Raw genomic sequence first — 72,089 nt, 5'->3', positions numbered from 1 at the left:
TCGTGGATGGTGGTTGGGGGTGGCTGGGAAGGGTCAGGAATGCCTGGGAGGGGTCGGGTTCGCAATTGGGAAGAGGGGTGGTTGAAGAAAATGGGAAAAATAAGTATGAAAGGATTGGGCTAAATAAGGAAGAAGAACGTACAATTTTATATACACAACTTTTCGAACCGATACACGTCGCCACTAATAGATACTAAAAGTAAAATGACATCGTTTAAAGCAACTGATTCATAATCCTAATATTATTTATGGTGCCTCTGTTGCCGCTAATAGACGCAATCATCACAGAATTTTTCCACCAAAAAAATGACTGCAAAAATTTCGCACGATTGTTTTTTTACCAAATTTTCAGATAACTAGCAACAACATTTCCTTATTTTCCCCCACAAACTTTTCCCATATCTCAGTTTCGGCATGAATTTTTCCTGCCAAATTTTAGTGATGAAAAATGGCTGCTAAGGACTGAAAAGGATGTTCCAATAATTGTTTTTAATTAAAATAATAATAATAATGGGTGGTATTAGCGACGAAATCATCTTGTTGCCCCTAATAATCCCCACTATTAGCGGCGACTACACATAGCCGCTAATACTATCACTTGTAAAGGCCATTTTCTTGTAGTGAATGTAAAACCAAGGAAATTTCCTCCTTCCAATGAAGGTGTCCCAAATAATGACCATTCAAGTACTAATTCTTAGATTGTAAGTAGTTATATGACTCTGAAAAGAATAATTTAGGTAGTATTAGTTTTTGTGGATGTCAATGGTATGGTTAGCTTTTTTACCTTACCGGTACGACATGCTTCAGTTTCACATACGTGGATAATTTATGACCCAATTTTTTTTATATGACTGTATTAATTGTTTTTAAGGCAACTGTCCTCTTCATTTTCAGGAAATTCTGTATAATTTAGTGTGCCAAAAATAAAGTTCATGATATTTCGAACTACCGCGTGCGAAAAAAAATTCATCCTTGTTTTTAGCACACTAAATTAATTAAAATTTCTTGAAAACGTACAAAAGAGTTATTGTAACTACAAAGAATACTATCATGTAAAAAAAATTGGGTCATGACTAACCCACATGTGTGAAACTAAAGCAAGTTGTACTGGTAAGGTAAAAAAGCTTTGTCTACTGTAGACATGCCCTAGTTTATTTTAGTTTAAAATATTACTGTAATAATTTTGAGATATTTTAATTATTTTTATTTTCAAATATTTTTTATTTTTATCTAAACTAAAATTTGATTTAAAAAAAAATTATTCTATTTAATTATTTTATACAATGTATATAATGGTGCTTTTAGATAATGTGCTAGCAAAAGTGAACCTTCATTGGCACAACACCTAACAGACAGAGGTGATATCTAGGGCTTGTAATTCATGTTCATAGGTCATGTTCGTGTCATGTCGATGCTCCTATATCATAAGAAAATGTTGAACCCAAACCAGTCCTATTTATTAATCGTGTCGAAAACTAAAACCCAAACCTGACCTGTTTATAAACAGGTTGACCCAACATGACTCGTGTAACCTGTTTATTTAATGATCGTATTAAATTTGAGTTAGCCTATCAACTAATTAACTTGTTTATGATATGTTTAACACAGTTATAACATATTTATGACACATTTAACACGTTTAGTGTAAACTAATTAACATATTTCTAAATTATGCGCATTGACCGACTAGTTCTAATTTTTTTGTTCCGAAGCAAAGATATCCACTAAGTGGTTCACTCTATTTAGATATTCACGACCAAAAATTACTAGATTCTCTTTCGGATAGGCCCTGAAAGGAGAAGGGAAGCTGGAATGCCATTTTGTGCCTATTTTAAATACAAACATATGATAGATCTGTTTATTAAAAGGGTCAGTTCCATGTTAAGCATGTCAACCTGAAATAGATCTGTTTATTAAACGGGTTAGATGGGTCAACTAAAAAATGACTCAAATCTATTTACAGTAAACCCAAACCCGTTAATTTCATGTGGATTTTGAGTCATATTATCATGTCTAACCCATTTTGTTGCCCCTAGTGATATCTATGTAGATGCAAAAAAATACTCGTAGAATAATGGGAAAATATTACATTTTAGCATAAGACAATATTGAAGGAAAAATGAATAAAATACTTAAATTGATTAAAATCAAAACATCCTAAGAACTTCAACAAAATAGTTTTAACTTTTAAATTATAAACTTTAAATAAAATAAAATATATCCAATACATTTAAAATATATATATAAATCTCTTTAAATAAATACCAAAAGTAAAGAGCAATAGAGAAGTGAAAATTGATACATAGATATAGAGTATGAATGATATAATAGTAATAATTGATCAAATAATTAATTAATTTTTTATCAAGTATAATTAATTGTTGATACGGTTTTTCACCAACAATGGATTAAGAAATCTTAAATAGAGGTATTAAACTTTTGCTAAACCGTAATTGGATAAATAAAAAGTATTAAGATCACCCACACTTTTACGTGATTTAGTGGTTAAAATCCACTTAGTTCACGAGTCACTCTGAATAATTTATTTGTTTGTCACTGTTAAATTGTCTATCACAATTTCACCAGAGTTTCAGTAAACAAAATGTTCTTCCTCTTTCTGTCCATTCTCCCATGTATTTATAGGGAATTCTGCCAGGACAGTTTTGGGTAACCGTGCATAAATATGATAACATACATTTTTGAGTAACATCTCATTTACATAAATACATTAATGCCTATTAATTCGTTGCCTCCAAAATGGGGTGATAAATACATAATAGTATCTAAGCATTAATGAGTGTATAAGGGATCTCCGAGTCTTTCGGGATCCTTCACTGTGCATCATGACCAGGCTTTTGCAAGCTGAACACTTCCTTCGAGCTGGATGTCGAAGCATTAACCTAATCTGACACGGGTCAAGTTCAAAGTTTCTCGAAGGAGATCTGGCCATCGCGCATTTCGAACTAAGTTGCTGGGGCAAGAGGCGATCTGGAGAATATTTGGTTGCCGTAAGTTGTCAAGTCTTACTCGAGCTGCTAACTCTAAAGTTAGATAGATGTTCTATATGTACACTTTCTTCATATGCTTGTCTGCCACCAGTACCCCATGCTGAGTAATTTAGTTCGTATTTATTTTGAGGTACAACATTTGCTCCCAAGCTCCTGCTCATGCAGGACATCACTTCTGACACGCACAGTAGGGGCTTTAAGGCTTCAATCATGTGAAAACATGCCTACCCACTCACTCGAGTGCGAGGCACATGTTGTTCTATAATAGACCTCTGTTTGGATTTCAAGTACAATGAAAATTGTCTTGTCAAATTTTTGTCGCCACTTGATTTATTTAACCCAGGCCCTTGGAACTCGAACTGATCTAATTGTGTGGCCTAGATCGGCTCCCGAAGTTTAAGTATAAATAGGAGAACTAGACCTGAACCTTACCACGTTTGCATTCAAAATGTTCCATTTTCTTCTCAAAATAGTTTTAGAGCCTTTTGCGTTCCCTCATTTTCCAAAAGCTTTCAGGCTATTACCTTTGGTCCTGCGATCATTTCCTCGACCGAAAAACCAAACTCTAAGTATCTTTATATTCGGTTTAAATTTTATCTTCTTATTTTTCAATAAGTTTTATGAAATTTCCCAGTATATTTTCTTACTACGGTTCTGTTTGAGTTTAGTATGGGTTTTTGTTAAGCTAAAAACAATAGCACTAAGTCTGATTAGAAATAATGTACAAAAAGAAATGGGTGATTTTTCGTGTCTGAAAGAGGAGCATCTAAGTATGTAAATGTAAAGATTTGAGGGTTTTTAGGTTCAGTTCTGGGTAGCTTAAAGGTTACGGTTTCTTTAGTGGATTTGCATTAAACAGCTTTCCAAAAATGGTATTGGGTCTGACACGCAGATCGCGAAGTATTAGGGGTTTCTCGAGGTTACAGCGCGTGGTCACTGAATGTGCGTGCGCACACGCGTTGGTGCTAGGGGAAATCTTAGCTCATATATCTTAGGTCGAATAGATCGAATCTGAACCCTCAGGTTCCCATACCTTTATAATTGTAGCAAGGTTTTATTTTAGGTCACCTCTGACAGGCCACTTTGTCTCCAGGCGAGCTAAATTATGGCCAACTAGAATAAGTCAGTGGCGAGCTCTTCTTCCCAAAGTAAGAATAAAGGTAAGAAGATTTCATCTGAGACCCTATTCCCCACTTCGACCCAGTAGAGGATAGGGAGATCGTGGTTGACCCCAATGCCTTCATTGAGGCCAAGCATATCGAATCCAAAATAAAGACTTAGGTCAAAGTGAATAAAATTTTATTGAGTCACGCAATCGAGTTGGAGTCTGAGGGTCTTGTTGCTTGCTTTCCGCTGGAGGGAGAGCGAAGCTGCACTCCACTTCAACGAATTTGGGGCTTGGAGTGAAGAGCACCCAAAGGCATGTTACTTTCTCCCTTTGGACTAGTATTTTGTAGATATTTTAAACTATGTCAAACTGGCATCGTTCCAACTCCCCCCAAATTGGTACCAACTTTTGGTGGGGCTAAAATATCTATTTTTGAAGCATGAGTGGGAGGTTCCCACCCCCGCTTGTATTATGTACTTGTTTTGCCTCAAAGCTAATCCAGAATCAAAGGGACGAGGTGATGGCTTCTACTACCTCACCAGATTCCCTAGTACAGCCTCCATCATTGACCTCCCCAGCCACGCGAATGCTACAAGAATCAATTCTTTATGTCAAACGGGTTCAAAAACTACATCCATCGATGTTTCAACTGTCCTTGTATGTTTCTCAACTCCTTGAACTTTGTACTTGAATTCATTTTGAACCAAGTTTAAACATATTATTATCTAGTTGTTACCTTGCGCAGCTATATATAAGAGAACGGGGCGGTCAGAGACCCTCGAAGGTGAATATGAGACTCTGGCTCGTATTCCTGCCAAGGAGAAAGAGTTTCGAATGGTGGTAAATGATGCCACCACGGTGTCCTACAAGTTGATTTGGAAAGCTTAGACACTGGCCATCAGAGCTCGAGGCCCCCTCCCCAGGAACTCATCCCAGTCATTGAAGAGGATGAAGAAGAGGAGGAGGTCATGCAGTTGGTGCGCAAAAGAAAGGTTCCTTAACATGGAAAAAATCCTGACCAAGGCCGAGCTGAATCAAGGGCAGTAGCCGACACCTCTAGCCAAGGTAACCAATATAGAGAAATGAACCAAGTCGCTGCCAGTTTTAGGCTAGTTTGATTCAACCCAATGCATCTCGTGAGTCGACACTCGGTTAATTTGGACCTGAACGTGACCCTCCTTTAGTGGGTAGATCACTTGGTCATACGCAATGACCATAGCTACACCAAATGTACCATAGTGGTCAATAACCCTTCACTTTACGTCCACTATTTTTTAGGAATACGGTACAAGCCTTTTTTCGTGGCCTTCCCTTTGTGATGGTTTTTTTACCCCTGGTATTAGGCAAGCCGAGCATGAGTCTAGCCCAGATGAGAAGCTTGAACCCCTTAGGTCCCACAATGTAATAATACTAAAGTCTCCCCCTCTTCTGATAGTCTAAGGATTAGAGGTTTCACCCAGCCCGGTTCGTAATTAAGAGTTGATCATAGTAGTTTCCTCCTCTAGGTCGAAGGGTAGGGTTCTTGTTCTATTCTTTGCCTTGTGTTATCCTAAGTAATCATTTCTCGGATCTGAATTTTCTGCTCGCCCTTTTGTAGAAAAAGATATGGACCTGAAGAGCGCCTTTAAATTTGGTGGGTCCGAAACTGGACCTGTCGTCAAAAAGGCAAGAACATCAAAGAAAATCACCTCTAGAGTCGGAGCTGCCACTGGATACCCTACAAAGGATAAAGGTGCCAGTTCTGGCTAAAAACAACAACCTCATAAACACCTGCTTGCTCACGTAATAGCAGTTACCATTCATGAGGCTCCTCCTCCTCCTCCTCCTCCTCCTCTTGAACATGCTCCAATTCCTCAAGTTATTAAGGGCAAGGCCCCATCTGTTCCATTCCTAGACACGTAGCTCCCAAACTTGCAACTCCCAATCATGCTGCTTGAGGTCACAATGATCCCGAAAGCACTTCGTGGATCGCTTCACGACATGGAAAATCACATGGTGGGTCATGCCAACCAAGTGAACCTCAAGGACCTGAGGGCCATAGAGGAACATTCTCTAGGGAGCATCGTGGAATCAGCCTTGGGAATGAATTTGACTAGAGTTATCCCCCTCCCTGCTACATTATTTATTATTTTTTTTTTCTATCGCAAGGTAATCCTGCAATGTATTTTTCTTTTGTAGTCTTGTTTAGCTCAAATCTGCGGCAACGCCCAAATCCGAGCTCAAAGAGATGAGGTCAGGGCCGCCCTAGTGGTATCCCAAGTCAATGAGTGAATCACCAAGGAACAAATCATTGGAGTGAACCAGCATCGAGACCAACTGTAGTTGGAACTTGATAGCCTCAACCAGAAAATTCATGAAGTTGACGTGCTCAAAAAAAAAATTCCGAGGTCAAAGAGAAAGCTAAGGAGGATGTGGAGAAGGCGAAGCAGGATGTAGAGAAGGTGAAGCATGATGTTGCCAAGGCAAAGAACGCCCTGGAGGAGATGTTATACCGGTACTGGGTATACAACTACGAAGGAGATTTTTCATTTCAGGATGCTGAGCTTTGGGGGTGTTATCTTACCAAGTTCCAGAGCCGACTCTCGCAAGAACCTTTTGAGACCGTGGAGGCTTCTGTAGCCGCTGAAGGAAGCGAAGATGAGGTGACATCACAAGGGCAAGTTACGAAACCTCACTGATGTTTAGGGTGCCCTCATCTTATTTTTTTTTATTTGTGTATTATTTCAGGATTTTTTTAAATCCCTTGTAATTAAGCTTTCAAAAGCTGAAACAATCACCTTTGGGCTCAGTTCGAGGTTATTTCTCCTTGAGTTATTTATATACTTGTTAGTACATGTTCATTAATTTATGATCTATTTTTGTTCCCCTTAACCTATTATCTTGACATGCGTATAAACTTTAAGCCCTTGATAGGGGTTATCTTTAAATAGAGATAAATGCCTAATGGCTCAACCAATTATTTCATGTCGATGACCTGGTTATATCCAAGAATTTGCACGCCTAATAGCGTTATACATGTTAGGAATCAGGCCTCTGACCTGGTTATATGCAGGATTTTGCTCGCCTAATGGCGTGATACTTATTAGGAATCAGGCCTTTGACGTGGTTATATCTAGGAGTTTGCTCGCTTAATAGCGTCATACCTGTTAGGAACCATGCCTTGGACCTGGTTATATCTAGGAGTTTACTCGCCGAATAGTGTTATACTTGTTAGAAATCAGGCCTCGAACCTGGTTATATCCATGATTTTCTAGCTGAATACTAGGTTTTGTTTCTTTGAATTTTCTTAACTTAGTTTGTATTCAATTTTTTTTTATTTGAAAATTCGAGCTTTAAAATGTCATTGAATAATAACTTTTCCAAATTCTAAGTTCTGAATTTTATCCAAATGTGCTAAATACTTTTGAAGACTCTTTGAGGGTTATATGTCCCCTAGGAAATCATAATTTATGAATATTCTAGGTTGCATTTACAAAATGGGCACGTGATACATCGCAAGAATAAGATAAGAATATTGGTTCTACGTTTAAATTACATATCAATCCAATGCTATTAAAATAGAATGGCTTTTATAAATAAGCCTTACACGAAATAATACTAAAAATATTAAAAATTAAGAAAGTCGTCCTATTACTGATAATATTTTTGAGATGTAGAGCATTCCAGATCCGTGGGACCAACTCTACCCTTAACCGAGCTAGTTTGAAGGTTCCTTCATGTAAGATTTCCATGATCGGGTATGGTCTTTCCCAGTTCAGCCCCAATACACCATCTTTAGGATCTTTACTTGCCAAAAATACCCTGCAAAGCACTAACTCACCCAGTCAGAGTCTGCGTCCTTTGACCATAGAGTTAAAGTAACGATTAACTCTTTGCTAATAACAAGCGAGCTTTAATTGTGAATCCTCCTGTTTTTCCTCGATCAAATCTAGAGATGCATTGAGCAAGTCATGGTTTCAAAATTGAATGAAGGTTTTCTGTCTATGTAACGCAACTAGTGCTTCAATTTGGAGATTAACCTCACTTCCAAAGGTTAAAGAGAAGGGAGTATGCTCCGTGGATGTGCGATGTGAGGTCCTATAGGCCCAAAGGAATTGTGGGAAATGCTCGGGCCACAATCCCTTGGCTTCATCTAGTTGTTTCTTTAAACTCTCCTTTAGGGTTTTATTTATATCTTGAACCTACCCATTAGCTTGCAGACACGCCACTGAAGAAAATCTCTTGGTTATGTCGTACTTCGCACAAAAGTTCGTGAAAATATCACTATCGAACTGAGCTTCTTTATCAGACACAATCTTCTTTGGGAGCCCAAAATGACATATGATGTTCTTCACGACGAAATCTAGGACCCTCTTTGAGATTAGAGTCACAACAGGCTCACCCTCGACCCACTTTGTAAAGTATTCGATGGCAAAAACTGCCTAATGAACTCCTCCTTTTCTTGCTGGTAGTGAACCAATCAGGTCGATCCCCCATACTGTGAATGGCAAGGGCGATGAAATCATGGTTAGCTCCATGGGTGCTGTCTGAGAAATTGTGGCAAAGCGTTGACACTTATCACATTTTTGTACGTATGAGGTTGAGTCCTTTTTGAGCGTAGGCAAAAAATAGCCATGCCTCAATATCTTTAGAACCAGATTTCGCTCCCCAACGTGGTCTTCGCAGAATCCTTGGGCATAACACACCGTAGGAGGGGTAGCGAATGCCCTCGTCAGTATAGAATTCCCTCAACCATAACATACCATGGGACTTGATATAATAATTTTCTTGCATTTTTTTGGTCATTTGGTAGTTTACCTATTGTGAGATATTCCACTATGGGGGTTGTCCAGATCAGTTTTATGTCAATCTCTTCGACCTCAATCGGTTCTTCCGTTATATCTTGATTGATCTAAGAAATCACTGGGACCACATTTAATGTATCCGCCTCTTTGGTGGTGGTAAGTCAGGCTAAAGAAACAACATTCAAATTCTGCTCGCAGGGTACCTCTGTGTCGATATTGATTTCCTCGAGGACCTTCAATGCTTGAAGCTCAGAATTGTCTTTGCCTAATCTCGGATCAATATCATCCTGTTTGATGACCTCATTCCCCCTTCCTATTGTTTTCCACCCCATGGGAAATTTCCATTACCCGAGGCTCCACATCCCCCTCAATGATGACCATTGCTTGCTGCCCAGGTTGTGCTTTTCCCTTCATAGCAATGCTATAGCATTCTCTGGCAGTGAGCTGATCTCCTCTTACAGTACATATACTTGTGATCGAGGGGAACTTCATTGCTAGATGTCGGATTGAGGTGACAGCCTTAAAAGTCATCAGAGTGGGTCGTCCCAAAATTGCATTGTATGTAACCGGACAATTGATTATGATGAACTTGAGCATTTTATCAATAGCTCACACATCATCTCCTAGTGTCATTACAAGCCCGATCGTCGCTATGGCTGTTGTTCCTTCTCTTGAGAATTTGTATAGGTTCATCGAGGTCACCTTAAGATTGACTACAAACAACCCCATATTTTCTAGGGTGGACCTGAATAGAACGTTTACAGAGCTCCCATTGTCATTCAATATCCTCTGTACTCTTCGATTTGTGATCTGAACAGTTATCACCAGCAGATCATTATGCGGGAATTGGATGTGGCTATTGTACTCTTCCGTGAAAATTACTGGTTGTTTCTCCAACCGTTGTTGTTTTGATAACCTTTGCTCTAAAATGAACTCAGTGCCCTTGTAGGTTTTTTGCTCCTGTATGTACCTTTTTGGCCCCATTACTCATGCCAGCCAAATGAGGTCCTTCGACAATAGTGGTTATATCCATCCCTTCTATTGGAGGGGGATGATTTGGTTCCCTTATCTGGTTCTGCCTGGGGTTTACTAACCATATTTTCCAGAGCTGGATGGATCTTTCGCCATGCTGGCTAATTGGGAACTACTCTGTTTCGGGCATATTAAGCTAATGTTCTACCCCGGATGAGAGTCTCGATCTTATCTTTTAACTGATGGCAATCATCAATATTATGGCCAATGTTGTTGTGATATCGGAAAGATTTGGCGAGGTCTCTCTTCGCCCTCTGGTGCCTCAAGGGTTTTGATTTCTTCCATGGAAAACAATTAGAGTTTGCTAGAAAGATACACTCTCGTTTATCTATCAGGTCGGTATACACGGTGTAGATGGACTTGTACTATTCATTGAACTTGTTCTTTTTGGTTCCATTTTGGTCGCCCTCAACAATCCCTTTCCGCTTATTGCTCCCCGCCTGGTTAGTTTGGGTAGAGGGTTGAGTCATAGCTGCAACATCCACCACCGCTCCAGCTGGCTAGTTCTTGTGATAGCAGATTGTGCCACCTCCAGATTTATCCATTCCTAAGCCCGAGCCAAGAATTCATCTACACTCTCAACTCCTTTTCGCTGGAGTTATTTCCATAAATTACCTCCTACTATGATCCCTATCCTCATAGCCATGAGCTTGGAGTTGTCATCAACAATCCTAGCTTGTGATGCTGCATTGGTGAACCGGTTCAGATATGCCTTCAAGGACTTACCAGGTTGTTGTTTAATGTTAGCCAGCAAATCAGCTTCAACGCGAGCTTCCTTCGCAGCTCGGAATTGTCTCTTAAACATGGAAGATAGCTTCTTCAATGAGGTGATTGAATGTTTCTTGTAATTTTTGAACCACAATCTGGCCAGTCTAGTCAGTGTTGCGGGGAACAAGATACATATTAAGTCAAACCCGACGTTGTGGGCCATAATTAATGTGTTGAACGTCTCGAGGTGATTGAACGAGTCAGTGTTTCCATCATATGCGGGCATGGTCGGCATCTTAAAGCCAATAGGATACGGAGCTGCCGCAATGTTAGAATTAAAAGGCTGGAGCTCCTCATCGGAATCACAATCATCGACTCATTTTCCAAATAGGCGACTCTTCATCTGGTCTTCCATTATGCCTGGTTGCTCGAGGGTATGATCCTTGACTTCTAGGTTATTTGGGAGCTGATTCTCACCACCCATCCTATTGTACGCGTTAGATGGGTTGTTTTCCCGCCAAGCTTGAGCTCGGTTAGGTGGGACTTTCCCATAATCGAGTACGATAGACGAATCTCCCCTGGCTTTAGTATAACTCAAATCATCATGGCCAACTGGATATCCTCTTTGTGAGTTCAAATGATCACGTTGTGGGCCGGAATGAAGACTTTTTGTGGAGCTCAAGTGATTCCTCAGGTTGCTCTCATGTCTGCCTCTACGTTGGCTCTCTGTCCATTAGCTTCCATTAGTGAAGCTTACAACTCGTGGCTGGGATCGAGGACCTGGATTATTAGCGTGAGGTTGTAGGATATAAATGTCCTCTTAGGGAGGAGGATTTGTTCTGCCATCCTCTAGAGCTGGAGCATTCCTCTTTGGGCGAGGTGGCATTGGATGTCAAACCGGTGATAGCGGATGTCTTATTGGTGAGACTATCCTTGTTTCATTGGGGCACACTAGATTAGCTCACCCCTGGTCTACTCCAACTTCTCGGGTTGGAGGAAGGACTAGTTCATTTCTCTATGTCCAAGGCTCTGGCCGTGGCATAGATGGATTTACTAGGATGTTTCGCCTCCTCGAATCAGTCTCAGGTCCCCCTCTTTGGCAAGACTAGATCCAACAAGTGTGAGTTGAATGATCATTCTGTTAGGAGTATGTCCTAAAAGCATGTAAAGACATTTGTTTTTTCTGTGAATAAATAAATACAATGGTTTATTATTATTGTCATATTTAGATTGTTAAATTATTGTTTGAATAATTTTGTAAATATCAGAAAAATTTCATATTCATTATTGAGGATGTGATCTTGTATTAGTACGAGAGAATTAAGATCACATGAATCAATAAAAATAGTCAAAAACAACAAATTAAAGTTATGGAATTCTTTAATTGGAGTTGTAAGTACGGTTTACTGAGTATCATAATGATACAAATAATCTAGATTCAGATTATTGATGATAAAAATATGATTATATATGACATGGACAGATATGAATTAAAGTCTTTATCCAAAAACCATTTAATAATAAAGACTTGTAATTCATATTATAATTGATGATCATTTATAGATCAACCTAAATCCTGAGTGTTCATGAACTCCTGTTCATGTTTATTAAATCTTTTGATTCATTCGTTAAGGTTTCTTCAATGAATGAGGCTAATGACTTTTTTTTTGGAGATTTAATATCATGGATGGCTGGGAACATGTATAACCAATATGGAATCTAATCTTTCCTAACGGATCGTATATTAGTTCCCTTGAGGGTTAATTCTGGAACTGGATGATTTTGAGCTCAAATCTATAATTAGATTATAGATTAATTATTCACTAGTGAATTAATGGTATTTAAGGAATAAGAAGTAAATTAGAAAGGTAAAATGGTAATTCTTCCATTCTAATTTATGAACTAATTAATTAGAGGGTTGAACTATTGCAAGATGGTTATATCAATGGACGACTTAAGATAAGATTTCTGTAAAAGTATATCTATAACATAAATAGTGCAATTATGAATTTATAGTGGAGTAATATCATAATTAATAAATTAACTATTATAATTAAAGAGTTTAATTATTTAGTTTCAATTTATTGGAGTTTAATGTTATAGGTCCATGGTCCACGAAATGGCTCAAATAAACACTGTCAAAGGCAAATACAAAAATGGGCAAAAATGACTTATGTGATAAGTAAAATATTTTTCTATGTATCAAACTTAATTATTGTTTAATTATGTGTAATTAATTAATTATTTGATTTTACAAAAATATAATTAATTTTGAATTAATTTATTTTTGGGAATTTTGATATTTAAATAATAATAAAAATTGGGAAAAATCACATGCCATCATAGACATGTGGCACACGTGTGGCACAATGCACAGGCACCATGCTACACACATAAGAGAGTGTACTCAGTCTCTTAATTCCACAATTTTAGTTATTTAAATATTAAATAAATAATGAGATATTTTAATATGATTAAAATATTATTATTTAAACAAAAATCTGATAACTGATCAGTTATTTTGAATTTGTTTAAAATAACAAATATTTTAATATATGAGATATATTAACTATAGGATATCAGTTTTTCAGAGAATGTAACTTTTCAGGGATAGAAAAATATCTAGGAATCTCTCTCAGAGAAAGAGAACACTGACATAAACAAAAGTCATTGTTCTTCACGAAACCTAGGTCCAAAACTTTATCAGATCTCATATGTTGAGAACATCTGATAAATAGTTTATTGCTTATATTTTTGATAATATTTGGGCAATTGTTATTTCTCTCTTTATCTTCTTCATAGAAGAAGATATGTATATATACACGATACATCATAAAACGGAAACTAAAAACGGAAACTAGAAATTAACTATGCCTTAAATAGAATATATTGACAGCCATGCAAATCAATCCCATATCCCATACAAAGCAATCACGATAATTAAGCACTCTGTAATACCCCCCCTCAAGTTGGAGCATGAAGATCCGAGATGCCCAACTTGTGAAGTAGATAATCAAACTATTTCTGCCCCAAGGCTTTGGTAAAGATATCTGCCAATTGTTCGGTAGTAGAGACATAGGAAGGAGAAATAAGACCCTCCTGAATTGCGTCACGGATGAAATGACAATCCACTTCAATATGCTTCGTACGTTCATGATGAATTGGATTATGAGCAATATGAAGAGCAGACTGGCTATCACAAAACACAGGAATGGCTTTTGGATGATGCACCCCTAGACTCAACAACAAACCTTTTAACCACTTCAACTCACAAGTAATAGAGGCCATAGAACGATACTCAGCTTCCATGGAGGAGCGAGAAACGGTGGGTTGCTTCTTAGTTTTCCAGGAAATAGGAGATTGACCAAGAAAGACTATCCAACCAGTGAGAGACCGGCGAGTGAGAGGACATGCCGCCCAATCAGAATCACACCAACCTTGTAAAGACAAGCCACTATCTGAACGAAGTAAAATTCCCTGGCCTGGGGCACTTTTCAAATAACGAACAACTCGAATGGCTGCGTCCCAATGCTCCTACTTTGGATGTTGCATAAATTGAGACAAAACATGAATAGAGTAAGATAAGTCTGGACGCGTGACAGCCAAATAAATGAGACGACCAATCAATCGCCTATAGGATTCAGGCTCCACAAGCAAGTCTCCCTTAGCATGCGCAAGTCTTTGATTTTGTTCGATTGAAAAACCAGCTGGCTTGGCTCCCAGTAAGCCGACCTCAGATATAATATCAAGGGCATACTTGCGTTGACATAAGAACAAACCGTGAGGACTGCGAGCAACCTCAATACCCAAAAAATATTTCAATACACCGAGATCCTTCATATGAAAACAATTACTGAGATAGGTCTTGAAGACATGCAATGCAGCAGAATTGTTACCGGAGATGCTCAAATCATCAACATAAACAAGCACATTAATCTGCACAGCACCCCTAGTATAAGTGAAGAGAGAATAATCAGAATAAGATTGGAGAAAACCATAGCTTTTCAAAGCTGAAACCAGCTTTGCAAACCAACAATGAGGAGCTTGCCTCAAACCATACAGAGATTTCTGAAGCCTACACACTATGCCAGGATTAGAAGTTTTAAAACCAGGAGGAAGTTTCATATACACCTCCTCGTGAAGGTCACCGTGCAGAAAAGCATTGTGAACATCCATTTGAGGTAGTTCCCAATTTTTTGATGCAGCAATGGACAAGAAAGCTCAGATAGTTACCATTTTTGCTACTGGAGCAAAAGTTTCATTGTAATCAATTCCTTCAATCTGATGATTGCCAAAGACAACTAACCGCGCCTTCAATCTCTCAATGGTACATCAGAGTGGTACTTGATTTTGTAAACCCATTTACTGCCAAGAGCCTTCTTTCCAGGAGGAAGAGAAGCCATAGTCCATGTACCATTATCTTCCAAAGCCCAAATCTCCATTTGCATAGCACGATGCCAACCTGCATCTTTCACAGCCTCCTGGAAAGACTGTGGTTCCACCCCGGCAGTAACAGCTGCAAGAAAATTTTGGTGTTTCGCAGAAAATTTGTCACAATTTACATAATGTGCTATAGGAAAAGGCGTACCTGAGGGAGGAGAGGAAGCAGGTGAGGAGGGAGATGGACCTTTCTTAATCACTGTATGTGTCACAAAATCCTTCAATTTGGAGGAAGGAATTTTAGTTCTCATACCTCTACCCATAGTTGAAACATGAGAGTCAGCAGAAGTAGAAGGAGAGTCGTGCAAATCATTATTAGACGGGATAGCCTCATCCACTGAGATAAAAGGCAACTGTGTTGGTGGTGGCGTAGATGAACTGGGCTCACTAGAAGCCTCAGTTATTTTTCATGGTACCCCACCCTCATCGACAAAATGAAAATCTGGCAGAAAGGGTTCGGCATCCAAAGTTTCAAGAGAGACAGACATAGGAGGTCATCATTCAAATAGGGAAAAGTGTCTTCATAGAAACGAACATCCCTAGAGGCGAAAAAAATCTTGTTGTCCAAATCATATAACAACCAACCCTTTTTCCCAAAAGGATAACCAACAAAAACACACTTTCTACTGCGACTCGCAAACTTATCACCTTTTGCTTTTTGATTATGAGCAAAGCACAAACAACCAAATACACACGAGTCACCATACGAGGGTGGGGAACCAAACAAAATATCATAGGGAGTTTTATTATGAAGCACACTAGAGGGGGTTCTATTAATAAGATGTGCCCCAGCTAAGACACACTCCCCCCAGAATAAAATTGGTAAATTCCCTTGAAAACACAAAGCACGAGCAACATTTAAAATATGTTGATGTTTTCTCTCTACTCGCCCATTTTGTTGAGGTGTGCCAACACAAGATGTGTGGAATAAAATGCCATTAGCCAAAAAATAGTCCTTCATACAATTAAATTCAGTACCATTATCACTTCGCACTATCTTGATGTTTTGTGAAAATTGGCGCTCAATCATAGAAATAAAGGACATAAAACATCTAAAAACTTCTGTTTTATCAACCAATAAATAGACCCATACAGCACGAGAAAAATCATCAACTAAAGTCAAAAAATAGTGTGCTCCACACGATGATGGAGTGTTATAAGGACCCCATAAATCACATTGTATTAATTCAAAAATTCTTGATGCTTTGTTGGTACTCAAAGAAAAAGACTCTCTAGACTGCTTAGCACGATGACAAACTTCACATGCTTTATTCAAATGTTCCTTACAACTACTAATAAAGGGAAGTGATTTTATGACTTTCTCAGAAGGATGTCCCAAACGCTTATGCCATAGATTTATTGAAGATGATCCCGAAACCAATGCTGCTTGAACGCTTGGCACCCATTGAAGATAATAAAGTCCATCCCTTCTTTCATCCGTTCCAATTAGCTCCCTCGAATGTAGGTCCTGTATAGCACACATATGAGACGAAAATTGGACAAAGCATTTCATATCATCATTGAGTTGTGAAACTGAAATTAAATTGCAATGTAATTTGGGAACATAAAGAACATTATTAAGATACATTTTGTTCGTTAGTTTCACATTGCCTTGCTTAGTGGCTAAAACACTTTGTCCATCTGGAAGGCCGACAGGACAAGCACTCACATCTTGTATATTAGTCAAAAAATAAATATTTCCCGTGACATGATTAGAAGCACCAGTATCAATTATCCAAGATGTATTATCAAACTCACCATTCAACCGATTTATTGAAGTTTGAGAATTACCAAATGCCGCAACCAACGCTTGCCATTGCGCAGCACTAAAACCAGGAGGAGTCTCATTTGTAGTGGAGGAAGGTGATGCATTGATTGGACCATCAGTGGTTGGTGCAACCGTAGCATGTGCGCAAGCCCCCCCTCGACCCCTACTAGTAGCAAGTGAAGAACGGGAAGCTAGAAACTTTCCAGTTGCACTCTTAGTTTCTGATTTTGGCGGCGGACCATACCGCTCCTCCCACCAATCTGGGTAACCAATAACCAAAAAGAAACTATCAACATCATGTCTGGAGCGTTGGCAGTGAGAACAAACCAAGCCCGACTTGTCTACCTTCTCAATACCACGACCACGTCCCCGACCATTTGTACGAACTGCAAACCCCACAATATCTTGTTTTTCATTCTTAGTACGAGTCATTCCACGCACCATTTCATCTTGAACAACTTGTTGAAATGCACGATTAAGACTAGACAAAGGATCTTGAGAAAGCAAAGTCGACCGAATCTGGATGTAATATTCAGAGTTCAATCCCATCAAGAATTGATGAAGTTGTTCTTCCTCTCGCCGTTTCTCGTAAGCCTTGCCGAGATTACATGTGCACTGACCGCAATGACAACGTAAAATAGGCTCATAATTACTCAGTTCATCCCAAAGTACCTTCAACTTACTATAATACGTCGCAACCGACATCAATTGGGACTGTTCACAGCGAGCAATACCAGTTTTTAATTGTTGTATTCTTGGACCATTGACAACCGCAAACCGTTCAGTTAAATCATCCCATAACAGTTTGGCGTTGTCGTAATTCGAAAGCATAGATCTTACCTCTGGATCAATGGTATTCATAAGCCATGAAACAAGCATACACTGTATACAAACCCAATCCTCCTTCGTGCATGGTGGCTTCATTTCCGTGATCATACCGTCGAGAAAGCCGTACTTGCGCCGAGAGGACAAAGCCACACGAATAGCATGTACCCAATAATCAAAGTTATCAAGTCGGAGCCGCACTGGAGTGATGAAGTCTCTCGGACGATCCTGTGGTCCTAAATAAAACGGCGAACTAGCATCAATCTTCGTCTCTGTTTGTGTAATCGACAATGATGGTGTTCCATCTTTGGTGGTCATTATTGTGATATTTTAAGTGGTGGCTCTTGATACCATGAGAATATTTGGGCAATTGTTATTTCTCTCTTTATCTTCTTCATAGAAGAAGATATGTATATATACATGATACATCAAAAAACGGAAACTAGAAATTAACTATGCCTTAAATAGAATATATTGACAGCCATGCAAATCAATCCCATATCCCATACAAAGAAATCACGATAATTAAGCACTCTGTAATATTTTTGTATAGCGAGCCCACACTCGTTCTTTGTGTGCCTGAGAACATTTTTGAAGAACTTGGAGTGAGATCTCAATGATTCAGCCATACGAAAAGATAGCAGCTAGGAAGGACCTGAGGTAATTTTTCTATTCATGTCCTTGATTCAATATATATATGCATGTGAAGAAGTAGATCTAGAAATCTTATGGGATTAATCTAACAATTTGATTGTTGTTCCGCTGCGTATAATCTCTGATTTGATCAATAAGAACCAACAAATGGTACCAGAGCCATCTTCACATATATATGTATTGAATCTGTGTTGGTTTAATTTTATGCATTTATTTATTTTGATGAATGAATGGATGGCTTAATGTGATTGAATGCGTGGGAATGTTGAATCGTTAATTGTATGATGTTTTTGGGTTAGGATTTGTTTCTGATTAGATCATTGTGTAAGTCATTAAAGGGCATAGGATTTATGTAATTTTATTTGGTTTTTGACACCATAAAATTGTAATTCTGATCACACAAAAGTCAGAACGGAGCCCGAGATTCAGATTTCAGCCACCGCTCCTCCGAGGCCGACCTCCGAGCCGCTGCCGGACGTCGTACGGATGCCGTACAGATGGGTCCGTACGGATCCTTACGGTTCCGTACAGTCTAGCCCGGCAGCCCCGTTTGACGCCACGTGTCCCCGTCTGACTAGTCCAGAAATTTTTTTTTTCCTGAAATTAATCTGTTATTTTTTTAAAATTTTAAAAAGTTTAAATATCCTATTTTTGAATTTTGATATTTAAATAATGAGATATTTTTGTTATCTTAACAAACTTTTTTGAATATCTTATTTAAAATTTATTTTTTCAAAATAACAGATTTTAATTTAAATTCATTTCAGTTTTAATTAAAAGTTTTTTTAATTAAAAAGAAAAAGAAAAATAATGATTATTTAAAAGTTTGTTTTAATTAATCAAAATAATTTGAAAATTGTTTTCTTATTATTATTCTGGACCAACAATGCCACATATCCTACAGACAGTAAAGTAAAGAAGCCCGATGGAGATCAAGGCAATTTTATTTTATTTATTATAATTTTATAAAGTGGTTGTAAAATTAGAAATACCCAAAAGCACCCGGTTCAACATTTATTGTTTATTTTTTTATTTAAATAATTTTTTTCATGTGGTTAATGTGATTGATAACATGTTCATGCATTGTATGTCATACATGAAAACCCACACAGTTATAATCATGCATCTCATTAGTAGAAACATGATTATTAGGATTGTCCTATATGTTTAAATGAATTGTTTTGTGAAATCAATTGCATGTAAATTACTTAGTTTTATTTTGAAAACTTGGTAAAATATCACAACAATTTTTTTAAGTCTTTATGACTTAATTTCTTTAAACCAACTTTATTTTAAAAAGTGTTTTTTAGTAAAGTTTAGATGAACATGATTGGTAATTTAAAATTGAACATGGACCTAGAAACTCGCTTTCTTTCCAATTTTAATTGTGTTCATAAAATTAATAGAAACTATAATTAATTTGGAATTAATTAGGTTAAAAATACTTATTTCAAAATAGTGAATGGGAGAGGGTTGATATCTCAAACATAACCCATGGTCTCCATTATTAATATAACACTGTGAGATATGAATAGTGCCTCGCGAAGACTTTGTTTTCGTCCCCCTAAGGAAGGTGTCTAGACATATCAATAGCAAGGTTATATTTCTTACATAGATAGGAACTAATGATGTATTTTAGGCTTGATCGACCCTAAGGCGGCATGTCCTAAGTTAAGTCATGAACTCCGAAATAATGGGTTACACTCACAAAGTTATGATTAAGCTTGAGAGTGGATAATCATAACTTGACCAAACTAAGCGGTACTTTAATGTTTAAAAGAGAAAATAAAGAGTTATTTTAAGCATTAAACAATAAAGATAAGAATGTCTTATAAATTCTCTAAAATTAATTTGACCGACCCTAAGGCGGCACTATAATTGTTAGAAAATTTTATCGTGGAAATTAATCTTTATTTTATGTGTTTTAATTGTGCTCATGCATCACGTTTAATTTCCGAAAATATGATATTTATTTTTCTAAATACAATAATAATTTATTTGTACTTATTTATTACTTGCAAAATGTCTATTGGTGAATCACACACCGATGCCTTTCTCAAATCCTTGGTTTTTGAACCTGAAAATATGCAACAATGGTTTCGAGGCATGTTGACTATTTTTTCTTATATGAAGATGATGTCAACTGTCTGTGAAAAACCACCAACAGAACCACATCTGGCTACCAGCTATGAAGCAGAAACAAAATATGTGAATTGGATGAAATCCGATCGGTTGGCACGTTATTGCATGCTTTCAACCATGCCTGATGAAACAAAGGAAAAATATATACACTATGACTCAGCACATGAGATGTGGTGAGCAATGACAGAGGAAGTCTATGCTGAGTGTCATCGTTTATATCAAATGAAAAAGGTAAATAAGATTTACATATATTTTTTCAACTTTGAATAATAGATTCAAAGACTATGAATATCAGATTCAAATTTTTGGATAGTAGATTAAAAAATATATGCCACTAAACTATTTTTCTTTTGTCTTTCCTTTTGCAGAATCAGAACCCTGAAAAGGAGGAAGAGACTGATAAGGATTTTGGTAGCAAGTAAGGAGCTGGAGAAATTGGAGAGCAGTAGTTTTATTTAGTGATTTTTATTGTTAGTTGAACAATTTAAATTTCTTTATTTTATTTTAGAAATTTTAGATTTCTTTAAACAAAGAAAACTACAGTCTAGAAATTTAGTTTATTGTTAGTAATCTTGATTATTAATGTTTGGAAACTTATTTCTATTTTTGCATAACATTTATTTCTTTCATTAATAAAGTAGTTATTATTTAAAGAAATTATCTATTTACTTGTTATGCAAATGCTTTGGGATAAACAAAGTTTACATACCTATGAAAAATATATATTTTTTTTTATAATTCTGAATTATTTAAAACAACTAATCCTAGATCTATTAAATTGATTTTGATAGTGAAACATATCTGTGACACTTGAGATTGGACTATGTTGGTCTACACAGAATAAATAGGCTTGTAAAGGATAGTCCTTTAAGAGAACCATTTATTGGATCTCTCCCTGTTTGAAAATTTTGTCTAGAAAACAAAATGACCAAGAGACCTTTCTTTGCTAAAGGTTCAAGAGCCACAGAACCACTTCAGCTAGTACATACAGATGTTTGCAATCCACTTAATGTACAAGCAAGAGGAGGTTATGAATATTTCGTCACTTTCATTGATGATTATTCAAGATATGGTTACCTATACTTAATGCAAAGAAAATCTGAGTCTTTTGGAAAGTTCAAAGAATTTCAAGCAGAGGCTAAAAAGCAATTAGGTAAATCACTAAAAAGCACTTCGATCTGATCGAGGAAGAGAGTACTTGGACTGTGAATTCAAGAACCATCAACGTGAGCATGACATTCAATTCCAACTCACTACACCTGAAACAACACAGTAAAATGATGTTTCAGAAAGTCAGAATAGAACGTTATTAGATATGGTTAGATGAATGATGAGTTTCTCATCATTACCACTGTCATTCAGGGGCTATACGATTCAATGTGTTCTATACACATTGAATGATGTTCCACCTAAGTCTATCCAAAAGACATCCATAGAATTATGGAATGGTTGTAAACTTAGTTTACACCATTTTAGAATTTGGGGGTGTCGTGCATACGTGCTCAAAAGGAAGACCGGGAAGTTGGAAACGCGCTCTAAAGTGTGTATGTTTGTGGGATATTCCAAAGAGACTAGAGGTGGAATTTTCTATAGTCCAAAAGAAAATAAAACATTTTTATTGACAAATGTAACTTTTCTTGAATAATACTATGGTAATAACCACAAACCTCGCAGTAAGGTTGTACTGGAGGACATGATCTTGAATGAAGTTGCAAAGTCACTAGCAATAACCAATGAAAAACGACAACAGGAAACTACTAGTTCTAGTCGGAATAGTAGAGAACTTCGTCGTAGTGGGAGGGTTAGTAAGTAACCCACACGCTATGAACATGAAGTTCAAATGCTTGTGTCTGACACAATCAAAGATGATTCATTGACATTTGAAGATACAATGAATCATTCTGACGAGGAAAAATGGCAAGAAGCTATGAACCAAGAAATGGAATCGATGTATTCCAATTCTGTCTGGGTTCTTGAAGATCCACCCGAGAATATCAAACCCATTGGTTGCAAGTGGATATTCAAGAAGAAAAGAGGAGTGGATGGGAAAGTAGAGACTTTCAAAGCAAGGCTTGTAGCCAAAGGTTACACATAGAAAGAAAAGGTTGACTATGAAGAAACTTTTTCTCCTGTAAGAAGGTGTTGACTATGAAGAAACCTTTTCTCCATTAGCCATGCTAAAATCCATTTGTATACTCTTGTCCATAGCTGCATGCATGGATTACGAGATCTGGCAAATGGATGTCAAAATAGTTTTTCTGAATGGCTACCTTGACAAAACCATTTACATGTCTCAACCAGAAGGGTTCGAATTAAAAGATCAAGAGCAAAAGGTTTGCAAGCTTCTTAGGTCCATTCATGGACTCAAACAAGCTTCTAGATCTTGGAATCTTAGATTTGATGACACAACAAAAACATTTGGTTGTTGAACAAAATGTTGACGATCTTTGTGTCTATAAAAAAATCAAAGATGGTATAGAAGTATTCTTCGTTCTTTATGTTGATGATATCCTACTCATTGGGAATGATGTAGAGACATTATCAAATGTAAAGAACTGGTTAGCTGAACAATTCCAAATGTAAGATTTGGGAGAAGCCAAGTATGTTCTGGGCATTAAGATTCTTTGAGATAGACAAAACAAAACTTAGGCACTGTCTCAAGCAACTTATATTGATAAGGTGCTAAAACGCTTTAATAAGCAAAACTCCAAAAAAAAGGGTGATATGCCAACCCATTATGGAGTATTCCTTTCCAAGAAGTAGTGTCTTAAAACACCTCAGGAAAAGGAAGACATGAGACAATATCCTTATGCCTCAGCAGTAGGCAGTTTGATGTACGACATGTGTGTACAAGACCTAACATTTGTTATGCAGTAGGGATAGTCAGCCGTTATCAATCCAATCCTGGATTGAATCATTGGATTGTAGTGAAGAATATTCTCAAGTATATTAGAAATACTAGAGAAACTATATGCTAGTATATACAGGTGGAGACCTGAACCCCACTGGTTAAACTGATTCTGATTTTCAATCAGAAAGAGATAGTCAGGAATTGACATCTGGATCAGTGTTTATTCTTGGAGGAGGAGCATTAGTCTGGAAAAGCATTAAGCAAACCAACATTGCAGATTCAACCATGGAAGCTGAATACATAGCAGCTTGTGAAGCAGCTAAGGAAGCAGTTTGGCTGAAAAAGTTCTACACAGATTTGGAAGTAGTTCCAGAAGTGGAGAAACCACTTGTTCTTTATTGTGACAACAGTGGAGCAGTGGTCAATTCTAAAGAACCAAGAAGCCAAAAGAGGGGATAGCATATAGAGCGCAAATACCACTTAGTTAGAGAAATCGTACATAGAGGAGATGTGACCATTCTGAAAATCGCATCAGAACACAACCTGACAGACCCGTTCACGAAGACACTTCCAACAAAGCAATTCGAGGGTCATGTATGTAATATGGGATTGAGAGAAATTCCTCACTTGCTTTAAGTACAAGTGGGAGATTGTTAGGAGTGTGTCCTAAAAGCATGTAAAGACATTTGTTTTTTCTGTGAATAAATAAATACAATGGTTTATTATTATTGTCATATTTAGATTGTTAAATTATTGTTTGAATAATTTTGTAAATATCAGAAAAATTCCATATTCATTATTGAGGATGTGATCTTGTATTAGTATGAGAGAATTAAGATCACATGAATGAATAAAAATAGTCAACAACAACAAATTAAAGTTATGGAATTCTTTAATTGGAGTTGTAAGTACGGTTTACTGAGTATCATAATGATACAAATAATATAGATTCGGATTATTGATGTTGAAAGACATCTCGGTAAAGGTGCTTTATATAATATGATTATATATGACATGGACCGATATGAATTAAAATCTTTATCAAAAAACCATTTAATAATAAAGACTTATAATTCATATCATAGCTGATGATCATTTATAGATCAACCTAAATCCTGAGTATTCATGAACTCCTGTTCATGTTTATTAAATCTTTTGATTCATTCGTTAAGGTCTCTTCAATGAATGAGGCTAATGACTTTTGTTTTGGAGATTTAATATCATGGATGGCTGGGAACATGTATCAACAATACAGAATCTAATATTCCTAACGGATCGTATATTAGTTCCCTTAAGGGTTAATTCTGGAACTGAATGATTTTAGGCTCAAATCTATAATTAGATTATAGATTAATTATTCACTAGTGAATTAATGGTACTTAAGGAATAAGAAGTAAATTAGAAAGGTAAAATGGTAATTCTTCCATTCTAATTTATGAACTAATTATTTAGAGGGTTGAACTATTGTAAGATGGTTATATCAATGGATGACTTAAGATAAGATTTCTGTAAAAGTATATCTATAACATAAAGAGTGCAATTCTGAATATATAGTGGATTAATATAAGAATTAATAAATTAACTATTATAATTAAAGAGTTTAATTATTTAGTTTCAATTTATTGGAGCTTAATGTTATAGGTCCATGGTCTCCGAAATGGCTCAAACAAACACTGTCAAAGGCAAATACAAAAATAGGCAAAAAGGACTTATGTGATAAGTAAAATATTTTTCTATGTATCAAACATAATTATTGTTTAATTATGTGTAATTAATTAATTATTTGATTTTACAAAAATATAATGAATTTTGAATTAATTTATTTTTGGGATTTTTGGTATTTAAATAATAATAAAAATTGGGAAAAATCACATGCCATCATAGGCATGTGGCACACGTGTGGCATAGTGCACAGGCACTGTGCTACACGCATAAGAGAGTGTACTCAGTCTCTTGATTCCACAATTTTTGTTATTTAAATATTAAATAAATAATGAGATATTTTAATATGATTAAAATATTATTATTTAAACAAAAATCTGATAACTCATCAATTATTTTGAATTTGTTTAAAATAACAAATATTTTAATATATGGGATATATTAAATATAGGATATCCGTTTTTCAGAGAACGTAACTTTTTAGGGATAGAAAAATATCTAGGAATCTCTCTCAGAGAAAGAGAACACTGACATAAACAATAGTCATTGTTCTTCACAAAACCTAGGTTCAAAACTTTATCAGATCTCATGTGTTGAGAACATCTGATAAATAGTTTATTGCCTATTTTTTGTATAGCGAGCCCACACTCGTACTTTGTGTGCCTAAGAACATTTTGTAAGATCTTGGTGTGAGATCTCAAGGATTCAGCCATACGAAAAGATAGCAGCTAGGAAGGACCTGAGGTAATTTTTCTATTCATGTCCTTGATTCAATATATATATATGCATGTGAAGAAGTAGATCTAGAAATCTTATGGGATTAATCTAACAATTTGATTATTGTTCCGCTGCGTATAATCTCTGATTTGATCAATAAGAACCAACATGTTCCTACGAGGGTTGGTAGTTTGAGCGTTCCATGGGGTCTGTTCAGAAGGTACGGAACTCGAGATCGCAGTACGAACATACCAATTAACATGAGGTCGACGATGCTTATGAGTATTTCGCTGGATTTGCTCTGACGGTATGGAGCTTGGAGTCGCAGTTCTGACAGAGCGACTAAGATTGGGTCGATTTTTCTAGTGGGACCTATGGGACCCACTTTCCCTCCTCCCGATGTTAACATTCGTTGCAGGAGGGGGTAATCAAGCCATGGTCTCCTCTGAGCAAGATGGTTGCCAGGTATCCCGGATGGGGATTTGGTGGGCGTGATGCTGAGCACCCTGCATCATCTTGGTCCACATGTTGTTTTCCAAGGTGACGTTGAGCAATTGAGCCTTCTCTAATGGGAACAGTCGCACGGTGTACCTCCTGATCTTCAGGTTGTTCCGTCTCGTTGTCACGCATAGATTAGGTGGCCACCATGTTGAATGTGTTGACGCCATTTTTCGTCAACTTAAAATGTAGAGCACGTAAACAGTGAAGAATTATGGCTAGAAAAACACAATAAATCAAGGAGAGTTTTTTACGTGGTTCAGTAGTTAACTCTACCTAGTCCACGAGTCTTTGTTATTAGAACTTAGGAAATTTCTAGAAATCCTTCAAGGATGAATTCTCCAGAGTTTCTCTCAAGATCACAATATTTCGGCCCTTTACAAAGATACATGACTTCTCTATTTATAGAGGAAGTCTCAGAATACTATCCCACACGTTCATGGAAGTTATTCTGTATATTAATAAATTTAATGGCTTTAAAGCCTGTAACTCCTATATACAATGAAACGTCCCCTGAAGACCAGGGGGCGTGTAACCGACTAATAAATATCCCTTTATTATAGGGAAGTTACAACAATAATATCTCTTGAATGCATGGACTGTGTCTCTTCAAGTGACCTATTAAGCCGTTCGAGGTCAGCAATCAGCACCATGTCCGTCTAGGTCTCTGAGCGAAGTACAAGTTGTCTTGTTTTCCTGAAATCAGTTCAGAGAGGGTAAGTACGACCGAGACTACCTTACCCCGAGGTCACACTTATGCCAAGCTCGGGCCACTTGATCCGAGGTCATCTGACAATGGATGTACTCCGATGTTCTGTCTTTCTAGCTTGCAAGAACTTCGAGGCCGCCCATCTTTGAGGTTGCCACCTGCATTGAAGGTTTGGTATCTAGGTTACGAGCATGTATTTTGACCATCTCGAACTCACCCCTGACGAATCCAGCTTTTGAGGTTACAACCTCAAGTCTCGAAATCTGGGTGTAACATTTTGCCCCCTCAAAAGTATTTGTTCGAATCCTATGAGAAGGAAACTTTTGAACTACTTTCTTTGGGAACTGCACCGTCACACATACTCGAGTGTGGACACGCATCAATTGAGTATTGCTTATTCAAGGTACTCGAGTGCCTCAGTAATCAGCCCACGATCGTTTGCCTGCCACCTTTATGGCACCATCCTATCTCCTATCCCTGACCGTTGGATTTGATACGGAATCTAGCCAATGGCCCAGATTACTCCTTCTATTATCATTTCTGATAGGCTATATATAAGACTTCAGTCGTCCTCTTCCTTGCATTTTAACGTTTACCAGAAGAGAAGAAAAAAGAGAAGAGAAACCCAGAGGCAAGCCTAGAAAGTGTTTGGTATTACATGTTCTCTCGGCCAAAGAAACAAAGGACCACTAGCTTGTTCGAGACTGTGAGATCATACCTGCAGTCTCTTCTTCAGTCATCTGTTTCTCTGCAACCACCATATTCAGTGTGTAAGTATCTGATCTTAACTTTTATGTATATCTTCGTTTTTTTTTCTTTGCGCCAGTTTCTGCCTTTGTTGCTTTTACATTTATGGGAATGTGCTAGTTTATTCTTTAGTTTGATATACTAGGATACTTTGATCGATAGATATTAGTTTAGGTTCCCCATTACTGGTTTTAAATCCAGTTCAAATGTAGGAAGGCCCAAATATGGTTTTTTTTTCTGGGTTTTCAAATTTTGGAGGACATATCTTGTACACCAAGATATCAGGTACAAAATCTTGATTTTAAAGAATGAATGATAGTCAAAAATACCATTTTTGAATAACCGCCACCTTTTTCCCTGATATTTCGGGATTCTAAAAAATTAAATCCACTTCCCTCCCTTTTTCGTGGAGTACACGTCTTGACACTTAATCGGGTCTCCAGGATCGAACTCATCTTGTATCCAAGCATTTTCGAGCTTGACCCACCAAGATCGTTATTCTTGATTCCTTGCATGCATGGTCCGCACCACTTTTTTCTTTCTTGCTAGATGTCACAGAATCTGGAAAGATGGTGGGGGTTGTTGCTTGCCATCCCATATTCCCCAAAAACTCCTAGCCCGGAGTTGTTGTTTACCCGGAACTAGCGTCTGATTCATGAACACGAGTTAGCTCGCGAACAAGAAGAAACCCGAGCTCATTATCGTTGTCAAATCTTCGAGGTTATAGAGAAGAAGAGAAAAATTCTTCGAGAGGCTCTTTATCCGGAATCTGACTCAGGACCCAGACCGATCCCCCTTGATCACAGGCTGAAAGTGACAGTCGCGTACAACCCGGGAGATCTTCGATTCTCACTGATGAGGGAGCCCTCTACCTCACAGCCGAGGAGGGAATTTTTCGAGGCCGAGCACTATTGGAGCTCGGTTACCTCGCTAGGTTAGATAAACGATATCCTAGCCTTTCATGGTATAAGATTATTAGGCTCGCTAAGGTGTCGAGCCCCTACCTCCCACGAGCGAAGCTGCCGCACTCCAGGAGATGGAAATCCTGACAATAAGCTGAGATACGTGGCTTGGAGCTAGGAGCATATGAAGGCAGAAGCGATACTGCCTTTGAAGTCTTTCTTCAAGGACTTCACAGACTTCATTGGGTTGGCTCCATTCCATCTCAACACTAATTCTTACAGGGTTCTTTCTGCCCTGAGGTCCCTATACCACGAGTTGAAGTGGGAAGGACCATCGCCAGAGGAGATCCTGTATCTTGTCTGCTTGAAAAGCAATCCCTCCCGAGCTCGGGGAGGAGACGACTTCTATTATCTCTCGAGCTACCCCAAGGTGAAAAAGATGTTTGAGGATCTTCCCAACCATCCTCCTGACTTTAAGAAGGCCTTCTTCTGGACAGATGGCCTAGTTTTGTCTCGATACTACTCGTTCAGACGGATTCGTAAGTATTCCAACCTCCTTATTTTCTGTGCTCGGACTTTTGTCTATAGGCCCATACTTAGTTGAAATTTATTTTATTTTCCAGCCAACTATCGTCGTCCTACTCCTACTGACGAGATGAAGGAACATAGAGAGACTCTGCTCTAACTCTCTTATGGTAGGAGATCCCTCTCATACCTTTTGCATGAAGGTAAGCTCCGAGCTTGCAGGCTCTTGGGAAATGGCCAATCCACCTCGGATTGGTCCAATAAAAAATATGACCGCTGGGAGCTCGTGCCTTTGCCAACAGGCATCCTCCCCCCAACGAGAGAGGTGAGGCCCTCGCCTTTAGTTCGCCGAAGGAGCCCGCAATCAGGAAACGAGGCCAACGATGAAGTCTCGAGCTCGGGCTTGGATGATCAAGGTACAGTCATCCTAAGCTCAAAAATGTGGTCCCCCACCCTATTAAAACACAAACCCGATAGGTTAGTATTGTGTGAGGACGATAGAGACCATTTTTATGTATGGACTTGGGTAGATGAACAGGTTCATAGGTTCGATAGCTGGCTCAGGAAATACGACACTATGTATAGCCTGAACGAGGTATGGAAAGGAATAACCGTCCAATATGGGACCAATGACTATAGGGAACTTTCGAGGTTGACGTCCACCTATAGGGAAGGTACTCCCCCCGCCTCTTCTGAAGATGGGGGAATTTCATGGTCTCCGAGCTCAAGGTCGGAGGAGAGTTCCAGTTAGGTTTTTCTCCACTTGTTTTTTTCTCATATCTTCTACGTTTGTTAGCACCATGCTAAATTTTGATTGCAACTGTGCAGGTGCTATGGACTCTGACCTTGACGCTGTGCTCTACAATGGCGAGGGGGCTCAAAAGAGTAAGCGGCCAAGAGGCTCGTGGAGGTCAGACCGACCCTCCAAAGTCCTCAAGCGCACTGAGAAGACTCCGCCAGCTCCAACTACTGCGAGCACAGCCGAGGACCTGACTGCCCAGGTCGACGCATCCGTCTCGGTCGCATCTACCGCGCTTCCTCGGGCTATAATTCCTCCAGCACTCATCCAACCCCCAAAAAAACCATCAACCTCCAAGTCACTCTTGCCGTCGGCCCGACCTCACGTTGATGAGTTCGTGCTTGAAAGTGCCGCCGGGGCCCACGAAGCTATAATTGACTCGGATATGCTCTCTCGGGTGGGTCAGAGTCTTACGGGATTCGACGCTGAGCATTGGAAGTTTGTGAATAAGGCTCGAGACCGCAATACTCTTTATGATAAGAGTGTTGAACTTACTGCCGTGGTAATTTTCACAACTTACCTTTAATTGCTTATGTGCCTTGGCTTATGTTCTAATTCAATCTCTTTGTGTTTCATGCTCTTTTCATCTTGACTCAGCTTAATTATAAGCTGACCAATGAGGTGCACTCGAGCATGTCTTTGGGCCAGGAGTCGAGGAATCTCCAGATTAAAATGGCTGATGAGCTCTCAAGGACTCGAACACAGAGCTTGAAAAGGCGAATGCTCAGCTTGCGGAGCTGGAGAAATCTAATGCCAAGCTCGAGGAGGAGAAGGCTGCCACTTTCGAGATAATCGAGAGTGAAAAGGCTCGCCTCCTTACCGAGTACGAAGAGAAGAAGGAAAAGGCAGTCGATCAAGCCATGTACAGAATCTGGGCTAGGAACGTCGACCTTGATACCAGCTTCCTGGGCTCTATCGAGGAAGGATTTGTGGCCAAATGGCAAGCTCGGCTTGACGCGGAGGAGGCTGCTCGGGAGACTGCTCAGAAGGATAATCATGCTATTTGTCCTGGAGAGTCTAGTGCTACTGGTGCTGAGAAGGCCAAGGAGACTGCTCCTTCATAAATTTCACTTCGGGGCTACGTCCCTTTATTTTTGTAATTGTTTTAATTTATGCCCGTAGGGCTGATACAAATTCTTTTTCTTTTTGGCATTCTTTTAATATATATGCTTTACATTTCTTGATTTGAAATATTTTGCACATTTTATATTAAAGAATCACGTATTCTTGTTTATTCGCACAAACATAGTTTGGATTTAGGCTCGAGGTTCAATGCATTCACGCACAGTTTGTTCGAATTATCCGCTTTCGATCTCGTTATTTGTCAAGGTCGGATATTACTTTAACCATGAACACGAAAGTACTTGTATGGTGTGTAATGCAAACGATTTAGTTATATCTTATTTTTTAGTAACTTTTTCTCGTCCTCGATTATCTCTCCGAGGTTATGAGTTCGAAACTATTGTATTATAAGATACTCCATCCTCGATCTCGACTTAACTTGAAGTGGGTTTACGTTCCAACTTATCGTCGATTATTTTTAGCTGGTTCGCTCCAAACCTATTAAGGTCGTGTTTGGTTTGTAATCCATACACTTATATTTTTAATCTAGTTCATATATTTGGTTACATCCAAACATTTTTATCTTTTGATAATTTGGTTACATCCAAACTATCTAAGCTCACGCATCTGGTTACATCCAAACACTTGTATGTTTTTGATAATTCGGTTCTATCCAAATTATCTTAGCTCGCGCATTTGGTTATCTCCAAACACTTGTATGTATTTCGTATATGTTACTTTATTTTTCAAGCTGGTGGTATTTATATATACCAATGATGCCCCCTTAATATCCTATGAATGTGACCATAGGTTATTAAATTAAGAGAGATTGCAAAAATAAACTATATTAGACGAAATAAATCTTTATTTGATAAAATCGAAAAGTAGGCAAAACAGTACAGATAAACAAGCATGGTTACAGGCAACATCCTTCCTACACTATTGATAGTAAGGTCTTAGGTGTTCGCCATTCCATGCTCGCGATACTAGGCTCCCATCCAACCTCGCTAACTTGTAGACACCGGGTCGGATGACTGACTCTATCTGGTAGGGTCCTTCCCAATTTGGCCCGAGCACGCCAGCTGCTGGATCTCGTGTTGCCAAAAATACATGCCTTAGCACCAAATCTGCCACACCGAATTTTCAATCTCGAACCCTCCTGTTGAAGTACCTGGTAGCTCGCTGTTGGTATGCAGCGTTTCTTAGTTGAGCTTCGTTTCTTCTTTCTTAGATCAGGTCTAAGGTTTCTTCAAGTTGAGTGTGGTTCGAGTCTTGGTCATAAGCATGGGTTCAAATTGTAGGAATTTTGACCTCAACTGGCAACATAGCCTCGCAACTGTACGCCAGAGAGAACGGGGTATGTCCTGTTGATGTTCAGGCCGTAGTCCTATATCCCCATAGGACTTGGGGCAATTCTTCGGGCCATCGCCCTTTTGCTTCCTCCAACTTTTTCTTCAGCGAACTCTTGAGAGTTTTGTTTACAGCTTCGACCTAGCCATTCGCCTGGGGATGAGCTATTGACGAAAAACTCTTTATTATTCCATTTTTTTCGCAAAAGTTGGTGAACAAGTCACTATCGAACTGGGTTCCATTGTTGGATACAATTTTCCTCAGCGTCCCATATCGACATATATTGTTCTTCACTACAAAGTCAAGGACTTTTTTAGAGGTTATTGTTGCTAACGGTTCAGGTTCTGTCCACTTCGTGAAGTAGTCTACGACAACTATAGCATACTCCACTCCACCCTTGCCAGTTGGGAGAGAGCCTATGAGGTCGATTCCCCATACAACAAATGGCCATGGGGAGGTCATCATGGTCAGCTTGGACGGTGGAGCTTGAGGAATTGTGGTGAATCACTGGCACTTATCACACTTCTTTACATACTCGAAAGAGTCCGACTTGATAATAGGCCAGAAATAACCTTGGCGTATGATTTTCTTAGACGGGCTATGCCCCCTAGTATGGTCTCCATAGAACCCTTCGTGAATTTCTTTAATGATTTTCTTGGCTTCGGGTGGAGTCACACACCGAAGTAATGGCATGGAATATCCCCTTCTATACAGCCTGCCATCCATGATGGTGTAACGGGGGATTTGGTACATAAACTTTTGAGCCTGGTTCCGATCTTTTGGAAGGATGCCGATCTCGAGATATTCGACTATTGGAGTCATCCAGGTAGGCTCGGATTCAATCATACACACTTCTTCTAGCTCTGGCTCATTAATACTAGGTGCCGAGAGATGTTCAATTGGCACAACATTTAGCTCATCATTCTCGGTGGAAGTAGTGAGCCGAGCTAAGGCATCTACATTCGAGTTTTGTTCTCGGGGGACCTGTTTGATCGCGTAAAACTCGAAATGTTCCAATGCTAACTTTGCCCTTTCTAAGTAAGCTGCCATTTTCATGCCACGAGCCTGGTATTCTCCCAAAATTTGGTTAACTACTAGCAGGGAGTCGCTGTAACAATGTATTGCCATAGCATTGAGCTCCTTGGCTATACGAAGTTCCGCCAGTAAAGCCTCGTATTCGGCCTCATTATTTGATGCGCTAAAGTCGAATCTTAAGGCAGAATGGAATCTGCTTCCTACGAGAGTGATCAAAATGACTCCTGCCCCCGATCCATTTTCATTAAATGACCCATCAACGTAAAGTTTCCACAGCTCGTGGGCCGGGGTTATAACTTCATCGTTGGTCATGCCAGTACATTCCACTATAAAGTCTGCCAAGGCTTGTGTCGTGATGGTCGTCCTTGGGTGGTAGGTGATCTCGAAATGCCCGAGTTCAACCGCCCATTTAAAAAGTCGACCTGAAGCTTATGGCTTAGACAAGACTTCTCTTAGTGGTTGATCAGTTAATACATGGATGGGGTGTGCCTAAAAGTAGGGTCAAAGTTTTCGAGATGAATGAATTAAGCTGAGAGCTAGCTTTTCCATCAAGGGGTATCTCGACTCTGCCCCCAGTAATCTTTTACTGACGTAATACACGGGCCTCTGTACCTTTTCTTCTTCTCGCACGAGCACTGCACTTATGGCGTGCTCGGCAGTGGCGAGAATATAAATATAGCACTTCTCCCGTAATAGGTTTTGATAAGATGAGGGGTTCTACGAGGTGCTTTTTAAGCTCCTGGAAGGCTAACTCGCATTCTTCCGTCCATTCGAATTTCTTGCCTCCCCTCAATAGGTTATAAAACGGAAGACAACGGTCTGTAGATTTTGAGATAAACCTACTTAGCGCCGCCATCCTGCCGGTCAAACTTTGGGCATCTTTGTGTCTCCTAGGTGAGGGCTTGTTGATCAGGGCCTAGATCTTGTCTGGGTTAGCTTCTATTCGACGAGCGTTTACAATGAAACCCAAGAATTTTCCTGAAGATACCCCAAAGGAACATTTCTGAGGGTTAAGCTTCATGTTATAGTTCCGGAGCACGGCAAAGCATTCCTCGAGGTCATCAACATGGTTATCGTTAAGTTGGGACTTCACTAACATGTCGTCAACATAAACTTCCATGTTGTCTCCTATTTGCTCCGAAAACATCATGTTTACAAGCCGCTGGTATGTGACCCCAGCATTTTTGAGCCCGAATGGCATGACGTTATAACAATATAACCCCTTGTCTGTTATGAAGCTCGTATGTTCCTGGTCAGGGGCATGCATGGCAATCTGATTATATCCAGAATAGGCATCCATGAATGACATTAGTCCATGCCCTGCCGTGGCATCCACGAGCTGGTCAATCCATGGTAAAGGAAAACAGTCTTTTGGACAGACCTTATTGAGATCCGAATAGTCGATGCAGGTTTGCCACATCCCATTGGGCTTCGGAACCAGTACCGGATTGGCTACCCAATCGGGGTAAAAAGCATCCCTAATGAATCGGTTTCCTTTTAACCTGTCGACTTCCTCTTTCAGTGCCTTCTTTCTATCATCGTCCAATTGTCTTCACTTTTGTTGCTTCGGGGGGAAGCTTTTATCGATATTTAATGCGTAGCTCACAACATTTGGACTTATTCCTACCATGTCCGAATGTGACCACGCGAAGACATCCTGGTTTCTCTTTAGAAAGCAAATTAATTGTTGTTTAGTTTCTTCACGTAGGTGTTTCTCGACCTTTACTGTTCTCGATGGATCTGACTCTTCGAGCCTGACACTCTCGAGCTCTTCTAACGACTCGAGGTCAGCTCTTTCCTCAACTCTTGGGTCGATCTCTTCGTCTTTCTCCAAGATCGTCCCGTCCTTATTCTGGATAACGACGAGTGTTTGTTCGCTCACCTGCTTCTTTCCCTTTACGGAAATGTTATAACATTCCCTTCCGGCTAACTGATCTCTCTTTAGCATCCTGATGCCACTAGAAGTCAGGAACTTAATGGCCAGATGCCTTACAAACGAGACTGCCCCCAGCCCTACTAGGGCGGGTCTCCCGAGCAGCACGTTGTAGGCTGAGGGCAGGTCCACTACCACGAACTCCATCATCTTGGTCACCAAGATTGGGTAGTCTCCCAAGGTTACTGGGAGTTCGATGGACCCCATACAGGCAATCCCCTCTCCTGAAAAGCTGTACAAAGTTGTTGCACACGCTTTTAGGTCTTGAAGCTAGAGTCCCATCTATTCTAGGGTTGCTTTATAGAGGATGTTCACGGAGCTCCCATTATCAATGAGAACTCGGTGAACTCTCTTGTTCGTGAGCTGGAGAGTGATGACCAGTGGATCATTGTGGGGGAACTGAACATGGGACGCATCATCCTCAGTAAAGGTAATCGGTTGAGACTCAACTTTTTGGCATTTTGGAGCTCTAGGTTCGGGTTCATAAGGAGACCCGTCCCTATTCTTTAGCTCGTTCACATATCGTTTTTGGGCATTCCTGCCCATACCTGCGAGATGAGGTCCCCCCGAGATGGTTATCACGTCTTCTCCATCAATTGGAGGGGGCCTATCTTCTTCCCTGGCTCGGGAGTTGTTGTTTTGTGCAGGTTGTGGCGCAGCTGCTCTCTGGCTTGTGGACGCCTGATTAGTATTCTGATTTTTGACATACTGTCTGAAATAACCTCTCGAGATCAATCCTTCGATCTCGTCTTTCAACTGTCGGCACTCATCAGTGGTGTGCCCGGTGTCTCTGTGAAATCGACAATATTTGCTGGAGTCCCTCTTGGACTTCTGATTTCTCATGGGGTCTGGATGCCTAAAAGGGGCCTGGTTTTCATTAGCCAGGTATATATTCTCTCGAGACTCGTTGAGCTCGGTGTACACTTTGTATACGGAGAAATATCTTTCCCCCTTATTCTTCTTTCCCCCTTCGGTCTCGGGGTTACTCCCTTCGTTCTTCTTTCTCTTGGAAGGGTTTTCCGCAGTAGGTTTTGAGGCTGGTGGGTCCGCCGAGGTTGAGGCAGAGTTTACGTTTATCATTGTAGTCACGGGCTGAGAGGTCATATTCAGTGTCGACCTCGCCTCTTCTACATTGACAAACCTCTGCGCTTGCTTATTAAACTCGGTTAGGGACCTCACTGGTTTTCTCTGCATATCGTCCCAGAGAGCACTTCCTGGCATTACTCCAGTCTGGACAGCCATTAGATGACCGCTGTCATCCATATTTCAAGCTCGGGCAACTTCCAAGTTAAACCTCGTAAGGTAACTTTTCAATGTTTTGCCTGGCTGCTATCGAACGTTAGTCGAAGTTGATGCCTTAGGTATTACCCCCATCATGGCTCTGAACTGCTTCTTGAAGTCCTTTGATAGCTGATCCCAAGAAGTGATTGAATGCCTTTTATATTTCTCGAACCAACTTTTGGCTGGTCCCGTAAGCGATGCTGGAAATAACATGCATCTGAGCTCGTAACCCACGTTACTTGCTCTCATTATGGTATTGAATGTACTCAGATGGCTGTACGGGTCGGACTTTCCCTCAAAAGTTGGGACATGAGGGATTCAAAATTCTTGAGGAAACATAGTGTTGGAAATATGGGGAGCGAACGGTTCGAGCTCCTCGTCAGAATCCTCATGCCGACTCCGACCTTGCTCATTTTGCAAAAGTCTGAAGGCCTTTTCCAACTGATCAATTCTTTCTTGGACCGTGTCCGCGAGGGGTCTTGCCTGAAATTGGTTATCATTGATCACAATTCTAGGCTCGCGCCTTCGCAAGGGATATTTACGCCCATTTAGGCGATCTCTTAGGTCCTGGTTTGACGGGTTAAATTTACCTCGATTCTGATTCAAGTGTTCTGATAGGTCGGAGCGGTTCCTATGGTTCCCAGTATTCTTTTGGCCTCGATCATACATACTGACTGGTCTAGTATCTCCTGAGTCATCACTGGTAAGACTCGTCGCATGATTATTTCGAGATGGGTCTCTGTCATGCTGCCTCGTCTCTGTAGTGTGAGACCGGGACATTTGACTTCTTGTAGACTGGGCACCTCTCCACTCCCTGAAGGCTTCTCTATTTCCTTGTTTCCTCCCTGCGCGCCTTTCCTCATCATCTCGAACTGGCTGAGCATTCCTGCGAGGCGGTGAAGGGTATCTTATAGGCGATGGAGGGAATCGTATGGGTGATGGCGGCTGCCACCCATTTCGAGGCCTAGATGGTCCTGAGTTTGCTCGTGTGGGGCTGGTAACATTCTGCGTGCTACCAGGGATTTGAGTCCGAGCCTTTGTAGGGGTTCAATTATTCCCAGTTCCCGCTGGTAGCTCCGCAGTTGAATTAACCGGAGCCCTAGCTCGAGTACTTATTCGGGGTCCCGAGGGAGCGGATGGTTCTGTTGGTGTCGGAGGTTGCTCTGGCCTCCTTGTGGAAACATTTTTTCGAGGACGTCCATGAGGCCTGCAGGGAGGAACATGCACGTCCCTCGGAGGAGGGGCTTGGTTCTCACGTGGAGGTGGGGGCTGAACCGCCTGAGCCTCTACGACTAACCTAGCCAACTCATCATTCCACTTATTGGCTTCAGCCAATTGTTTTTTCAACTGTCGATTTTCAAGTTCCACAATGGGGATGTACCATTCAGGATTGTAGTACATATCCTCATCCCTTGGGGCTGGAGGTACTGGAGGTCCCCGAGAATCAGAGGACTCGCTTCTCTCTTCAGTATCTGGGTTTACCATTGGCTGCTTCCCAGGGCGTCTTGGATAGTTTTCTTCAGGAATGTTTCGATCGTTTGCGGCCATAACTATTCGGGGATCATACCGCTTAAGGCTCTCAATGAAAGCACCAAACTATTGACGCCGTTTTTCGTAAACTTAAAATGTAGAGCACGTAAATAGTAAAGAATTATGGCTAGAAAAACACGATAAAGCAAGGAGAGTTTTTTACGTGGTTCAGCAGTTAACTCTGCCTAGTCCACGAGTCTTTGTTATTAGAACTTAGGAAATTTCTGGAAATCCTTCAGGGATGAATTCTCCAGAGTTTCTCTCAAGATCACAAAATTTCGGTCCTTTACAAAGGTACACGACTTTTCTATTTATAGAGGAAGTCTCAGAATACTATCCCACACGTTTAGGGAAGTTATTTTGTATATTAATAAATTTAATGGCTTTAAAGCCTATAACTCCTATATACAAGGAAACGTCCCCTGAAGACCAGGGGGCGTGTAACCGACTAATAAATATCCCTTTATTATAGGGAAGTTACAACAATAATATCTCTTGAATGCATGAACTGTGTCTCTTCAAGTGACCTATTAAGTTGTTCGAGGTCAGCAATCAGCACCATGTCCGTCTAGGTCTCAGAGCAAAGTACAAGTTCTCTTGTTTTCCCGAAATCAGTTCAGAGAGGGTAAGTACCACTAAGACCGCCTTACCCCGAGCTCACACTTATTCCAAGCTCAGGATACTTGATCCGAGGTCATCTGACAATGGACGTACTCCGATATTCTGTCTTTCGAGCTTGCAAGAACTTGGAGGCTGCCCATCTTCAAGGTTGCCACCTGCTTTGAAGGTTCGGTATCTAGGTTACGAGCATGTATTTTGATCATCTCGAACTTACCCCTGACGGATCCAGCTTTCGAGGTTACAACCTCAAGTCTCGAAATCTGGGTGTAACATAATGTTAGGTGAATCTTACGTGAAAAATTAAGCCTAAAATTCTCTCAATGAAAACACCAATCTGTTGACGCTGTTTTTCGCCAACAGTGGATAAAGAAATCCGAAAATAGAGATATTGGGCTTTTGCTAAACCGTAATTGGAAAAATAAAAAAGCATTATGATCACCCACACTTTTACGTGGTTCAGTGGGTATAGTCCACCTAATCCACGAGTCACTCTTATTAATTTGTTTGTTTCTCACCGTGAAATTATTTTCAAAATTTCACCAATGTTTCAGTATACAAAATGTTCTCCCTCTTTCTGTCCATTCTCCCATGTATTTATAGAGAATTCTGCCTGGACAACTTTGGGTAACCGTGCATAAATATGGTAACATACATTTTTTTGTAACATCTCATTTACATAAATACATTAATGCCTATTGATTCTATGCCCCAAAAATGGGGTAATAAATACAAAATAATTTTAAGAGCATTGATGAGTGTATAAGGAATCTTCGAGTCTTTTGGGATCCTTCACTATGCGTCATGACCAGGCTTCTGCGAGCTGAACACTTCCTTCGAGCTGAATATCGAAGAACCTAACCTGACACAAGTCAAGTTTAGAGTTTCTAGAAGGCGATCTGGTCATCGCACATTTCGAACTAAGTTGTTGGCACAAGAGGCGATCTGGAGACTATCGGGTTGTCGTAAGCTGTCAAGTATGACTCAAGCTGCTTACTCTAGAGTTACCTAGATGTTCTATCTGTATGCGTTCTTCATATGTTTGTCTGCCAGCTATAACTCGTGCTGAGTAATTTAGTCATATTTATTTTGGGGTACAACATTAATAATATTAAAAAATAAATAAAAAAGAGATGTATATAACTAAATTATATTTTCCACTATAGTATATTATAATTTGATCAAATTTATTAAACTAACTCACCATTTAAATTTATTAAGAAAAACCACTATTTAAATCTTAACAAAAAAACTAAAATATATTCTCACTACAAAGTAATATAATTTGGTGAAATTTATTAAACTAACTCACTTTTAAATTTATTTAAAAAAATTCACTTTTGAAATCTTAGCCAAAATAAAAAGAAACATAGATTTTTTAAAATAAAAAATAAAGAATATATTCACTCTTTAATAATAGTTATAGATATAGAAATAATTTAAATAATTATTTAATTTTTTATCAAGTGTAATTAATAATATTAAAAAAATTAAAAAAAGATATATAACTAAAATATATTCTCCACTATAGTATGATATAATTTGATCAAATTTACTAAATTTACTCACCATTTAACTTTATTATAAAAAGCCACTATATAAATCTTAGCCAAAAATAAAAATAAAAACTAAAATATATTATCACCACAACATAATAATTTGATGAAATTTATTAAACTAACTCACTTAATTTTTTTTTCAAAAACTCAATTTTAAAATCTTAACCAAAATAAAAAGAAACACAATATTTTAAAAAAATACAAATAACTATATAAATACAATATATTCTCTAGTACAACAAAATTATATAATTTGATAAATTTTACTAAGCTAACTTACTATTTAAATATATTAAAAAACAACTTTTTAAATCTTAACAAAAAAAATCTTTTGAGATAAGAAATTATGACCTCGAAGGCTGGACTCGTCGAGTGTGAGCTCGAGATATATAAAAACGCATGTTCATGGTCCAGCTGTAAAACCCCCGAAGCAAGACGGCAATCTCGAAGATGTAACCTCGAGATTCTTTCTAATTTCGAAAGAGCATAGCATTGAGATACATCCGTTAGCGAATGCCTTTAGACCGAGTAGTCCGAGCTTAAAGAGCACAATCTCAAAATGTGACAGCCTTGATGGTATCTATCTGCTTCGAGCAGGTCTTGGAATAAGACGACCAGTTCGTAATTTGTTCGTAAGCCTTGACTGACGCGATGCTGGTTGCTGACCTCGGAGATTTGATGAGTCATCTGATGTAAACGCGTTCTGTACGTTTAAAGATATTTATTGTTGTAACATCCCAACATTAAAGGGATATTAACAAGTCTGTTATCCATTTCCTGGTCTTCAGGGGACGTTTCCTTGTATATAGGAGTTACAACATTTAATACCATTATTTCAATTAATATGCAGAAGTATCTTCCTGAAATATGTGGGAATGAACTCTGAAAACTCTCTATAAATAGAGAGGTCATGAACACTTGTAAATGATGGATCTTTTAATATCTTGAGAGAGAACTCTGGGGAATTCATCTCTGAAAGATTTCCAAAAAACTCCAAGTTCTAATAAAATAGATTCGTGGACTAGGCAGATTTAACTGCTGAACCATGTAAAACCCTTGTTGTGCCACCATACTATTCATCTGCACCATAGCTCATATTGTTTAATTGCTCTACATTTTAAGTTGACGAAAAACGGCGTCAACATTAAATAAAAAAGAAAAATGTATTTTTTATATAAAAAATTATTTACTACAATACAAAGTAAAATATATTATGAAAACATTAAGTTTTTAAATCTTAATTAGAATAAAAAGAAAAAAAATGCAAATAACTATATTATAAAGATATATATAAATAAAATATATTCTCTACTACATAAATTTATTTTAAAAAATAATTTTTAAATATTATTAAAATAAAAAGAAATACACATTTAAAAAAAAAATTAAATATATGTATGAAAGACTTCTCAATAGTTACTACCCATAAATGGATACTAACAATTATGATAACGTGGTAACATATTGACTTGGTATAGCAAGTCATCAACAGGTAAATATTTTTTTTTACAATAATTTCGAATTTAGTTATTTTTTTGGCATAATTAATGTTGTTTCTAACTAATGAGAGACATTGACTATATTTAGAAATTGACATGCATTTAAAAAATGAAAATTTTACAATATTAAATTTTCATAACAAATGCACATTTTTCATCAGGTAACTTTTCCAAAAATCTGAAGAAATTATAATTTATTTTTAAAAATATTAATTAACAACTATAAATATGGACCATTGATCTTAATCTAATGGTTAATATTAAAGTAAGTATCTATATGAATAGTAATCATTAAAAATACATTCACGTATATATATACATTAAAAGACAAAATAATTTGATCACACCACAAGGCAAAATAGCTTCACCAAAAAAATTTAAAACGCTCACAAAAGTCTTCATTATTGTAGTGTGTGTAGGGCGATCACTTATACCTAGTCATTTGGACGTTACTACTAAAGAGGGCATTCGTTTGTCATTAATTTTTGTTATATGTCTCAAGTCAAATTCTTTACTTGTTGTCAATGCTATACCGTCTATTATTAAAGGTATTGATTTTTATTATTTCGGTAGAATATATATGGCTCTTTCCTTTATGTTTCTAGGATTTAAAATATGGGGCTAATTATCTAGCCTATCTTGTTATTAGCTTCTTTATAGATAAGTACGGAATGATTCATGTAGGGAAATTTGATTTTTAATGCAATAAGTGACACTCTGTTTGAAAAATACCCTATCGCTATAAGTCTCTCATTTTGGTCCTACTAATGTCGTTACTACCCAAAATACCCCTGGCATAATTTTCTCAAACTCTCCGTATTCTCTCCCAAAATACCCGAATCAAGCAAACTTTGAAATCGATAGGCCTCGATTGAATCCTTAGAACCCAACCTTCATTGTCTTCCACGAACACGAACAAGGGCTCCCAAAGGTCGGACTTGACGATCGAAGAAGGGGAAGGAGAAAATGTCAAGCAAGGCAACCAAATTTTTAGGAAACAACCTCAAAGAAAGCGAAGGTGAGGGATTTCGTTTTTAATCTACAATATGTGTATGTGCCTGGTTTTTTTTGTTGATTTTTGTTCATAGGAAAGATCGGGGCTGGCAATGAAGAAATCTGGGTTTTTTTTTTCGATATTTTCATGAAACTCGATAGTATAGGATGAGGAATGGATTAGACTGTGCTCGATAGGCCTTGATAGGAATCGATAGGACTCGATGATACAAGGCTTTGGGAATTTTTAGATCCTACATCGATAGGACTCGATAGGGACTCGATGATACACGGCGTTGAGAATTTTTAGAACCTACCTTGATAGGAATCGATAGGACTCGATGATACAAGGCTTTGTGAATTTTAGAACATAACTCGATATGAATCGATAGGACTTGATAAGACTCGATGATGCACGGCTTTGGGATTTTTAGGACCCACCTCGATAGGAATCGATAGGCCTCGATAGGACTCGATATGACTAGACTTTAGTTTTTTTGCCTTACCTCGATAGGCCTCGATAAGACTCGATAGTAACCCGATTATATTATTCTTTGTGATTTTGGAACCCACCTCGATAGGCATCGATAAGACTCGATAGTAACTGCCTTACTAGATTATTTTACATTTTTAACATTTTTTTTGTTTTTTTTTCCAGATGCCTGAACTTATTGTGTCGTTGGAGAAACACTTTCCTGGCTGTGTCACTTATAGGGGTAGTGCCTACTTGGATACCCTTTTAGAGCAGTTTAAGAGGCATGGTCTTATTGAAAGGGCATAGGCATGCCCGTTGGGACAGTTCTTTAAGGAAAAACCGTTTAGTTTTTCTGGGGTTCTGCTGCATCAGCTAATGTTGCGTAAGGTAGAAAGTAAGAAGCCTGAAGAGGGTCAGTTCTTTCTGGGCAACACTCTGTGTAGATTTTGTATTGCAGAGTTTGCCCTAGTTACCGGGCTAAATTTTGGGAAATCACCGTCCCTAGATGAATTGAAAGAGCATCTTTCAAGTGATCGGATCATCCAGGAATATTTTAATGGTGATTCGAAGGTTAGTTTTGGTCAGTTGGAAGATGCATTGAAGGCCTCCACAAACCCAGAACATGCATTTAAGCTGGTTTTGTGCTATTTGATAGAGGGGGTACTGAATGCCCCAGAGAAGACAACAACGATATGGGGAGATTCCCTGAGGATGGTTGAGGATATTGATTACTTTTTCAAGTATCCTTGGGGGAAGTTGTCATTTAAGAAGGTTAGCAAAGGCCTTCAAAAAGACATGAAGAAGCAATTGAAACACTATGAGGAGAAGAAGAAACAGGGGTCAAGCAAAAAACAGAAGGAGGCGAAGTATAGTTTCACTTGCTATGCACCTGCGCTTCTTTATTGGGCTTTTGAGGCCATGCCTTCTCTCGGGAGTAAGTTCGGTGAGAACAGTGGGAATCAGATTCCCAGGATGCTCAGCTGGGCTACGAAGACTGATATCACTATTTCGACAGCTCTGTTGGCTCCTATATTCTCCAATCGTCGAGTAAGTTCCATTTTATCTTGTTAAATGTCACAAATTAATTGATTAGCGATTTATTTTATTAAAGTTTTTCTGACACATGTTATTCATCTATGCAGTTAGTGGTATTTTCCATGCTGAAGCCACGTCTCGGTGAGGTAGTCTACTACAATAGCCTCCCAGAAGTTGATTCCAGGTTATTCCCTGAGTTGGAGGCTGGGACTGCAGTGGATGAGGTAGTGGTACCTGAGAAGGAGGCAGAGAAGCTAGCAGAAGTTGCAAAGGAAGCCTCCATTTTTTATGAGAATGTCCCGAGGGTTGATGAGGGCACTTCACAGGCCTGTGCAGCTTCATCTAGTCAGGTTGCCCAGCCTGATTATGAGCAACTTCTGCAGAGGCTCAAGAGGGTTGAGGAGGGCCAAGCTACCTTACTACAGAATCAGACCACGATCATGGCTCATCAGACCATGATCATGGCTCAGTTGGCGCAGGTGCTTTCACTGGTCTCAGGTCGATCCACCGACGTAAAATCAGATACAGAGTCTGATATCTTGCCTGCAGACTACTAGCGCGGTGATCAACCCTCCACTCCACAGGCCCAGACATCTGTAGCTCCCAGTGATGCTAACAGTCCCAGTGTACGAGTACTGCAGCCTGAGGAGGCAGCTGGCCTTGAAGTTGTCAGGAAGAAATGCAGGCCCAAGCGTTTTGATGACTTCACCGACCCAACAAAGAAGGTCAGACTAGATAAACAGGGGCTAGTTGCTGAACCACTAAGGAAGTGTGACCCACAGCAGGAGAAGAGCTTCCATAGGTGGATCGTCGGGAAGATCGACAATAAGAGAGACCACAACGTGTATACTGGGATGCACGGTGTGGCATGGTTCTTACAGTTACACACAGTCCAGACTTGGCTTTGGATTCGGTATGTAAATTACATTCATGTTTTCAATTCAATCTTAAAATATATTGATGGTACTAACGAATTTTTATGTTTTTTTAGCATATTGATGCCACTTTGCACATGATACACCGCCGACGCCACTTTTACCATGCTGCATTTCGGCAGGATGCTGCGATCATGAACACCACCTTCCCCCAGGTGTGCCTAGGTCGTTGGAATCATTTCAGAGAGACCGACACTAAGTATACATGGGACGACGATGTGCTGTGAATGTTGAAGGGCGATGATAATCAATTCCTTGTATCATGGAAAAATGTGAGTGAAGTATATTTTGCCTTGCACGTCGAGAAAGCCACACATTGGATAGCCATTACAGTCTCCATTCCAACGTGGTGCATCAACGTTTATGATTCCAACCACAGCGTGCTCAGTCCCGCTCTGATAAAGGAAGCGATCAAGCCTTGGTGCTTATTGTTGCCTTCGTTGTTATGGTGTTCTGGCATGTTTGACGACCACGAGGACCTCCAGGTATATCCTGAGCAGAATGCAAAGCCTTTCTCATAATGTCGTATTCCTCTAGAGGAGTGTCCTCAGAATATGACAAGGTATTCCCCTATTTAATTAGTGGATTTTGAAATTTGAAAATTAAAGTTATTTTCATCTTTTATTGACACAAAATCGATATATGCAGTGGGGATTGTGGTATGTTTGTCATCAAACATATCGAGCATCTGGTTGCCAGGCTACCACTCGATACTATTATCGATGAGAACATCCAGCATTTCAGGACCAAGTGGTGTGTGGACCTGTTCTATCAGAATTTGGCCCAGTGATGTTCTTTACATTTTTGTCTTACACATCTTGTATAGTATACCATATAGTTAGTTTTGTATATTATTTTTTTCCAAACAATATTTTTTGAAAAAGTTATTAAATAAAAAAATATTAAATTCACATAATGTGTCTGCCTCGACATCCAAACACACAAAGTATTAGACGAAGTATTCCATATGATAAATGCAGTAAAATCAATTAAATAATTACATAACACAATATTTTAAATCCTAGCCTTACATGACTTCCTATTGTGTCCACTACCACCACATCTACTACACTTATGTGGCTTGACAATCTTTTCCCCGCGTGAAGCATAGCGATTTGTCTTTCGCCTACGCACATTCTGTTTCCTGGGCCTTCCTACAGGGGTTTTCTCAGCAGGGACGCTGACAACCGTATCTCTGATGTGATCAGGGATTACTCATTCATCCTCGTTCCCAACAAGGTAAATAGTATCTTTATAAGTGTCCTTCAATGCCTCGATTATATAGTAAGGGGAGCACAATGAGTAAATGTTTATGCTTCTTTTTCTGGCTGCAGCAAAAGCATGTACACAGGGTATCCCAATGGTTTGGAACATGCCACAAGAGCATGAATTTGTGGCCAAGTTCACCTCACCATCACCATTACCATCGACCACAAGAAATTCGTGATGACCAAGGACTTGGACATCTAAAAAGATTGCTTTATCACCTATTTTCTTCAAATCCTTTTCCATCTCAGGTGATAACACTGTTGTTGCTTTTGCATCTTTTTCACGTCTATCTGCAAACCAAGACTGAAGAGTGAATCTTATAAATTCAAGAAACGTGGTGATTGGAAAGCTCCTTGCCTCCTTGGTCTTATTGTTAAAGCTTTCTGCGTAGTTACTCATCATGATATTGTATCGGTTACCAGGAAAATAAGCACTACTCCACCTTTCAAAGCCAATTCCCTCTAGATATTGAGCAATGGGCGGATCAATTACCTTAATCTTGTCAAAGAACTTGTGAAATTCCGTTCTTCGAAATGCGTACGCTGCACACCCCATGATGTCTTGCACGTGGTCAGTTTTGAAATTTGCCACCACATTCATACAGATATGATGGTAACATGCACCATGATACGCATCTTGGAACACAAGCTCCAAAGCATGATTAATGCTTTTATGCCTGTCCGATACAAAAGCAAGGTTCTCAACGTCCCCTATGGCTTCCTTCAATTTTCTCATGAAATAAGTCCAAGAGTTAGGGTTCTCACTATCCACCAATGCAAATGCAATTGGAAACAACTGGTTGTTTGCATCCAACGGAACAGCACAGAGCATGTGGCCACCATAATTATTCTTTAAGAATGTGCCATCCACACAAATTACAGGATGACAGTACTGGAAACCACACCTAGAAACACCGAGGGAAAAGAAGCAATACAAGAAACGACCATCTTCTTCTACAAAATCAGTAATCGTACCTGGGTTCTTATGCTCCAACTGACACAGGTATCCAGGTAACTTGGAGTATGATTCCTCAGGCGTCCCTCTAACATACATAAGAGCCTTTTCTCTGCATCTCCACGCCTTCTCATAGCTCATTTCAACCCCAAAATGGTGCTTCATGTCCTCCCTTATGTTGTTTGCCATGTACCGAGTACCATCGGTAGCAAATTTCCTCTTGATTAGGTGCCCAACAACCCACGGTGATGCTTGACGATGGTCCTTATCTCGAATTTCTTGTGAGCAAGTGTGTACTTCGTTGTATACAGTAATCTCGAACATTTCAGATCGCATTTTTTTCTTACCCCTCAATCTCCAACCACAATCAGGATCCTTGCAGGCAATGTACCACACATCAGTCCCAGATTTCTTCACAATAAACTCAAAATTATTCTTCATCGCAAATATGGATTCTTTGTTTTTCAATTCAAGCTTGTTCTGAAAGAACTTCCCAAGGTGAAATTCTCCTGAAGCTTTGCTGGTTGAGGAATGATGTTGATGTGAGGCCTCTATATCCTCTTTGGTGAACATGGGAGCACTCCATGTTCTACGATCTGCACCTAAGTCCAATGGAGAACTCCATCTAAAACTATCATCGATTCTACTTGGACCTGGACGACTACTGCTGGTCCCAGGTGTTTGCTGGTCTTCTATTCTGCGCTCCCCATCTACCATAACATCTGAACTCTGTGTTGGAAAATCTTCCCTAACATCTGGCCCACCAAGATATGTTGCATCAGCAACAGGATCGTCGTTGACATAAGGTTCGTAGCCATAGGGATCGTACTTTGCCGTGTCATGCACATATGAAGGATCTCTAACCGGGATATCATCATGGACTATGGCATCTAGATTTGTCTCGGGAACACATGTTCCAACATCACCTTGAGTTCCTTTGAAACCATGACATGGGGGAGAAATGTTCTCTTCAAATCGAACTTCTTTATTAACGCTGGCAGAAGCCGATGCATTTCTTACACCTTCCTTCTTAATCAATGTGACACATAGAGGAATGAGCTTCTCTACAGATTTCGATGCTAACCCAATGAATGCACGCACATGCCTATCATTTTTTATAATGGTAGGTTTGACGGATTGTGATAGGCATGTGTACGGGACCTCAATTTTCAATTCATGCACACATTTATCCACTTCAAGCTCATCGTAGAGAATGTCAAGCAGTTGCTCATATGTCACACCCTTCTCCACGGGCAGAACTTGATTTTCAGCATCTCTGAAAATCCAATCCCTATTTTCGAGTTCCCAAACACCATTGAATGCAACAAATACGAAAACAGTCGAATCTAAAAAAAAACAAAAAAAAAAGGGTCAAAAAGTTAAACTACAACATAAAACAGAAAATATCGATTTCTATCGATATATGTCGAGTCCTATCGAGGTCACACATATAGAGTACAATCGAGGCAAACCATCCAATTAAACTCTTATACACCTATCGATTTTTATCGAGTATAATCGATTACAATCGAGTTAGTAAATCCAATTAAACTCTTATACACCTATCGAGTTTTATCGAGTACAATCGAGTACCATTGAGTTATTAATTCCAATTAAACTCTTATACTACACGTATCGAGTTTTATCGAGTACCATCGAGGTACTAACATGCTAACACTATCGAGGCACGTCGAGGTCCATCGAGCCAGCATGCATGCAACACATTGAGACCTATCGAGTTTCATCGAAACTCATCGAGGCAGGAAAAAAATCTAGAAAAAAACGCACGAAGTATCCAAAATTCATTCCGTGAAAAATTGCAATAAAACATGAAGGCATGCACAGATCTATTCGAAATAAGACAAGTAATGTAACCAGACAAGTTTCCTCACTACATATAACAAATATATACTTACCCATACAATTTTTTCCCTTAGATCCGAAATCCAAAATGAAGTTTCTTGACTTGAAAGGATTCACAACTTGCCTCTAGATCCGAAATGCAAATTAATGGAGACTGGCTTTTTTTTGTGTGTACGAGAGTGAAGACTATGAGAAAAAGAGAGGGAAAATTATGCCAGGGGTATTTTGGGTAGTAACGGCATTAGTAGGACCAAAACGAGAGACTTATAGGGATGATGTATTTTTCAAACGGAGTGTGACTTATTGCATTAAAAATCAAATTTCCCTTCATGTATAAGTTTTATTTCAAGAGCTATAAATTGATAGAACATCTTCCTTTTGGGAAAAAAAAAGTTGAACCCGCCTTTTCCCTATTTTTTTTTATATAGATTATTTAAAAACACAATTAAAATTATGATATGTTATTATTCGTGTAAATTGATATATGCGTACTTTATCAACAACATTATACAATATTTTTAATTATTAAATTTCATAAGATAATTATTATTATTTCTACTCGTAGTTTTTTTATTTATTAATTTAAGTCATTAATTTTTTTACTATGTTTCTGCATTTAAAACTAAAATTTTGAAGACAAGACCCTATTTGGATCACCATTAATATTAATATGGAGGAATACAGTCGATAGGCAAATTATTATTTGTTCGTTTTAATTATAAGAAAACTCCACATCCAAGATTCAAGTTGCAAACGAAGTCTTAATATCTTTTAAACTTTGATGGAAATGTTGTACTAATCTTTCAACAAAAACTTATTATCATTGGCTAAGAGTCATTCACTTATACATTATAATATATTAATTACGAATATAGTATGCACTGAGATAGGTATTTGAAGAAGACATCCAACCCTATTGATTACAAAACTGAATGATATAAAATACATTTATAACTGTTGTTAGTTAATTCATGATGTGAAAAGCTAGCATGTGACAAGATAATAGATGATAGGAAATATTTATGAAGTATCTCCTTTATATAAAAAGTGTGTAGATAACGAAAATTCTTGATTTTAACAGTTTATTTTGTTAATTTTAATAAAATATTCTAAATATTTAACGGAATATACAAAACTAATTAAAAATATGTATTTATTAATTATATTAATATAAATTCAAATATTATAAAATATTGTTATTAAAATAATATTTAACATAAAACTACATATATAATAATTATATTAATATAAATTCAAATTCAAATTCAAATGTTATAAAGTATCATTATTATAATAATATATAATACAAGACTAGATATTTAATAATTATATTACTATAAATTTAAATTTAAATGATATAAAATATTATTATGATAATAATATATAATCCTATCTTTTTACTAATTCTATAAATATAAATTCCAATATTATAAAATATGACTATTATAATAATAATATTCAATACATTACTATATATTTAATACTTATATTAATATAAATTTAAATATTATAAAATATCATTAAAATAAAAATATAGAATACATAATCTTAATTTTTATTAAAAAAGTATCTTTATCATATTATATATATATTTTAAAAAATCATAAACAATGTTTTGGTTTAATTTTCATTTAATATATATATATATGTAAATTTTTTTATATATAATATTGTTTATTTATTTGAAATTTATATGATAATGATACAAATTTCATAAAAATAATTAATAAATTCTATAAATAAAACTAAGCAAATGTGCAATGCACGTTGATTGTATATAGTATAAATATATATATATTATTAAAAAGTTTTTACATATACAAATAAGTTTTTTCCCTCTCAATTATGATACTTGCAGACTCTAGCATTCCATTTTTTTTTTTTGGATGAAATACTCTCGAACTATGTAAACTATTGAAAATACCCCATTCTATTACATTTTGTCCAAATATTTTAACGGTTGGCTGACGTGGAAAGTAAACATAACTTTTTCCACTCTGTAAAATCCTAAAGTTGTCTAACTTATTGTAGGAATTTTTTATATTACTCAATCAATGTTATTTATGTCTCACAGAGTCAACTGTCAATTAATTAAAAAAAAGTATGGTAATAAAATATCTTTGATTATTTCATTAATTGTATGATTTCAAATATGTCAATTTATACTACCTTATATGGAATCAGTTCTTTATATTATTTTCATTGTTTCCCATATTGATTATGATCAAATCCTTTGAGATTTTCGAAACAAAGGTTGGTGGGTTGTTTCCTTTTCACAAGTTTGTCTAAGTGCGTGCTGAGTTGTCTGATTGCCTAACTGGCTGGGCAATCTGGGAATCCGAAAGATCCGAAATTTTTTCCATTCAGGGATATTCTCTTCCCTAATTGTGTGGGCTGCAAAAACTAGACTTCATAGACCATGAATGTAATTTGTATTTGAAGAGTAAAGTTTGTATTTTGTGAGATAAAGAGTGGAAATACTTATTCTTGTATTTGAGTGCATGTTGTACTATTTGTTAATACACTTTAGTCATTAGGATTAAAGGTATAATTTCCATTGTGATTACTTCTACAGCCTTCGGGAGAAGACCTGATCAAAGTCGTTCTTCAGAAGGAAGAAAGCATCAAGTTCTTCAGGAAAGAGCCAATCAAGTCTTTCTTCAGGGGAAGAAAGTAATCAGTCATCATCTAATGGAGTTCGAGTGAAGAGCTGATTATTGCAGATACAAGAATGGTATTGGAATAGAAAAGAGTGCGACAACAATATAGATGGAATTTAATTTTGTATAAGTCATTGCTTTTATGTTTGTGATCATTGCTAATAAATTTTCTTCTCTGAGTGTGGCTCCATAGACTTGGGTAACCGAATCATTTAAAAATATCATGTGTTTATTTTTATATTCTTGTAATTATTATGTTTAAGCCTGATTCATGTCCACTCAATTGTGATTAATTAGATTGTGTGTTTGACCCATCTGTTTATTACATTTCCGCAATTAAAATAGGAAAAATCTAAACTTAGTACCTTTTTTGAATCATAATTACAATAATCATGTGAGATATTTTCATTACAATTATATCTGTTGATGCCATTTTTCATCAACTTAAATCCGAAGAGCACTAAACAAAGATTCAGAAAAGAAGAAATGAACGATAGGATTTTTACATGGTTCAGCAGTTAAAATCTACCTAGTTCACATGTCAATATTATTGATTCGTAATACTCTCTCAAAGATTTCTCAGAGAAATTCAATATAGTATTCTCAGTACAAGATTGTGCGTGAGTACAAATGAAAAATACCAAGCTATTTATAAGTTTGGTTGGAAGAATATCTTCCCCTGATTCAGGGAAGTAACAACTGATTATTCTAATATGAAATAAATGTAATTAAATACATTAAATACATAATGTCCCATGATAATCGGGATTTAATTATTAGATAACAACAAATTCTTAAGGAATATGGATCTCCTAACAGATGTAGTATGGAAAATGTGTTGCTAATCTCAAATTCAAGGTTAACACACTTTCGAGATCGACATATTTTCCAGCTTGTTATTTCGGCCAGCCTTCTCCTTAGCTGGTGGTTTCATCGAACTCAGTCTTCAGAGACCAATACCTTCGAGCTTGCAACTAAGGCTCGAATAACATCCGTATGCGTCGGAGAAGATTCTTTCTTTCGAGCACGAAGCTTAAGCTCAAGCCTTTTAAACTTATGCTCGATGACTAACAATAACAAGCTAGGAATCTTGCTTATTTATACAAGTGTTCAGCCACTGCTTGTTATTATCGAGCTTACGCTTTATGAGCCTACATTTCGAGACTCATTTATTCATCCTCAAAATTTGGGTTTAACATTTTCCCCCCTCAAAAGTGTTGGTTCGAATTCTCTGAGAGAGAAACTTTTGAACTCCACTTTTCGAAAAAATGTGCCATCTACCACACTCGACTATAGACATGCGTCACTCGGGGATTGCACACCAGGAGTACTCCAGTACTCTCTATTTCTACAAACGTCCTTTCCTAGGACCTTTTTGCCGCCAATGTTAAAATTAAACCCCATCCAACAAATCCTTTTTCAATTCAAACCACGGGCCCAGATCCATTTGACCTTTGACATCCCCACTTTGACGTATATATACACCCCTTTGTCTTCATCACTCTCACTCACTTCTAAGAAAACACGAACAATAGAGAAAAAATAAAAACCCAAAATTTTATTTGCATGTTCTCTAAGCCAAAGAAGCAAATCAATCTTAGTACCTTCAACTCTATGGGATCATTCCTGCTTCCCATTCTTTAGTCGTCAATCTCCTCGTTCCCACGAACAAATTTGTGTAAGCTTTTTTATCGTTCTTTGGTATTCTTCTATGTTATATACATTTTCGCTTTTTTACGTGTTTCTTCTATCTATGAGGATGCCTCTGGTTTTTACCAAATCTTTATGGCTCCTTTCTTGTATTAGGCAAGTTTTCTGATTTGAGTAGTTTTGGCATGCTTAGATTCATGATTTAGACTTAAAATTTTCTATCAGAGATGTGTAAAAATGGATTTTTTTCTAGTAGTGGGGGTTTTTTTAGCCATAGGTTTCGAGTAGCTTAAGAAATAGGGTTTTGGTTTAGGGTTTAAATGCAAGAATCCCGAAAACATTGCCTTTTCGGGTGACTACCAACTTTTTCCCTGGAAATCTAGGATTCTCTTTTGTTTTAAATTGATAGTATCCATCCTACTCCCATGTGGGTGCATTCTTGACGCCCCAAACTTTACAATAGTCAGGGATAAACATCCGAGTCAATCTCGCCCTTTTGAGCCTTCAATCTCAATTAAGGCAATCTCGTTATCTTGAGCTTGCAAACTTGAGTTATGAAGATAAATTTTTTCACTTTAAAATTATGGGCCCTCACCTTTTTCTTTCTTGTTAGATGTCATGGTCTTTAGAGAATTGGTGGGGGCCCGAGCTTGCCATCCCCCACCATTCATCAACCCCTAGTCCTGAATCACCATTCACACGAAATCAACGACTAATTTGCAAGAATGAGGAATAGTGCAAACTAGAAGACAAACGAGCTCACTTCCAATGCCAAATCGACAAGGTCGAGGAAAGAAAAAGGAATAGACTCTAAGTCGCAGCCTTTCCCGACTCGGATCCCGAGATCATATCTACTCCATTAGACCCCAAACTTAATGTCACCATATCCTTTCCATCTAGTTAGCTTTCATTCACCCTAATGGAGAATACTTCAACACGTCCAACTAGCTCCTAGAATCTCTCAGTCCCTACCTCGAAGGAGAAGTTTTTCAAGGCTGAGCACTACTAGAGCCCAGTTACTTCCAATGGCCATATCTCTGAGTTGCTGGCCTGTCATGGCCTTAAGCTTTCTGGTACTGTGATGTGTTAACTTGCAACCTCCATTGAAAGAAGTTTCTATGCCCCGGGAGATGCCAATCCCGATCGTAAGGACAAGCTGGCCGCCTTGAGCTGCGACCACATGAGGGTTGGAGCCCTGCTGGCCTGGAAGAGCTATTTTTAAAAATTCTTGGATTATGGCGGCTTCGCCCTCTTCCAACTCCAGACCAACTCTTTCAGAGTTTTGTCAGCCCTAAGGTCGATGTACCACGAAATGAAGTGGGACAGACCTTCAGTACAAGAGATATTATATCTTTTTTGCCTCAAGAGCAACCCTTCTCGAGCTCACGGAAGAGATGGGTTCTACTACCTATCGAGCTACCCGAAGGAGAAGCAGTTATTCGAGGACATCCCAAACCATCCTCCAAATTTCAAGACTGTCTTCTTCTGGATGGATGGGCTCACTCCTTCCTAGTTCTACTCACTCCAACGCATTCGTAAGTAATTCAACATGTATTTTCTATTTTCCTTTGAACTGTTGAGCTCAAAATGTTTAATACACTCTTTCTTGCAGCCACCTATCACCGACCTTCTCCAACAAAGGCCATGAAAGAACATAAGGCATCAATTCTCCAGCTCCCCCAAAATCGATGGTCCTTCACCTATCTCCTCCATGAAGACAAGCTTCGAGCTTGTGGTCTCTTAGGCGAAGGCAAGTTCACGGATGATTCGGGGATTCACAAGTACTCGAGGTGGGATGATGTTCCAATCCCCACAGATAAACTTCCCCTAGAAGGAGGCCTTCGGGCTCACAAGCCCGTGCCACTGCCTCCCATCTACACGAGCGACCAGTCTCAGGCAATGAAGCCCACGACGAGGCCTCGGTGGATGGAGGTAAAGTAGTGTTGGATCACTCTATGTGGTCTATGTCATTACTAAAGCACAAGCCTAATGTAACGATCCTCTTCGAGGAACCCAAGGATAACTTCTTAGCTTGGTCGAGGGTTGACCTTAGAGTCCGCAGGTTTGATAGCTAGCTAAGAAAATACCAGATCATGTATAGTTTAAATGAGGTTTGGGATGGGGTAGTTGTACAATATTGGACCAACATATATAGGGACCTTTCGAGACTATCCCCCACCTATAGGGAGGGGACTTCTCTAGAGTCATCAGAAGACAGTGGGATTTCTTGGTCCCCGAGCTCAAGCTTGGCCGAAAGTACTAGGTAGGTTTCTTTTATCTTGGAGTCTTGTTTCTTGTAATAACCTTGTTCGATTGCTTCCATACAATCTTCTGTTTCTTAGGTGACACGGACTCAGACTTGGACAATGTCCTCAATAAGCATGTGGCCTCGAGGGCAAACAAATGCCAAAGAGCATCCCAGAAGGGAGGTCACCCCTCTAAGCTATCCAAGAAAACCGAGGTGGTCTTGCTGCCCCAGGTGCCACTAGACCTAAACCATGCCGCTGAGCCCACAGTGCCTTCCGAGGTTGTACCAAGCCATGTTGCTAAGCCCACAACATCTTTCGACGGCATGCCTTCCTCTGTAGCCCAAGAGAGTCGAGTCCAAGGTCCCATCCAAAACCGCTTCTTGTCAATCTCAACTTATGTGCTCGAGTTTATGGTCGATAATGCTGTTGGAACCCCTGGAGTCAATCACAATTTTGATGCTTTGACCCACGTGGGTCAAATTTTTAGCAACCTCAGGGCCCTTCAGTGGAAATTCCTAACCTTATGTCGAGATTCCAACATTCTTTTCGACAAGAGTGGCAAGTTGTTCTCCTCAGTTAGTCATTTTTCCTAGCCCCCTTCTTCTGTGCTAACTCTGATTTGTACTTTGCTGACCTTGACCCTTTTATTTATTTATTTTGTGTAGGCATTCATATCATTTGTTCAACACAATTTCTTCCTAAAGAGCTAGGTTACAGAGAGCAAAGTGAATGCCCAGGAGGCCCGAGATGCCCAGCTGAGACTCGAGGAAGACCTCAAGAAAGCCTAGCTAGAAATTGTAGAAAGGGATGTGGAGGCCAAAAGGATTCCCGAGCTTGAGTCAAAGATGACCTTAAAGGAGGTCCAAAGGATTCCCGAGCTTGATTCAAAGTTGGATGTCACCGTGAAGGAGGTCGAGGCCAGGGATTTCGAGATCAAAATTTTTTGGGAACTAAACGCCAAGCTAGACGAGGAGAAGTAGATGCCTTTGAGGTTATCTAGGGAAATAAGGCTCGTCTTCTTGAGGAGTTTAAGACCAAAAAGGAGCGTGACAAAGACATGGCCATGTATCGGATTTGGCTAGCCCGGAGACTGAATTCGTTGCTAAATGGCAAGCTCGACCCGAGGAGGAAGAGGCCAGGCTCGAGGCTTAGGAGACAGCGGAGGCTTCCGGGACTGCGGCTGAGGAGGCAGCTAATCCTTGAAATCCAAATCATGGGCTTTGACCCATTATAATTTTTGTAATTATATTTTTTGTGCCCTTGGGGCGAAGACAATTTACAGCTCGATTCTGAGCTATTTTGATTATCTAATGACTTTATATTTTAATAGTAGTTTTTATGCTTTCAACTTTTTGGCTCAAAAGCCTTTTTGCTTATTGTCTACCTTTAGCTTTTTGTCTTAATGCTATGCATCATATTTCCGGGTCGAAATATTTCAAGCATGTTATTATTAAGGACCTGTTTTTATACTTGTTTATTCGTACAAATATACGTTGAGTTTAGTTTCAAATTTCAATACATTCATGCATAGTTTATTCAAAAATCCCATGTTCGGCTTCGTTATTGTCAAGGTCGAACTTTACTTTTACCACATATTTAAAAAAATACTCAAATGGTATGGAACCTCATTAGTCTAGTTATATTTTGTTTTTCCAGTTACTTTTCCTCATCCTCGAGTATGACCTTGAGGTTGCAAGGTCGAAACTCGTTTGCAAAACTTTCCAGCCCTAGTTTCGACTTATGGCTTTTAGTTGGTTTATCTAGAATTCCAACTTTTGACTGTCGATTAAGTATTGCTGGTTTGCTCTAGACTTGTTTAGTTCGCGTGTTTGGTTAATGATCCATACACTTATTTCTTTCTTCATGTCAGGTTAATAATCCAAACATTGTTATTAGAGTTAATTTTTATTTATGCTATATTTTTTCGAGCCTATGGTATGATTTTTTACCACTTATGCCCCCTTAATATCCTATGATTGCGATCTTAGGTTATTGAATTTTGAGGTCTTGGAAAAAGTATAACAATAAAAATACAAAATTTGAATGAAATTCAATACTTTATTAAAAAAGTAAGAATCAAATACACACTTGGTTAAAACGAGTAAACATTATTCCTATATTATTGATAATAAAGTCATAGATGTTCACCATTCCAAGCTTGCGGAACCAATCCTCCATTTAGCCTCGCTAGCTTATAAACTCCAGGTCAAATAATGGACTCGATCTGATAGGGTCCCTCCTAATTAGGCCCAAGTACCCCAACAGATGGGTCTCGTGTGGCCAGAAACACACGCCTTAACACCAAGCCTCCCAATCCAATTTTCCTATCTCGGACCCTCTTGTTAAAATATCTCATAGCCTTTTGCTGGTATGCAGTATTTTTCAACTGGGCTTCGTCTCGTCTTTCTTCGATGAGTTCTAGACTTTCTTCAAGCTGGGATTGGTTCAAGGTTTGTTCATATGCATTGCGACTTATGGTTGGGATTTTGACCTCGATGGGAAACATGGCCTCGCACCAATAAGCCAGGGAGAAAGGGGTATGCCCCATCGAGGTTCTCGTTGTTGTTCTATATGCCCACAGGACTTGAGGTAACTCCTCTGGCCATCTACACTTTGCTTCTTCTACTCTCTTCTTCATAGAACTTTTTAAAAGTCTTGTTCACAGCTTTGACCTGCCCATTTTCTTGGGGATGGGCCACGGAGGAAAAACTTTTTATTATTCCATTCTTTCGCAAAAGTGTGTAAGCAAATCACTATCGAACTGGATCCCATTATCTGACACAATCTTCCTGGGAATCCTGTATCTACAGATGATGTTTTTTACTATGAAATCTAGGACTTTCTTTGAGGTGATGGTTGCTAAGGGTTTAGCTTCGGTCCATTTTGTGAAATAGTCGACAACGACTACAACATATTTTACTCCACCCTTTCCATTTGGCAAGGAGCCTATGAGGCTGATTCCCCATACTGCGAATGGCCATGAGGAGCTCATCATGGTAAGCTCAGTGGCTGGAGCTTGTGCTATCGAAGTGAACCGTTGACATTTATCACAGAATTTGACGTACTCGAATAAGTCTACCTTGATTGTTCGCCAGAAATACCCTTGCCTAATCACCTTTTTTGACAGGCTATGCCCCCTAGTGTGGTTTCCACAAAATTCTTCATGGATTTCTTCCAAAATATTATTTGCCTTGGGGGGAGTTACACACCTAAGTAGTGGCATAGAGTATCCCCTTCTATACAATTTTCCTTCCAAAATGGTGTATCTTGGTTTTTTTTTTCATAAGCTTTCTAGCCTCGTTCCGGTCTGCTGTGAGACTTTTGGTTTCGAGGTAGTCAACTATGAGGGTCATCCAGGTGGGTTGCGAGTCAACCATGTTTACATCTTCTTCTTTAGGCTCAGTTATGCTCAAGGTCGGTAGAAATTCTACTAAAACCACATTGAGTGTGTCAGCTTCGTTGGTCGTGGAGAGCCTGGATAATGCATCTGCATTTGAATTTTTTTCCTGGGGAACTTGTTATATAGCATGGAACTCAAACCCCCCAAATGTTGCCTTAACTTTCTCCAGGTACGATGCCATTTTTATGCCACGAGCTTGATATTCACCCAGGACCTGGTTAACGACCAATTGTGAGTCACTATAGTTATGGATGGCTTTTACTTTGAGCTCGGCGGCTATCTGAAGACCTGCTAACAACACTTCATACTTAGCCTTGTTGTTCGATGCCTCAAAGCCAAACCTTAGCATTGAGTGGAAGCGATTTATTATCGGGGTGATTAGAATGATTCCTGGCCCCGATCGATTTTTATTAGAGGACCCATCAGCGTAAAGGCTCCATAGATCATGGGTTGGGGTTACGACTTGCTCGTTGGAGATCCCTGTACACTCGACAAAGAAATCTGCCAAAGCCTATCCTTTGATCGTTGTTCTGGTATGATGAGTGATCTCAAGCTGTCCAAGCTCGACAACCCATTTTAACAATATCCTAAAGGCCTCAAGCATTGATAATACTTTTCTTAATGGTTGATCAGTTAACAAATGGATAAGATGTGCTCGGAAATAGGGTTAGAGCTTTCGAGATGTGTGCCTTAGGCTCAAAGATAAATTCTCCATCAATGGGTATCTTGATTATGCCCCCAGTAACCTCTTGCTGATGTAGTATACGGGTTTTTGTATTTTCTTATCCTCCCAGACAAGTACTGCACTAATCACATGCTCGGTTGTGGCGCGATATAAGTATAAGACTTCCCCTGGGATTGGCTTCGACAAGATCGGCGGTTCGGCGAGGTGTTTCTTAAGGTTCTGAAACACGAGTTCTCACTCGTCCAACCATTCAAACTTCTTGCCCCTTCTCAAAAGATTAAAGAATGGTAGGCATCAATATGAAGATTTCGAGATAAACCTACTTAAGGCCTCCATTCGTCCAGTTAGGCTCTGGACATCTTTATGTTTTCGAGGTGAGGGCATGTAAATTAACGCTTTGATCTTGTCGAGATTATCCTCTATACAACGAGCATTCACTATATATCCCAGAAACCTACCCAAGGATACACTAAGTGAGCATTTTTGTGGGTTGAGTCTCATATTATATTTTCGGAGTATAGTAAAACACTCGGCAAGATCGTCTACATGGTTACAGTTATGTTTGGACTTGACTAACATATCGTCCACATGAACTTCCATGTTATTCCCTATTTGCTCAGCGAACATTCTATTCACTAACCTTTGGTATGTGGCTCTTGCATTCTTGAGCCTGAAAGGCATTACGGTGTAGTAGTACAAGCCCTTATCGGTCACGAAGCTCATATGTTCTTGGTCGGGTGCATGCATGGCTATCTGGTTATATCCAGAATAAGCATCCATGAATGACATGATGTCGTGGCCTGTAATGCTGTCTACGAGTTGGTCGATTTGAGGCAAGGAAAAGAAATCCTTGGGGCATGCCTTGTTAAGGTCCGAATAGTTGATGCAGGTTTGCCACTTGCTGTTGGGCTTCGGGACCAGCACAGGTGTAATGACCCAACTACTTTAGACTTTTGTACCATTAACGAAAACTATACATAAACACTAATCCTTAATAAAACTTACAAATGAAATGATCATAACTTTATTAAAAACTTGTAAAAATAAATGTTAAACTTACATAAAACTCAAAATAGAATATGGGTTCCCATTGTTTTAAAATCAAAACATAACATAATTATAATTAAAAGGGATTACATAACAAAGTGCGGAAAAAATACACATAAAACCATAAGTAAAGAACTTCATCCTCGAATCGAACTCTCGGCTCCTTGTACCCATTACGCCTCAATACACATTCCCAAAGCTACCAAGAACCTTTACCGCCACCAAAGCTATTTTCCTACACATAAAAACATAAAGGATTGAGCCTAATGCCCAGCAAGGAAAATCTAACACATAAACCATATACATAAATTTCATAATGTAACATAAAACATATCATAACACATATATCACATACATACTATAATGGCCATTATTACTTGGGGTCCAATAAACTAAACAAGTCATATGCCCATTAGATTAGTGGGGCTTGCTAGCTAAGCAAGTCATATGCCCATAATTTATTGGGGCTTGTTAGTTGTACGGGTCATATGCCCAGGTCTACAAACATTCATATTATAACATATTACATAACACATAATCATAAGATAACATTTATCATATAAATCATATCACATAACACATAAATCCTATCCTATTTTCCTTACCAAATTACCGGGATATGAGAACAGGTTTGGGACCTTGGAACACTCCTAAAATCCATTTACAACAGGGTGAGTATATTGAAGAAAAAGGGATGAAAGTGAAGCTATACCATCAAGAATATACTTACCAAAAACCTTATGCTCAAGAACTTAGATTTCCTATCCAAGAATAAAGAATGAAGTTAGGGGCTGAGTAGAAAACTATAAGAACTTCAAGGAAAACAATACAAAAATGGACTAGAGTTTTGGAATACCTTAATGACTTATATGACCAATCTAAACCTTGAACCGAAATAAGCTATAAACCTTACTTCCCAAGTGTTTGGTAAGCTTATAATGATCAAGCTTATGATCCCCAACCCAAGTGTTTACACTCTCACAATTACCTAGCAACTTGCAGCCTCTGAACTTAGCTTGAAGAATGAATAAATGGTTGGGTACTAGGTCCTATTTATAGAGTTTAAGAGTGAAAAGATCTTCATTTAACTTGAATAAAAATAATGGCTTTTTAAGTGAAAAACATTTAAATTATCGTTCAGCAGAGGCTGAAGACTCGTTCAGAAAGATGTTGGACTTATCAAGAGGTTGAAGATTTGAATGGAGAACATTTTCAAAAAGTTTCAAAATTCCCTGAAGGAGGTGATATATCGCCCCCCGTAGGCGATATATCGTCTGGGCCAGTATGCCCGAGGCAATCGTGCGACGTTTCGTGTTTTTCGTATCTTCGTGCTGCGATATATCACCCTCTATAGCTGCGATATATCGGCATACACTGAACATTTAAACACAAAATTACACATTTTTAGCTTAATTTGAATTGAGTAAACAGCCTTGACTAAGCCCTCTAACGTTTTCAAAACTGCTCACTAACCCTAGGATATTCAAATTTTACTCTTAATAAACTTATTCCTCAAAAATACTTAATTGTCATTAAACATACATGTGACAAGTGTTACTTTCTTATTGGGTCTATCTAAACATTATAATATAATATTTATCACCACTAATATCAGTCATATTAATCAAACCTTAGGTTAAAATTAATATTCTTAAACTATAGGTTAAACTTAGAAAATCTACAAGTGTTACTATGAGTGTCCAAATATCCTGATCTGAACCATAAATCCACAGTCATAAAAATACTATTACTATTACTATAATACTACTATCTAACTAGCTAAGTAAAATTCTTGGACTCTACAACAGGGTTGGCTATCCAATCAGGATAGAAAGCATCTCGGATAAACCGATTTGCTTTAAACCTTTCGACCTCCTCTTTTAGGGCTTTCTTTCTATCGTCATCCAAGAGCCTCATTTTTTGTTTCTTTGGAGGGAAGCTTTTATTTATGTTGAGTGCATGGCTCATAATACTCAGACTAATCCCTACTATATCTGAGTGCGACCATGCAAACACATCCTGGTTTTCTCTCAAAAATCAAGTTAATTGCTATTTTTCACTTTTGGAAAGATTTTTCCCTATTTTACCACCCTCGTGGTATCTTTCTCTCAAGCTCCTCCATTGGTTCAAGATCGACCCTCTCTTCAACCCTAGGGTCGATTACTTCTTCTATTTCGAAGATGGATCAATTCATCTCATGGAAATGTTATAGAATTCTTGTGTAGCGAGATGGTCTCCCTTCAGCATCCCGATGCCACTAGACATTAGGAACTTGATGGAAAAATACCTAACAGACGATACTGCCCCCCAGCCCAATCAGGGCTGGTCTTTCGAGAAGTACATTGTAGGCCGACGGGGTGTCCATTTCTACGAACTCCATCATCTTGGTCACCAAGATTGGATAGTCTCCCAAGGTTACAGAGAGCTCGATGGATCCCATGTTGGCGATTCCTTCTCTTAAAAATACATACAACGTTGTTGCACATGCCTTCAAATCTCAAAGCGTGAGTCCCATCTTTTCTAGAGTGGCCCTATAAAGGATATTGACAGACCTGTTGTTATCTATCAGGACTCTACGCACCCTTTTGTTCACAAGCTGAAGTGTGATGACTAGGGGATCGTTATGGGGAAACTGGACATGTAATGCATCTTCATCTATAAATGTAACAGGTTGAGATTCAACCCTTTGTTGCTTTGGGGCTCGTGGTTCAGGCTCGTAGTGAGAACCATCTACAGTTTTGAGCTCGTTCACATATCTCTTCTGGGCATTTATGCCCAGTACAGCAAGGTGCGCTCCCCCAGAGATGGTTACCACATCCTCCCCATCTATCGGGGGAGGTCAATCATCCTCCCTTGCTGGGGAATTGTTATTTTGTTGGGAAGTTTGCACAGATGTTGCCCTCTGTCCGGACGATCCTTTATTGGAATTTTGGTTTCTTATATACTGTCTGAAATATCCTCTCGAGATCAAGCCTTCAATCTCATCTTTCAGTTGTCGACTCTCATCAATGGTTTGTCCGACGTCCTGGTGGAACCTGCAGTATTTGTTGGTGTCTCTCTTTGATTTCTGATTTCGTATTGGGTCAGGTCGTCTAAATGGGACCTGATTATCATTTGTGAGAAAGATATTTTCCTGAGTCTCATTGAGCTCGATGTAAACCGTATAAATGGAGAAATAATTGTCTCCCTTCTTCTTTTTCCTCTCGTATGAATCTGAGTTATTCCCTTCATTTTTCTTTTGAAGGGTTGTCTCCTGAGGGTCGAGACGTTGATGGGGTAGTCAAGGTCGAGGCTGAGTTAACATTCGTCTTTGTAGTTATAGTGGGTCGAGGGGTCAGTTTTAATGCAGACCTCACCTCCTCTACATTGACTAATCTCTGAGCCCTTTTGTTGAACTCGGTTATTGTTCTTATCGATTTTCTCTGCATATCATCCCAAAGAGGACTTCTCGGTAATATACCATCTTGAACAACCTTAAGATGACCACTGTCATCGACGTTACGAGCTCGCGCCACCTCTATGTTAAACCTCGCCAGGTAACTTTTTAACGACTCTCCCGGATTTTGTCTAACATTGGTCAAGGTTGAGGCCTCGGGCCTGACCCCTACCATGGCTTTTAACTGTTTTGTAAATTCCATTGCTAATTGATCCCAAGATGAGATCAAATGTCTTCTGAATTTTTCAAACCAGATTTTCGCTTGTCCTATCAAAGTAGTCAGAAACAACATGCACCTTAGCTCGTAGCCAACGTTGTTGGCTCGCATGATGGTATTAAATGTTCTTGGGTGGATTAATGGTATGAGTTCCCATTAAATGGAGATAAATGCGGTATCTTGAACCCGTGAGGGAATGGTGTGTTTGAAATATATGGAGCGAAAGGCCCGAGCTCTTCATCGGAGTCGTCGGCCTTGTCCCTGTTCCTCTCATCCTGAAGGAGTCTGAACTCTCTTTCGAGCTGGTTAATTCTCTCCTGGAGCAAATCCACTGGAGACTGAATTTGTGCTTAGGGTAGCTGGTTATTGTTTAAAAAACTCCAGCTCCCTGTCTTGGGATAGGGTTATAGTGGTTCTCATATACTGGCTGCACAGGTTCCTTTCGGCTGTTCAAATGATTCCGTAAATCAGGATTCGAGTGATTGGCCTGCCCCCGATTCTTATTTAGATGATCTCAAAGATCAGGCTTATTGCCATAAGTCCCTGTATTCCTGGGTTCTATATTACATACGCTTACAGACCTAGTGAGGCCTAAGCTCCCACTCATAAAACTAATGTTTCCTTCTGGTTGATGGGCTCGATGGTTATAAGGTGGATCTTCCCTCGACCTTCTTGCTCCATTTTTTTGTGATCTTGACATATGGATTTGCACTGGTTGGGCAGCCCTATGTCCTTGGTCGCCTCTCGCTCACCCCCGTGTCCAGGTCGAGTTCAACGATTCCCTTCTTGACTGTCACTTCGAGATGGCCTTTGTGGTACATGTTCCCTTGCCCAGTTCCTATGATGAGATGGCTGGGATGCCTCTCAAAGTGGTGAGTGGTGTATTAAAGGAGATGGTGGATCCCTTATAGGTGATGGTGGTGGCCTCCCATTGTTGGGCCTGGAAGGCCTAGAATTGGCCTGATCTGGTTCCGGGTTAGAACTCTGAGCTGCTGGGGGAGCTCGCTTATTCCCTGTTCTTGTAGTTACCTCAACAGTCGGGTTGCCAACAGTATTTCCTTGAGTATTCATTTGGAGTGGTTCTTGGACCTCAGCGCCTTGTGGCCTCTGCCAATTGCTGACGTAGTTGACGACTCTCTAGTTCCACGGTGGGAATGTACCTTTCATGATTATAATAGAGGTCCTCGTCGGGCCTGGGAGCAGGTAGGCAGCTCCCAGGAGTCAGATGATGCATTCCCCTCTTCTGGGCCGTGGTCTGTCATTGGTTGCTTCCCAGGCCTCCGTGGGTAATCTTCAGTGTGAGGAGTTTGCTCCTCAGGTATTTGGGGGCAATGGTCGCCCATCAGCTCCTGGGTTGTTAGCGGTGACAATTGGTAATGCAGGAGGTTTTTGATTAAACAATCCAAAGATTTGCTTAATGCTCCCAATGAAAGCACCAAAATATTGATTCCATTTTTCGTCAACTTAAATGTGAAGAGCACTAAACAAAGATTCAAAAAAGAAGAAATGAACAATAGGATTTTTATGTGGTTCAGCAGTTAAAATATGCCTAGTCCATAAGTCAATATTATTGATTTGTAATACTCTGTCAAAGCTTTCTCAAAGCAATTCAATAGAGTATTCTTAGTACAAGATTGTGCGTGAGTACAAATGTAAAATACCAAGCTATTTATAAGTTTGGTTGGAAGAATATCTTCCCCTGATTCAGGGAAGTAACAACTGATTATTCTAATATGAAATAAATGTAATTAAATACATTAAATACATAATATCCCATGATAATTGGGATTTAATTATCAGATAACAACAAATTCCTAAGGAATAGGGGTCTTCTAACAGCTGTAGTATAGAAAGCGCATTGCTGACCTCGAATTCAAGGTTAACGCACATTCGAGATCGACATAAATTCAAGCTTGTTATTTCGGTGAGCCTCCTCCTCAGCTGGTGGTTTCATCGAACTCAGTCTTCAGAGACTAATACCTTCGAGCTTGTAACTAAGGCTCAAATAACATCCGTATGCATCAGAGAAGATTTTTTCTTTTGATCTTGAAGCTTAAGCTTGAGCCTTTTAAACTTATGCTCGATGGCTAACATCAAAAAGCCAGGAATCGTGCTTATTTATACAAGTGTTCAACCACTGTTTGTTATTTTCGAGCTTACGCTTTACGAGCCTACATTTCGAGACTAATTTATTCATCCTCGAAATTTGGGTGTAACAATACCTTTAGTTTCTACCATTTGTAAACTTATATCTACTTTATTTCATATCGGTTTTCAAGTTTTTATTATTTTTTATTTATAAATGTTACTTTCTTTCTCTCTCCTCTCCTTAGCTTCAAAAATATTCTCCAGCCACACCGCTAGTTAGTTAGGCTCAAGAGTGGTACCATTGCGACCTACTCTTTAAGGTGATCATTTTTATATGTGGGAAGCATATGTTTTTTCGCTGTCGTTGGAGAAGATGACCAGAATAAAAAACAACATTTTAGTTTCTTTTTTATATTTTGTTAACCAAAAAGTAACTAAACTTTAAACTTAAACAAAATTTAATATACCAAAATTTGTATTCTTATTTTACATTTTAAAGATACCCTATGATATTCTAAAATATTTAAAGCTATTTTATAATCATTTCAAGTAACATTTTAAAAATAGACTCTTTAGAATATTGTTTGGTAAATTTTAAATAGAACATAGGAAGAATCTTTTTGGTAACGCGGTAAGTTTGTTGGTTACTTTAAATTTGTGGCATACTAAAAAATTTAGTCATGTATCAAAAGGTAACCAATTGGTATCTTAATTGATTTTAAAAGAAACAAAAATGTAGATTTTAAAAGTTACTATGCAGTATACAAAATAGTATCATTTTCTAATAAGTTATTCATGGTAACTTGGAATTATAAGAGTATATTTTTATACTTTATGATAACTCATTAGTTTCTAAAATTGACTTGAAGGTACCATAAAAGTATCTTAAATAACAAGAAATGTAAATCACATGAGTGACTAAAAAAGTCTATCAATAGTGTAACGACCCGAATTTGCTAATCGGACTTAGGGCCTTAATTAGTGTGCTTGGAGGGCAATAAAAGATTTAATATGCTTACATGTGGATTTATGTGAATTTATGATAATGATGCATGTTTAGTTCAGTTAAATGTGCATGTGGACCCCGTCTGGATATTAAGGGTATAAATGTGATATATATGTGATATGTCTGTGCAGCACGATCCGAGACAGTCATGGGGAGCGGTTAGTCAGAAAGTCACAATAGGGTTGAGATTCGGACTCGGGGTGAGTCAAGGGGTAATTTGGGTACTAGGTGTGCTATGGGATCATCGGGACATGAAAATAAATATTTGGAGATATATTTGAGGATAGAATGTCTAGGCGGGAATATTGGGGAAATTTACCATTTTACCCTTGGGGACGTTTTGGTACCCCAAGCCTTGAGGTAACCACATAGACATAAGTTGAATAAAAAAAACCTTAGAACAATACAGAACACTTAAGGAACCAACTCATTATTTCTCTCTAAGCAAGTGGATATTTTCTCTTTGGAGGCTTAAGGAGAACTTGGAGGAATTGGCTAGAAACTAGAAGGATTTCAGCTGAGAAATCTTGGGAGCTTGAGGATTAAGGATTAACTTCAAAGATTGAATTCAGCAAGGTAAGCTCTAATTATGGGGATTATGCTTAGATTTGATGCTGGTTTGTAAGAATTTGCATGTTGGTTAAGTTTGCTCTGTCTTAAGTGTTTTAGTTGAGTTTTGGAGAAGGATTCAATGGAGTTTTGATGTGGATATTGAGCTGGAATGTGTGTGGTACTTATCTGGGTTTGTTAGATAATTTTTGAGTGGGTTAGCTTGAGGAGAATGCAAGGAAAGTGATGGAAATTCTGGGTTCGGTGGTGAGGGCCGCGGCCCTAGGAGGGGTGCGCTGCGGCCCGTGTGTGCGCGCGGCCGAGTGTGGCCGAGGAGTTCATGCGCACCGTGGTGCTTGGTGCGTGCGCCGCGGCCCGTGTGTGTTGTAGGGGTGTGCTAGCCTCTGTTTTGAGGCTAGCCGCGACTCTTAGTGCTAGTCTGCATTTTTATGGGTGTTTAGGCTTGGGAATTCAATGGTTAAGGCTCGGGATGGATTTTATCACCCGGATTGATAGAATTCAAGGTCCCGGAGGTTAGGGTTATGGCTCAAAGTTATTTATTGGATTAGAACTTGATGGATGGATGTTGTTAATGTGTTGTGACTAGGGTTTCGAAGAGGCTCAAGTTAGAGGGCTGTGCTCGGGACATCGTTGCTCGGAGAGCTTGGGACTCAGGTAAGAAACCATTGTTCCCATAGAGCTTGTGTGCAGGGCTGAGCCCAATGTGTTTGAATAGAATTGGTATGCACGGCTGAGCCCAATATGTTTGAATTGCGGGGCGTAGCCCTTTAACCGAATATGCTAGAATTTTGTACTTCCTTGTTATGCCATGTATGTTATCATGTGAATGATCGGCAGGAGCCGGGAACGGTGTAGGCTGAGAACGGCGAAGGACCGGGAACGGCGTTGGGCACGTTGAGTGCAAGGCCGAGAAAGGCAAGGGGCCGGGAGCAGCGTTGAGCACGTGGAGTGCGAGTTGCCAGGGCGAGTCCCTAAAAGGATACCTGGGATATCCTCACGGTGTGGTCCGTGAACTTAGGGCTTGGTAAACGCCCGGGACGGCTAGGCCGTGTGTGTTGAGCCCATTGGTGGCATGTCTATATGCTTGATATATGTGTTGCATATGTTATCTGTTTGTGGGTTTTCTTGCTGGGCTTCGGCTCACAGATGCCCTGTGGTGTAGGTAAGGGTAAAGAGAAGGTCAACCAACCATGAGTATAGCCGGCGTGAGGCGGCGTGTACATTTTTGGCCAGCCTGGCTGCCACAGCCAGAGGATTTTGGGAGATGCTTTTAAATAAATTTAGATTTTGTCGTTTAGTCAACTTGGTTCAGCTTATGTATTGTAAATGTTTCTAAATTATATTTTGGGATCCCAAGTGTAAAAATTTTATGATTTTCTATGGAAATTGTTATTTCTAAAGTTTTTCCTCTGTTTGTGGCTTAATTACACTATTTGACCTAAAACCTCGATTAGCGAGTTGAAAGCACGTTTTTAAACTCACTTAGTAACAGCTCTAAGGTAGTAGGGCGTTACAAATAGTTTTCATTTAAAAGTTACCGTGTAGTATGCTAAATTAATTTTTATTAATAAACTATATGGTAACTTATTATACTATATGGAAACTCATTACTTTTTGAAATAAGATTGAAGGTTACCAAAATATATCTTAAATAATAAGATACCATAATTTTACATAAAAAATCACTTATTGGTATATTAAGATGTCTACAAATGAGGTTTGGAGGTAACCAAAAGGTACTGAAATAATATGATCAAAAAACAAAGTTTTTAATAAAAAAGGAGACCAATTGTTATCTTATCGGTATCGTAAGCAACCAATAGGTAACTTTTTAACAACCCAAAAAAAAACAAAAATTTCTAGAAGCAGGAAATGCAGTATGTTATGCTGGCGTGGCATCAGTATTTGTGTAAATAGTTTGGTTGAAGGTATTTTTGTAAATACTGTAGATTTTAGGTATATAACTATGAAATTCCCATTAAATAAGTTGATAATTACTTTGTAATTAATTAAGAAAATGATATATCAATTGGTATCTGACCAAGTCATTAAACTCTTAGTGAGATCTTGTGATTATCCATTTTGGTGTGTTTTCTACAATGTCTTGTTGGGGCTAAGGCCAATAACCTTGATTTTGTATTACGAATTAAGGTAATGATAACAAGTAATCTAACTCTAATAGAATATAATAAAAAAAATACATAAACACAAATAAGTAAGTATAGAATGGTCCTTTCTTGAAGAACAACCTTCAAACATAAAAAATAAAAAGACTGATTTTATGTAAACCACAAATGTTACAAGGCTTAACACAAATGTAGATTTGTTTTCTAAAAATCTCTATTCCTAGCCTTGTCCATGGAATTGCTTGAAGCTACAACAATAGAATGAGATTGGAATTCACAAGCCTTGATCTTTCATCTTCATACAAGTTCAGCTTTCTTGTTGAAGATCTTGGAGAAAACTAGTAATCTTGGAAGCTAGAGAAAGAAACCGAGTTCTTTTAGAGAGACAGAGAGGTGAGTGATTAAGTCACCAATTAAATCAAATGAACCATTTAAATAGTAGAAGAACCTCATTAAACTACCAATGATATTAGATCATTTTAATTTAAACTTTGGAGACAAAAACAAATCACTTTATGGACCTGTACGGATGACCCAGGCAATACGTCACCTGGCACCAGGAAACACGTCCCTTGGTCTAGTTTTCAAAGGCCAAGCGACGCGTCGCGTCACCTCATCGTAGATGCCACTGACTTGGCACTCCAAAAAATTTCTCAAAACATCCCCGAATTCTCCCAAACTTTTGGGTATTCTTATATACTGCAAAAAAATACTTTGGACCCCAAAAAACTTATTTATTAATGCCTATATCGAAAGTCAACTCTCACATGTTGATTTTTGTGAAATCGTTATGCTTTTTGCACCTCTTCGTGTCTAACCAATTTCACTATGTATTTAACCAATCATAACATTCCCCTGCTTAGTTAAATACATCCTCAATCCTCTAGCCAAACGATATTAGTGTAGAAAATAAAGTGCATTTTTGGTTTGAACTTTATCTTAGTGAAAACACTACAAAGCTTCTACCAAAATGTTAAGGCATTCTTAAAAGATTGAACCCAACATTCCTAGTGATAAAAACCAGCAATTTCTCACACACCTCTATTTGCTTACTCATGTATTTCTCATTCTTCGCACTTATCACTTTTAATGGCCTTGTGCTTGATCCATTCATGAGCCATCTGAAGAGAAAACACGTACTCTCTTGAGAGGAGGCACCACCTCTTGGTTCACATAAGTGAAATTCTTACAACATCTTCAACTGAATTTCATTAAAAGCCTATGGCTTAACCCTAATGTTCGGTCGAAACCAACATTAACTCATCCTTGATGAAACCTTTAAGTTTGTTAATGTTGAAATTATTCCTTTATCAATGATATATTCTTACCCATTGAATTCTACACTTGATGTATACATGTTTTGAGTTGGGTTGCCATCATTGGGGAATCTATTTGTCAATGAGTTTTATTCCCATCCCTTTTTTTGTGGAACTCACTAAATCTCACCCAAGAGGTTGTTGTGATTGGTTAAATTCATGGTGAAATTGGTTAGGCACGAAGAAGTGCAAAACCATAACGATTTGACAAAAGTCAACATGTGATAGTTGACTTTCAATTTAGGCATTTATAAATCATAATTTTGGGTCCAAAGTGTTTCTTTGGAGTATATAAGAGAACCCAAAAAGTTTTGTAGTTCTCTCAAAAATATGAATAGTTCTTAAGTTTTGTTTTTAATTATTGGGTCA

This window comes from Humulus lupulus, chromosome 7 (genome assembly GCF_963169125.1).
Source record: "Humulus lupulus chromosome 7, drHumLupu1.1, whole genome shotgun sequence".
Taxonomy (NCBI): domain Eukaryota; kingdom Viridiplantae; phylum Streptophyta; class Magnoliopsida; order Rosales; family Cannabaceae; genus Humulus; species Humulus lupulus.
This window is presented reverse-complemented; position numbering follows the sequence as displayed.